This window comes from Vicia villosa, linkage group LG3 (genome assembly GCF_029867415.1).
Source record: "Vicia villosa cultivar HV-30 ecotype Madison, WI linkage group LG3, Vvil1.0, whole genome shotgun sequence".
NCBI classification, from domain to species: Eukaryota; Viridiplantae; Streptophyta; class Magnoliopsida; order Fabales; family Fabaceae; genus Vicia; species Vicia villosa.
The window spans coordinates 1,875,476-1,947,564 of NC_081182.1; the positions used below are offsets into that span (position 1 = coordinate 1,875,476).

A 72,089-nucleotide genomic window follows, 5' to 3' on the forward strand; every position below is an offset into this window, starting at 1 on the left:
TTGATTAGTTATGTCTATTGAATCTGTTCATAACCTTATAGTTTCTATGATATATAAATCAACATTAAACTCTAGACTAATTTTAATGAGCCAAATATATCATCGACTCACATCTCTTAAACCCATACCAGAATTCAACCAGAGAAAGAAGGCAGAAGCGTACTTGAGTTTGTCATTGAAATCATTGAAGATTGCAGGTATGTGATCTTCCAATTTGTAGAGTTCCTTAGGGTTCTTTGAATCTTTCTTGACGGGGATAAAGAGAGAATCCTGATGAACCGTGTTTTTCTGCCTGCTCTACAATTGGGGACCATAACCCATATAAATAATCCTAGGATTATTTCTTAGTTTTCAATATTCTAATTTGACCACTCATTAAATTAGATATTGATTTATGTATCTACACAATAACCTGTCATAACAAATATGGCCTTAGCCATAGACTTAATATCAATTAGACCACTTTAATTTTAAATCATTAAATAATGGTCTTAACACTTATAATGTTACATTTGTGACTCGAAATTCTAACAAGCTCTCACGGGTCAAATATGTAACTTTACGTATATGTTAGTCTTTACGAGCTCAAATTTTTCCATTATATACTTTAAGCATATTCAAATTATCTCGTCCATTAGTCATACCAGTATATAGAACTAAAGTGATTTTTGTTATATTGATCATAACTAAAACTCATAATTGATTAGCAATATTGACATAACCAATTGACATAAATTTTACAAGTGACGTGTTATTTAAAATAGATATATATTTTTAATTTTAAATGCACAAATGAGAGAGATTAAAGAGAAACTTAAAGTCTTTGTCCTTAAAGAGAAACTTAAAGTCCTCAAAGGAGTTTTGAAAGTCTAGAATCATCATGTGTTTGGCTCTCTTGACTCTCAGATTGAGTCTCTTGGGAAGGCGGTGGGTACTCTTGTTTTGAAATTTGAATAGGGTAATTTGTTTGAGGAGGATGTGGCTGTGATGGATAAGGCTTCATAGGACCTTTGGTCCCTTCTTCGGGCCAAGGACTCCCATCTTTTGCAGAGGTCTAGGGCAAGGTGGATCAAGGAGGGAGGCACCAATACGACCTTTTTCCATGTATGTATTAAGATTAGAAGCTGAAGGAATGTTATCCTAGATCTCAAGATTAGGGGTGTTTAGGTTGAATGAGTCTATGAGATTAGCTAGGTTATGGTAGATCTTTTAATCACTTTAAAGAACCTTATATTGATCGTCCTCGCCTAGACGGGGTCTATTATGTTCCATCACCGAAGAGGAAATTGTTAACCTAATTGTGCCTTTGCTCTTAATTGAGATTGACTGTGCGGTTGCTGGTTGTGATGGTAACAAGAGTTCTGACCTTGATGGGTTTAATTTATCCTTTTTTAAGAGGTTCTGGCCCTCCTTAGATATGACCTTGGAATGATGTTTGCTCAGTTCTATCACTTTACCCCGTAGCTTTTCTTTCTTCTTTGTTACTTTCATTCCTAAGGTTGATTCCCCTTCACAGTTAGGGGATTTCAGACCCATTCTTTGGTTGGGTCTTTCTATAAGATCCTTTCCAAGGTCTTGGCTTCTAGGCTTTCCAGCGTCATGGATAAACTCATTTCTTCTAATCAGCATGCTTTTCTCAAAGGTAGACTATTAGTGGATGTGGAGGTTGTTGTGAATGAGCTTGTAGACCTTGTCAGGCGTTGTAAGAAATATTGTTTCCTCTTTAAAGTTTACTTTGAGAAATCCTATGATTATGTTAGCTCGTCTTTCTTAGACTATATGATCTCTAGATTTGGTTTTAATGGTAAGTGGATGAGTTGGATTAGAGATTGTGCAATTTATGGTAATCTAACGTTCTTGGTTAATGGTTTCCCGATCCAAGAGATTATTATCTAAAGGGGGTTGAAGCAAGGTGACACCTAGCTCCATTCCTTTTTCTTCCGGTAGTTGAAGGCCTGAGCGGTTTGATTTCTTGGGCAGTAGAGCTGAATCTTTTGTATGGTATTATAGTAGGGTCCTCTAACTTTATGGTCTCTCATCTTCAGCATGCAGATGACACGGTTATCCTGGACGATTCTACTTTTGATAATATTTGGACCATCAAGGTTATTCTCCGTGGATTTGAGCTTGCTTCAGGCCTCCATGTAATTTTTTCTAAGAGTTCCCTAATTGGAGCTAATTATGACCTTACCTTCTTAAATCTTGCTTGTGAATTCCTTCGTTGAAAGATGGATTCCATCCCCTTTAAGTATCTTGGGCTCCCGGTTGGAGCTAACCCCTGGTTAGTGGCTATGTGAAAACATCTGGTTAATCTCTTATCTAGAGGCTTTTCTCGTGGAAGCATAGGTATGTTTCCTTGGTTGGGAGAGTGATCCTCCATAACTATGTTCTTAATGTCATTCCTATTTTTTATTATCTTTTTAAAAAAATGTCTGTCAAGGTTTGGAAAAAGATAGTGAAGATTCAAAGAAGGTTCCTTTGGGGAAAAGTATAAGGGGAGTCTAAGATTGCTTGGGTAAAATGGGAGGATGGTTATAAGCCTAAGAAGTTAGGGGGCCTCGATGTTCGTGGCCTTTGGCTGGTTAATTTAGCCATATTGGGTAAGTGGATGTGGTGTAGCCCCTACCTCTTCCATACTGGGTGGTAAAGTTGGTTGCCTTAGATCACCATCGCCTAGGTGGCGAGGGGCCTTTCTTCTAGGTTCTAGAGTTGGTGACACTTTTGACTACTTCAGGGATGGACTTTCTCTAAAAGTTGGTTTTGGTCTCCTTACTTCCTCCTAGAAGGATATTTTGGTTAGGGATTCCCCCCTTCATCTTATATTTCCTAGACTTTTCTTGATTTCTGACCAGCCTACATTTTCTGTGGGAGGGGGCTGGTAGATGAGAGGGGGAGATTTGGATTTGGGATCTTAATTATAGGAGACCTTTTATTATTTTTTTATGAGTTGGCTCTTTTTTACTGATTTTCAATCTGTGATTTGTGGCTTTACCCCTACTATTGAGATAGATGTGTGGAGGTGATGTGAATCAAGTGATGGCGTTTACTTCGTGTCTTCTACTTACTCTTTTCTTCTGGCATGTGTGTTCCCCCCAGGTCACCAGGTTTCTATTGTAGACTTATTTCTCCTAGCTATTTGGTGCAACTGGGCTTCTTCTAAAGTCATAGTTTTCTCTTGGGAGTTTCTTTAGGATAGTATCCCAACTAGAGTTAATTTACTTAAAAAGGGGTGTTACTCTGACCTTTGATATTATCTCTCTCCCCTTTTGCTCGGTGCATATTGAGTCGCCATCCCATCTCTTTATGACCTGTGATATTATGTCCTTTATTTGGTATAGAATCGTTAGGTGGTTGAGGGGGTATACTGTTTTTTCTAACGATATCTTGACCTTTTTCAGATGTTTATCTCATTGTTTGGAGTTTCTAGGACTAGAGGGAGGTTGAGAATGGTTTGGCATTGTTGTGGTTTGGTCTATTTGGAAATCCTGTAATGATATAGTTTTTTTTTTTGAATTATTGGTGACACAAAAAGATGTGGAAGACTTGAGCATCTTCCTGGCTTTAAAATGATATCATGGTAGGTTTGTGGAAAACTCATGTGTCTACTCGGCTTGACCGGAGAATCATCTCCTATTTCTAAATCAATAAGGGATGAGTGGTTTCGATCTCCATTTGATGTGTTATTGTTGCGTTCTTTTTATGGTTTTGGTGTTCCTACTGGTGTCTTTGTATGGAGAGGTCTAGCATTGACTGATGCTGATTTTTCTATTGCTTTACTTTTCTTAGTTTTGTTTGAGCCTTATTGGGGTTATTTTTAACTAGCATTTTTTTTTGTTGTTCTTATTTTTTATTCCGATTTTAATATTCTTTGTGTTTTTACTTGGAGTCCCTTTGTAAATTTGGCCATAGTGCCTCCTTTTCTTTTCTTTATTTATATTCTTCGTTTGCCTAAAAAAACTAAAATGGAGAAATCCAAACTATAATTAAATTAGATTATTATTATTATTATTATTATTATTATTATTATTATTATTATTATTATTATTATTATTATTATTATTATTATTATTATTATTATTATTATTATAGGATACTATTGTCAATTACAAAGTTTCTAAAAAATACATAGAAATGAAAAAAGAAGCTCCCATAAAATCACCCACACACTCAGCGTAGTCTAGACCAAATTTGAGGAAGCACCTATGGCCTATGGGTCTGTTTTTGTTCTGTGCTAAAGTGAGAAAAAAAATCAATTATATTCTTTCAAGGTGGAGGATAGGATGGTGAACTTAATTTTATTCATCATCATGGTGAACTATTAAAGTTACCATTGATTTAATAATAGATAAATTCAATGGTTAAGATTGATTATAGATTACCTACTATTCAAGTAATAAGAAAAGAAGCAAATATTTATATTTATACCCTTACTTCTATTTTTTATTATTTTTAATTAGATCCAATATTTATCATAAACTCCAAATTAACTCCAATATTGATCACAAATTATACATTATATATATAATTTTTTTAAGGTTTACTTTTAGTCTATAATATTTTCATATTATTTTCTTTTCCCACATTTTTTTCCTAAAAAATGATATACGTAAATAGAAATTTAATTTAAAAAACTTTATCAAACAACATCCAATAAATGTTGTTTATCATGTTAGCTAATTATGTTTAATTTATAAAAGTACAAATGGGACCATATCTTAGAACACCCATTGTAACGTGTTGATTACCCATTAACATCTCACCCTGCAATAGAACCACTCATACCCCATCCTCTTGCTCGATTCTCAAAAGGTTAAAGTGCAACAATTAGTTGCCGAGTTTCTCTCATATCTACTTTTAGAAGAACGCCTTCATAAGGACCTAGTGACACAACAAGTAATTGGTCCTCTGTGCGAGTTTTTGGTTCTGGCATACAAATATTGCAGCAGAGAGCTTTGAAGGCCCTTTTCAGCAGGAATTCTAACTACTTCCGTCTATTTGCAAATGGTTGCCGTCACCGTCGCTTGCTAGTCCGCCGTGTTCTTCCGTTTTCAGCTTCTTAAGATAAAACTAGCTCACTGTTTTTTGTTTTAAACTTTTGGTTGCTTCTTCATGTTACTAGTACTGTAGATTGTGTTTTAACTTTAATTTTTTTTTATTTCTTATTAATAATTTATTTTTTTATTAAATAAATATTTAAAAGTTTATAATTAAAAAAAATTAATCAATAAATAATTATATATATTTTATGGGTGTTTATTTAAAAACTATAAAGTAATTAAAGTAGTATATTGGGCTTTTATTTAAATTGTAAAAAAACTTGTTTAACTTTTAATAAGAAGTCATTTTTAGTTCACCATGATAGAGCAATAAATTTAGTTCACCATGTTAACCTTCACCTTCTTTCAATGATTAATCTTTAATAGCTTTGTGATCAAATCAACCACATGCTTTTCTATATTGCAATGAGTTACTTCCAGCTTGTCATTACCAACTTTTTCCCTGAAAATATAATAATAGTACAACTTTGTGTCAATGTGCTAGATTTTGTTGTGTGAAAGCGAACATGCCAAATTATTGCCACAAGTTTTGTCAGCCTGAATTAGAATCATGTACTTCCATTCCATCTAAGGTAGATATCTAATTTTTAAATATATCAATAATTTATATGTAATTTAAATATATTGATTATTCAATATATTTTAAAATATTTTTTATAGTAAAAATAGAAAGAGTAAATTTATTTAGTAGGGATGACAATTAATCTACGAAAGTGAATATAAAAAAAATCAATCCACTAATTCGTCATTTATTTAATCTATCCAATAAATTAATGAGTTTTCTATAATTTTTTTATTTCTTTTAAGGTGAATTCTTATCTACCCATCTCAAAAAGTTGAGTAAGGTTATCTCCTTTATAAAATACTTTTAAAACAACAAACATTTTTAGCATTTTAATAAATAATTAAATGTGTTTAATGAGATGGAATCATGTGATTGGTTGGAGGTACACTACCCAACTTTTTGTGATGGGTAGAGAAGTTGTCCCCTTCTTTTAATGATGAGTGTATTTGACAATAGATGTATGAATGCTTTAAAAGATTGCAAATTCTTTGTTGGAAAAATTAGGCTGTCAAAAGTTGTATAATATTCCTCATAAAAATAGGGGTCAAATATACAATACCCCCTATAATGTTAGCGAGATTTGTTTTTAGCCCCTGGTAAAGTTTTTTTTGTAAAAAATTCCTCATAATATTTAGATTCCATCATTATAGCCCATGAAAACACTATTTCAGCCCAGATTCCAATTTCCAGTGACATGATAATCTCAGCTGGATTTTTATTTTATTTTTTTAAAGCCACGCGGATTTCGTTAATATTTTTTAAATTTTTTACTTTTTTGTAACAATTATATATATTTTACGTTTTTTAAAATTATTTTAATTATTAATATTTTTTAGAAATTATTTTTTTAAATTATCAAAATGTCACATTTGGGCCTAATTTCGTTAATATTTTTTAAATTTTTTACTTTTTTGTAACAATTATATATATTTTACGTTTTTTAAAATTATTTTAATTATTAATATTTTTTAGAAATTATTATTTTAAATTATCAAAATGTCACATTTGGGCCTAAACCCATTTAGGCTTCACTACCAACCCAACACCCCACATTCAATTACTTTCAACTCATATGTGCATATGTTTTACTGCTATATAAACACTAGTTGTATGGTTATACCAAACGATGTGGGACATCATCTAAAAAAAACTAACAGTGCAGCACCATATTACTTCACTGTTTTGTTCCCTTACACGCAGGCTTCATTATTTTATTCTCTTACATTGTACCACCATATTACTTCACTGTTTTGAAATCCATCTACTCATGTGAAAGGAAAGAAATAAAACTACCATTATCAAGTTCAAATGTGTGTGAGAGAGAGAGAGAGAGAGAAGTGAATGGCTTCATTTGTTATTGTTATGGCTTCCTTTGTTTGTAGTCCTATTAAGCCCGTGTGAATCAATCCTCCCATGCAAAGTTCAAAAACAAGCAGTGATGTTTCCGATAGCAGTATCTCTCAAACCGAACTTGATAATCACTTTTCCGCTTCTTCCTACGCTAAGGAAAAGGTTATGAACATGAAAGTTCAAACTAAAAGAAATAAGCTAAAAAACAAGCTTAATAAATCAGTCACAAAATATGGGAGAGAATATAAACTACATTTTCTATTACATATTCACTTATGCATGGAAGATGTGGTTGTATTTTTATGCATAATAGCCATAGAAATATAGAAATATAAACTACATTTCCTTAAACTTTTGATTGAACAATGGTTTGATTAAATTTGGGGTACTGTGTGCTGAGTGGTTACAAAGTAAATACTCATTATGTGAAACCCATTATGAAGCAAACATGGCCTATCAAATATTTATTCATGCATGTAGAAAGAGAGATATATTCAAGAACTTTCTAGAGAAATTGTGAACTACATTAATGTTGTTGTTGATGCATGTAGAAGTTAAAAGCTACAACATCAAGCTATTCTCCAACCATGTAATTAGTAACATACTGGTTCATGAATAATAAATAATGAGAAGTAGTACCATAAGCTATTTAATAACTAAATAAATAATGAAACCCTGCAGTTTCAAAATATAATTAGCAGCAAGACCAAATTCTTTTCATTTTTATTGTCTCCAACTTGATAATATGAGTATTTTTATGAATATTTAGACAAACTGCTTTAATGATAATATGAGTATTTTTATGCGCAAGAAATCTAGTTGATTGAGCCATATCTAATGTCTTAAACCCTCCAAATATTTTCCATTCAAACTGATGCAAAAGGTTGGCCAACATAATTTCATTGACAACCAACTTTAATATAGTAACCATTTGAATTCGGTTTCTTCTTTGTTTACTCGAGTGATTAGTAGCGGAGATGGAGGATGTAATTGTAGTGTTCTTTAACATCTGCCGATGAAGTTCCAACATGCCAAAGTGAAGGGGAGATAAGAGAGAAAATTAAGAGTGTGTGTTTGATTATGATTACCTGATACTTGAGACTCGATTCTGATGGAGGAGGAAGTTGGGGTTGATGATCAGGTGGTAGGTGGTGGTGGTTTGGGTGCAGCCATTTGAAATACAATTTTGTGTTGCTTCAGTACACTTTTAGTCCCACATCGTTTGAAAACAAAACACAAATAGTCTTTATATACCAATGAAACTTATCACCATATGAACTAAAAACAATGAGAGAGTAAGTGGACAGCAAGGTAGCTATAAATTTAAAATGGGCTTTGGCCCATATCTAATATTTTGATAAGTTAAAAAAACAATTTCTTAAAAAAATTAATAAAAACAATTTAAGAAAACGTAAATAAAAAATTAATAGAAAAAAATAATTTAAGAATTATTAAAAAATAATAAATAAAAAATTAATAGAAAAAATTAAATAAATTTCACATGGATCTTATAAATTAAATAAAAAATAAATAAAAATCCAGCTGGAACTGCCAAGTCATTGAAAAATGGAATCTGAGATGTATGGGGGGCTATATCCACGGAATCTAGAAATTATAAGGGTGGTTTTAAAAAAAAATCTTTTACAGGAGCCTAAACCAAATTTCGCTAATATTACAGGGGGATTTTATATATTTAACCCTAAAAATAAAAGTTGTGAAACATGGAGATATTAATTTAGGTAAATTCTTTGGTACCCATGTATTTAAGTTGGGTACCGTACATTTAGTGTAAATTAATATTAAATGTTTATTTTAAAATAAATTAAAATAAATAAGTGACATGACATGAAATTATAGTATTTGATTGGTTGAGGGCACTGGTACCTATCTAAACTCAAGGGTACCGGAGTATTCACCATTTAATTTATCATCATAATATTCCTCGTAATATTCTTCATAAATACTCTTCATAAATTTATCATTTAATATTTACAAAAATACATCTAAATAAATTATAAATTAATTTGTAATAAAAAATATATTAATTAAGATTAATGGACATTTCGCTCACAAGTAGGAATGGTAACCATCCCTAACCCGAATTCCTAAATAATTCTCGTTTCCAGCTCCAAACTCAAACGGGATGGAGAGTAAAAATCTAAATGGGTTCGGGTATGTCGCCTCACCATCATCCATCTAGTGAAATTAATTTTTAAATAAAAATATTTATTTTTTTAAAAATCAAATTATATTATAAATAATAAAATAAGAAAATTTAAAAATATTTCATACATACATTTCAAATATTTTAAATAATAAATACAAATCAAAATACCAAAACATTGGCTACATATTTAATATTCTAAACTATAAATAAATAAATAAATAATAATAATATACATAATGAAATAAACAGGACGGGTACTAGTGTCCCACTTATCCGACCCGTCCCCATATTTTGTAATCGAGAAAAACCCAAACCCGAATCTAAACTCAATTAAAGCGGATTTTTCTCGTTAACTTCGGGGTGGGTTTGGGTGATTACCCGTAGGTACGAGTTTTATTGTCATGTCTACTCACAGGTTTTTTTACTAGTAAATAATAGAAAGAGTATAAGCTTATTTAATAGGGATGACAATTTCATTCACAAATTCATCAGCTATATTTCTCTTTACGGGAATAAACTTAACTCATTTCATTAGTAATAAGATTCTGGATACATGTTGGTACATCGATAAAATTGTCAAAACTAGCGAAAGATGGAGCCACTCGTGCCAAAGCATGAACAACCTCATTAGCTTGTTTCTTAATGAACTACTTAACAAGAAAATTCCAAAACAAAAGGGCTAATAAACGCTTACATTCGTGAATAATAACACCATAATCTGTATCATTTGGATGCTGATTATTCACACTATTCACTACACTTTTAGCATCCATCTTGAAATTCACACTATCATAACCAAGCTCATACATCCATTTAATAGATGCCAAGAGCTATAAAGCTTTCCCAACACCGACTTCTGTACTAGGTGAAAACCACTTCGTCTAGGCTGCAATAAACAAACCCTCGTCATCTCTATTGCAAGCATATATTCTAATTTTGTTTTTAGAGAAGGATGTGTCATACCCCAAAATTTGCCCATCATATTTTTATATGCTCAAGCTCATCCAAGCATCAATATCATCAAGATAAAATCCTCAAATGAAAAAAGCTTCCAAAGTGGCTCATAGAGGACAGCCGGGGCTTTCCAAAAAGTCATAGATTATCTCCATATGACAAATATCGAATGAGTTATGACTCGCACAAGTTGGTCGATTTTTGAGAATTACATGAGGCCCTAAAGAAAGAATTGTGATGTTTTGAACCAATGGGCCTAATATATGGATTTTAAAGTTAACTATGGGCTTTATAATGACTCTTAAAATAATTGTTTTATTTTTTATAATATTTATTTTTATTTAATTGAATTTTCATTTAAATAATGATAAATCCTATAAAAATTGAAATAATTGTTTTTAAATTCAAGATTTGATTTTCCCATTCAGAATTAATCATCCAATATCATATATTTGAGGAAAAATCATGATTAGGAAGAAAAGAGTGAAATTGAATCAAAATTGGAAAGATTGGATGATGATTTTCAACCAAATTCCAATCACTTGGATTCACTAAATTTTTGATTCAATTGATAGACCTAATTCAAGTCATATATATACCAATAATGCAGACCTAAATGGGGGACGAAATTCATAAGGATTCTGCAGCTTCATGACCCCTAAAGACTCAAAAAAAATTCCAAGAAAAAGTGAACTCGGATTTGGAGATTGAGGCAAGTCAGAACACTCTTGAAGATCGAATCGTGTTCCTAGGCCATCTCTGAAGCTTTTTCAATCATCACTATCGCTCCAGGCGCTCGGAATCTCGCCCCATTCGCTCACGGTTTGCACACTCTAACTTTGAATTCGAATTCCATGTTTTACGCATTCTAAACATAATTTGCTCATGTATTCACGTTTGTGATGATATTCCGATGATGTCTGAAGTGTTTGATTTAAGTTTGAGTACAGGAACCTTAATTTACCATGGCTAGGTTTCCAAGGTCAAGATTTGGGGGTATTGAGTTAGAAGAAGAATTGGGCGAAATTAACACTTCCATAAGATTCGTGGGCTAGCATATAGTGAATCTGGAATATCGTTTTGTGTTTATCAATGGTTATTCGCAGGTTTTAAAGTGAAAGGGCTATGGCTACGGTGAAAAAGCGTAGGCAAAAGTATTGGTGTTTTCAGAAAATTTACGAAGAAGAAGACGATGGGGAAAACACGCGCTTATCCACTTTTAAATTTTGTTTTTCATTATATTTTATTTGCTGCGTGTGTATGTCACCTAACAAGCGCAGCAGGATTGGCAAAGACTAGGAGTTGGTGATCGAGGACACGCTGGTTCGAATCCCAGTTTCGGCATTTATTTTTATGAATTCATAAGTTTCCTGATCCCATGCATCTCATGCACGCGAGCCTGCTACACGCCCTCAATACTCAGCCACAGGATCTTCCCTGCATAAGATCCAACGTCTCAGAAGGTGTAGCCCACCATACATCCTCAGGAGCGCATCACATGCGAGCAGAGCTAAGTCTCTTCAAATTTCTTTATTTTATTATTATTATTATTGATTATATAATCTTTTCATTCATTTATCATTTATTATAAAAATATTTTAAAAAGTCTTTCTCACAAAATGTAGTTTAACAATGTTTATTAAATTCATTTATATTAATAGTAATTTATTTTAAATGTTTTAAATTAATTTGACTTGTTTATTTATTTTTGTTATTTTTTTTATTCATTGATTAAAAACAAATATTAGGGTTGGGATATTTTAGTCGAAATTTTTTTTTTTTTTTTTTGTCGATTCAATTAATTAATTTGAAAACCAAATTAATTAATTCGATCTAATTTATCCTATTAACGATGGTTAACTTGTGTCCGAATTAGGATTTACGAGAATGAACCCTACACTAAAATCTTCTTCTTCTGTGCCTTTTCAGGGTTAGCAATATGATTAATCCCGACTACGCGCCTGATCCAAAATACGAAGTTAAGTACTCTGTTTAAATTAATTGAAATTCTATTTGGTTTATTTTTAGAATTAGGGTTTGTGTCGCTTTCATCTTTTTTGCCTTGTTTTATTTCAGGGTTAATCGTAAAGGCGCCCTATTAACCATATCAGATCAAATCAGAGCTAAGTACCCTCACTTTTTTAACTATTATTTTTTTTATTTTATTTATTTATTCTTTATTTTTAGGGTTAATCCCTTTGCCCTCGAATTTGATAATGCACTCACTATATGTTTTCTGTCTTGTCTTTTTCCTTTTCAGGGTTTATCAATTGCCAAAGTCACGTTGTTGGTAACCTAAACCTCATTTTATTTTATGCCTTTTATCATTATATCATTATTACTTGTGTCAAACCCTGATAAGGGATCCGCTGGTTACAATTTCCCTCCCCCATATTACTGTTTCTTGCCTTATATTATCTGCGTGGTTAGTAAAATAGGGAGTGGCAACCATGAATTGAATTTAGAATCGCTAATTTACAAGATAATATAATTGAATATAATCACGTGATTGGTGCACACACGCACGCTTTTGGGTAACCTCTCTGTTGCCTTGTTGCCTGTTGCCTTGTTGCCTGTCGCCTTGTGTTTTTTCGCAGAATAAGCCAAGTCCCTCGAATACGAGGATACCTCAGCCATGTTGCCTCGATAAAAAGGTCACGACCCTAAATGATGCTGCCTTCGATACACAAATGACCTCGACCCTCGGAAGTTGCCTACGGAAAAAGGCTGAGGTATCTTCTGGCTGCCTACTAATAAGGCTTATTCTGATCCTTGCCTTAGATTACCTGCCCTTCTATGGCATGGGACAGTCTTATGGCAAAGGATGCTTCGACGACCCTTCAACCTCCAAACGAAAGGCTTCCTGCCCTCTTATGGCAAGGATAGACCCTTTCATTCTGAAAGGCTAAAAAGAGACCTATCATCTGAGTTTAAGGTAATTGCCCCTAATTGCCTTGCAATGCTCAAATCTTTTTATTATATTCTTTCTCATAATTTTTCAAAAGGGCAACGCTTATTCATAAGCTAAAGTCCCTATCTCTTTCATCTACATTTTCTAAACAAACGAGCAAGCAAAGCAATTAAGAGCCCATGGAAAACCATGGATGCAAAGGGTGCCTTACACCTTCCCTTTGCATAAATTACCCCCGAACTTAGATTTCTTTTAAAAGGTTTTTTTCTGTTTCTTTTTGCCTTTCTGAATTTGTTTGGATAAAATAAAAGTCGGTGGCGACTCTTGCTTAACCGCGACATTTCGATCGATAAAAAGTCAGTTCACCGTATTACAGAACTGGCGACTCTGCTGGGGAGTTATTTCGATAAAAGAGGGGTTACCTTAAAAGTTTAGGATTCACTTTAAATGTTTTCTATTGTTTGTTTTGCTTGTTTTAATTTCCAAGGCTGTTTTGGGAATTCTGCTGTGTGAAAGGTCCTACACCCGGATCTAGTGTACCTTAAGTATGTGGCATGAGACCAGGAAAGCTGTACGACATGTATCGTTATGGTTGAACTGGTGGCCACCGTTAGTGCGACACTTTGGTTTGTCCTGATGGCCCTCGAATCTGATCGAGGAGACATTTGGCTACCGCGTGGTGTCATGAGCACTAATCCGCCTTTAGAACCTTAGTTGAACTTGACTTTGGCTTATAAGAAGTAGCGAGATGGCTGGCTTCGGATTCTTGACTGAAGCCGGTTGATACTCGATGCTACACTCATTGAGATTGGACTCAAGGGATGCTTTTGGCTGGCCGATTGAGTGCTATGTTGAGACAATGCCCACGAGAAAGATCAGGGATATGAGCACCATAGAACCTGGTTACTTTTTAGGACAGGATGAACCAACTAAAAGAAAGGAAGAAGGGTACATACCTCTGGAACACGTGCAAGCCTAACCATAAGGCAAAATTGTGTGACTTGTGTGACTTGCGTGACTTGTTGGTGTTTGCTACTAACCTTCGTTTCCTTGCAGGTTTTGTTAAAAGGACTTGTTTGTCCTTACTACCCCACACTATGCCTAATGAACTGCATTCGCATAACATCATGACATCATGACATCATAAGCATAACATGATTCAACTAACCCTTTCAAGGATCTTAGGGATTTAGGGCGCACAACTTGAGGTGCTCTTATCAAGGACTGAATTCCTAATCAAGGGGCAAGAGGATTTATTTTTCTCTAGCCGCATACCTTCCAATTCAAAGACACAGTACCTAATCAAGGGGTAAGAGGATTTATTTTCCTCTAGCCATGTGCTTTCAAATTCAGAAGTATCCCGAATCAGAGGCGATGACCCACTCGATATGGTGAGCTTGATTCTCAAAGAAAGACATTCAAAGACAAAGGTCGACCAACTGGTCAGAAAAATACCATCAACAAATCAATCCTAATCAAATGAACATTCTGGAAGCTTGACCCCCAGACTTCTGAAACATTCCAATCAGATATACATTCCGGAAGCTCGAACCCCGGACATTCTGAAAGTTCCAATCAGATGAACATTCTGGAAGCTTGACCCCCAGACTTCTGAAACATTCCAATCAGATATACATTCCGGAAGCTCGAACCCCGGACATTCTGAAAGTTCCAATCAGATGAACATTCTGGAAGCTTGACCCCCAGACTTCTGAAACATTCCAATCAGATATACATTCCGGAAGCTCGAACCCCGGACATTCTGAAACATTCTTATCAGATACACATTCTGGAAGCTCGAACCCCGGACATTCTGAAACATTCTTATCAGATACACATTCCGGAAGCTCGAACCCCGGATACTCTGAATCTCTACACCAGTTCAACAACAAAGACACAAGTCAGATACACCTAAGCGCCAATTCACAAAGATCAATGTGACTCTGGCCGAAGCGTTGCAACAATTGCTGAAGAAAGGGCTAATCACTTTGAAGGACCCTCCGAGGAATCCTAGTACTTCCTCTTCTCGTTATAATCCTAATGCAAGGTGTGCATATCACTCTAATAGTCCCGGACATGACACCGACAATTGCTGGACATTGAGGAACAAGATCCAAGATATGATCGACGCTGGCGAAATTGAGTTCGACACCCCTGCAACTCCTAATGTGATCACTGCTCCCATGCCTAATCACAACAAGATTGTTAATGCTATGGATGGCTAGAAGGATGAACTTTTTAGATCATTAGATTTACTTTCATTTGCAATTTCTATTCTGTTTGTTTAAACATTCGAATTATGATAGACATTATCTGTTTTAATAATTATCATCAGTGCATTGCATATGATTGTCTTGAGTACATTATTTCGTTATCACTCATTTTAAATTGCGCATTTACTTTGCATATGTTTTATGTTTACTCAACTCCTGCTAAAGTTGTATACCTTTTGAGGGAGGATGACGAAAACGATACCACAACCTCATACATTATGCTTTTGAGCGGACTATGCTGACGATGTACAGGCATTGTTTCAATTCCTAAACAGTGGAGATATAAGGATGTTAATCCCTCGTCAACCCCTTTGAGCCAAAGAAGTAGAAGTTTCTTTCTTGTACTAATTAAAACCCTTGATCATAACCTGGGGCAGGGTAGTTCTCAGTTAATTTGGCTGTGCATTCCATTTTAAGAGAATCATTCAGTACACCTTTCAACAAAGGTTTCAATCACAAGCGTTCATCCGCACACATCAAAGAAGTGTTGGAGATGTCAATCGAAAGCCAATGATGGTTCATCAATCGTTAAGCGAGGCAGTCAATATCTTTCAAAAAAAAAATGAATGGAAAAATGAAAAAAAAAAACATATAAAAGCCTGCTAAGTCAAAAATCAATAGACGACTTAGGCAAAAATCAAGGCATCCCGCTGACTGTAATCTCAGAAATAAACAGTTCAGGCAAAAGTTAGGGATATCAAAAAGATGAAAAAAAGAAGTCAATAAGTTCTTGAACAACTCAAAGTTGCGACTACCACAAGGAAGAAGTGACTGCCATCTCAAAAGTTCTCTCTGCTTATGAACCATCATCATTATCAAAGGTGCAAATCCAAAAGTCTTTTGGAACCTGAATGCATAAGTTGAATTAACTGAGCTTAGGACTGAAGAACATCACGAAGAAGGGGATGGGTATAAATAAACTTTGAGCCATTATCCTTTGTTTCTTAAACCGTGAACCAAGCCACGTTACAACCCTTGAAAGTCCTAACTGAAGCATGGTTAGTTCGAAAGCATACTGCCGACAAAAAGGTATCCTAACTCCTTAAGGTTTACCAAAAATGCTGAGTTGATATTTCATTTTCTACAAACGTCACGCTGTTACAAATATCATGTTTTTACAAATATCACACTTTTACACCTCTTGTGTAATGTTTTTCAAAAAACTCAAGACAGACATATGCACTGCATCTCATGAATTCATTATTAAACATATTCTGCTACATAATTTCAAATGTTAGCATCAGAAAGAACTTGCACAGGTTATAACTAATGACTAACAGTTATCCCGACAGACAAGATCACTCTAGAAGCAATGTCTCCTGCGTATATAAGGGGCATGACACGTTTTGCTCAATCAATCTGGGGCAATCCAGTCAAGATTCAAAGAATCTCTCAAATGCCAAACAGTCAAAGGCCTACATCTCAAATGGGTTTCAAATATTTCCCGATCAATCTGGGGCAATCAAGTCAAGATTCCGAGAATCTTTCAAGGATGCCAGAAGCAACCAGGGCCATGCATCCAAATAGATCTGAAACTACTTCCCAACCAACATGGGATAATGTCTTTGGCCTATGATTACTAGGGGCATGTCGCCCGTAGTGCACATCTCATAAAGTCCTCGCGAGGCGAATCTCTCCAAAGTCCCTACGAACAGGGGCAAATCTATGCAAGTTCAGTTCGACATCTTTATCAATACTCAGTGGTGTGTCCTCATCAATATAAATCCAGGAATGACAAGAGCTATAAATCCCTGGGGGCAATATTCAAATCATCCATGCCTTCCCCACAAGGCCGGTTTCACAGGGTCATATCCCCACAAAGTAATTATTAAAGAAGATATCTTCAAATGCTCTCGTCCAACAAAAGACATAGCTCCTCAACAGAGTTCACAACCTCGACACCGTCGGTTCCCCCACCTTCTTCTCTTCTCCAAGACATGGGTTATTAATATCTCTCATCCCCAGTCAAGGAACATCAAGTTACCGATCATCCCCAAGCAAGAATCATAAATTCCCAGCTGAGCATCTTCAAATAAAATCAGACATCAAAGACAAATAGATTTATTTTCTCAATCAAGACAACATAAATCACATATCATATGTCATAAACATATTCATACATTGCATACATTACCTCGTAATGAATCCATCCATAACATACAAAGTTTCTCATTTATTTTGAGGGACTCATTACATAATGCATGCATCATGACATTGCATAAAGATTAACCTTACCTTTTTCAGAATACAGATACCGACAAATGAACGAAATCTCCAACTTTCCAAGATCTAATTCAGCTACTACGAATGGTACTGACACGATCAATGCTCGAAGATCTAATTCATTTACCACGAACGGTAATGACACGATCACTTTCAAAGTCTAATTCAGCTACTACGAACAGTACTGACACGACAAAAGATCTAATTCTATCATCACGAACGGTGTAGACACGGTCACTGACCTTCTCAGTCTAATTCAGCTACTACGAACGGTACTGACACGACAGAAGATCTAATTCAGATACTACGAACGGTACTGACACGATCAAATTTCAAAAGATCTAATTCTATCATCACGAACGGTGTAGACACGGTCACTGACCTTCTCAGTCTAATTCAGCTACTACGAACGGTACTGACACGACAGAAGATCTAATTCAGATACTACGAACGGTACTGACACGATCAAATTTCAGAGGTCTAAGTCTATCATCACGAACGGTGTGGACACGATCACTGGCCTTCCCAGTCTAATTCAGTCACTACGAACGGTGCTGACACGACAAGAGAATCTAATTCTATCATCACGAACGATGAAGACACGATTATCTCCTCAGATCTAATTCTATCATCACGAACGATGAAGACACGATCATCTTTCCAAGATCTAATTCAAGTATCACGAACGATACTGACACGATCAATTCCCAAGGATCTAATTCATCTACCACGAACGGTAATGACACGGTCAACGAGCAAACAACATCTTCTCAAAATTCAACTACCAGATGGCATCCACAAGCCCATCTCCGACAAAAGTCCCTACTTCAAATAGGGCAAATTTCTTGGTATTCTTATGTTCAATCATCTTCCACCTTCAGATACCGACTGGCGCGCAAACCACTCTACATCTTCAGGTTTAAGATAATTGAACAGGGGCAGCTGTCATACCCCAAAATTTGCCCATCATATTTTTATATGCTCAAGCTCATCCAAGCATCAATATCATCAAGATAAAATCCTCAAATGAAAAAAGCTTCCAAAGTGGCTCATAGAGGACAGCCGGGGCTTTCCAAAAAGTCATAGATTATCTCCATATGACAAATATCGAATGAGTTATGACTCGCACAAGTTGGTCGATTTTTGAGAATTACATGAGGCCCTAAAGAAAGAATTGTGATGTTTTGAACCAATGGGCCTAATATATGGATTTTAAAGTTAACTATGGGCTTTATAATGACTCTTAAAATAATTGTTTTATTTTTTATAATATTTATTTTTATTTAATTGAATTTTCATTTAAATAATGATAAATCCTATAAAAATTGAAATAATTGTTTTTAAATTCAAGATTTGATTTTCCCATTCAGAATTAATCATCCAATATCATATATTTGAGGAAAAATCATGATTAGGAAGAAAAGAGTGAAATTGAATCAAAATTGGAAAGATTGGATGATGATTTTCAACCAAATTCCAATCACTTGGATTCACTAAATTTTTGATTCAATTGATAGACCTAATTCAAGTCATATATATACCAATAATGCAGACCTAAATGGGGGACGAAATTCATAAGGATTCTGCAGCTTCATGACCCCTAAAGACTCAAAAAAAATTCCAAGAAAAAGTGAACTCGGATTTGGAGATTGAGGCAAGTCAGAACACTCTTGAAGATCGAATCGTGTTCCTAGGCCATCTCTGAAGCTTTTTCAATCATCACTATCGCTCCAGGCGCTCGGAATCTCGCCCCATTCGCTCACGGTTTGCACACTCTAACTTTGAATTCGAATTCCATGTTTTACGCATTCTAAACATAATTTGCTCATGTATTCACGTTTGTGATGATATTCCGATGATGTCTGAAGTGTTTGATTTAAGTTTGAGTACAGGAACCTTAATTTACCATGGCTAGGTTTCCAAGGTCAAGATTTGGGGGTATTGAGTTAGAAGAAGAATTGGGCGAAATTAACACTTCCATAAGATTCGTGGGCTAGCATATAGTGAATCTGGAATATCGTTTTGTGTTTATCAATGGTTATTCGCAGGTTTTAAAGTGAAAGGGCTATGGCTACGGTGAAAAAGCGTAGGCAAAAGTATTGGTGTTTTCAGAAAATTTACGAAGAAGAAGACGATGGGGAAAACACGCGCTTATCCACTTTTAAATTTTGTTTTTCATTATATTTTATTTGCTGCGTGTGTATGTCACCTAACAAGCGCAGCAGGATTGGCAAAGACTAGGAGTTGGTGATCGAGGACACGCTGGTTCGAATCCCAGTTTCGGCATTTATTTTTATGAATTCATAAGTTTCCTGATCCCATGCATCTCATGCACGCGAGCCTGCTACACGCCCTCAATACTCAGCCACAGGATCTTCCCTGCATAAGATCCAACGTCTCAGAAGGTGTAGCCCACCATACATCCTCAGGAGCGCATCACATGCGAGCAGAGCTAAGTCTCTTCAAATTTCTTTATTTTATTATTATTATTATTGATTATATAATCTTTTCATTCATTTATCATTTATTATAAAAATATTTTAAAAAGTCTTTCTCACAAAATGTAGTTTAACAATGTTTATTAAATTCATTTATATTAATAGTAATTTATTTTAAATGTTTTAAATTAATTTGACTTGTTTATTTATTTTTGTTATTTTTTTTATTCATTGATTAAAAACAAATATTAGGGTTGGGATATTTTAGTCGAAATTTTTTTTTTTTTTTTTTGTCGATTCAATTAATTAATTTGAAAACCAAATTAATTAATTCGATCTAATTTATCCTATTAACGATGGTTAACTTGTGTCCGAATTAGGATTTACGAGAATGAACCCTACACTAAAATCTTCTTCTTCTGTGCCTTTTCAGGGTTAGCAATATGATTAATCCCGACTACGCGCCTGATCCAAAATACGAAGTTAAGTACTCTGTTTAAATTAATTGAAATTCTATTTGGTTTATTTTTAGAATTAGGGTTTGTGTCGCTTTCATCTTTTTTGCCTTGTTTTATTTCAGGGTTAATCGTAAAGGCGCCCTATTAACCATATCAGATCAAATCAGAGCTAAGTACCCTCACTTTTTTAACTATTATTTTTTTTATTTTATTTATTTATTCTTTATTTTTAGGGTTAATCCCTTTGCCCTCGAATTTGATAATGCACTCACTATATGTTTTCTGTCTTGTCTTTTTCCTTTTCAGGGTTTATCAATTGCCAAAGTCACGTTGTTGGTAACCTAAACCTCATTTTATTTTATGCCTTTTATCATTATATCATTATTACTTGTGTCAAACCCTGATAAGGGATCCGCTGGTTACAATTTCCCTCCCCCATATTACTGTTTCTTGCCTTATATTATCTGCGTGGTTAGTAAAATAGGGAGTGGCAACCATGAATTGAATTTAGAATCGCTAATTTACAAGATAATATAATTGAATATAATCACGTGATTGGTGCACACACGCACGCTTTTGGGTAACCTCTCTGTTGCCTTGTTGCCTGTTGCCTTGTTGCCTGTCGCCTTGTGTTTTTTCGCAGAATAAGCCAAGTCCCTCGAATACGAGGATACCTCAGCCATGTTGCCTCGATAAAAAGGTCACGACCCTAAATGATGCTGCCTTCGATACACAAATGACCTCGACCCTCGGAAGTTGCCTACGGAAAAAGGCTGAGGTATCTTCTGGCTGCCTACTAATAAGGCTTATTCTGATCCTTGCCTTAGATTACCTGCCCTTCTATGGCATGGGACAGTCTTATGGCAAAGGATGCTTCGACGACCCTTCAACCTCCAAACGAAAGGCTTCCTGCCCTCTTATGGCAAGGATAGACCCTTTCATTCTGAAAGGCTAAAAAGAGACCTATCATCTGAGTTTAAGGTAATTGCCCCTAATTGCCTTGCAATGCTCAAATCTTTTTATTATATTCTTTCTCATAATTTTTCAAAAGGGCAACGCTTATTCACAAGCTAAAGTCCCTATCTCTTTCATCTACATTTTCTAAACAAACGAGCAAGCAAAGCAATTAAGAGCCCATGGAAAACCATGGATGCAAAGGGTGCCTTACACCTTCCCTTTGCATAAATTACCCCCCGAACTTAGATTTCTTTTAAAAGGTTTTTTTCTGTTTCTTTTTGCCTTTCTGAATTTGTTTGGATAAAATAAAAGTCGGTGGCGACTCTTGCTTAACCGCGACATTTCGATCGATAAAAAGTCAGTTCACCGTATTACAGGATGCATCGATGTTTTAAAGAAATTTCGTAAGCAGAAAGACAATTAACACCTTTGTCTTTTAAGTTCCCCCAAGTTGGTATGTAGTTCCTACACATACGTGTACCGCGCGGAAGGTGATGCTACATGATGTGACATCTTAGGGGGTGAGAATTTAGGTATGACAATACGCTGTCATACCCCAAAATTTGTCCATCTCATTTCTCCTATTCAAGCTCATACCAAAGTTCAAGGCTCAAAGATACATCCTCCTAAACAATGACTCAATGAACTAGATCAATGAATCAAAGTCTCCAATGGATTGCATATGGCCTATGATGCTTCAAACTATTTCTATGGCAAAGTACAAGCTTCAATTCCAAAGATTGTCCAGTCAATTGCTTAGAAAGTCAACAGTCGACTAGTTTGACCTAAAAGTCAACTGTGGTCAAAGTACAGTCAAAATTCCTGATTTTTGGTCAACATCCTTATTTTGAAGTATCATTCTTCATTTGATCAAGGATTGGTCATGATTCATCAAGAAAAGTTCAGAAATCAACAAAACCAAAGTTTCTAAATTAGGGTTTTTGGACTAAAAAGTCAACTGAACTTTGACCAGCCATTACTTTCACATGGAACATCAGAAATTTTTCATCCAAATCTCATTTTGAAGTAAATTGAATTATCTACAAAATTGTCTCTCACAAGTCAAGTCTAAAAATGCTTCATTTGAGAGATATGGGTCAAAACATTACAGGTTCTTTTTGAAAGTCAACCGAAAGCAGTTTTTTTGTCAAAGTCCATATCACCAAGATAAAATCCTCAAATGGAATAAAGCTTCCAACGTGGCTTGTAAAGGACATCTTGAGGTTTCCAAAAATTCCTAGAACTCCTCCATATCTTAAAAATTGAGGGAGATATGCCTTGTCAAAGTTGGACAGTTTTGAAGGAAAAATGTGAAGTAAAAGGCTCCAAAATGAATTTCTTTGCAAATAGACCCATGTTCTTAAGATCCAATCTCCTTCCTCATGATGTTGAGAGTCCAAAATCCATTGGCCACGAAATTATTTGATTTAATTAATTTTATGAGAATTTTTATTCATTTAAAAGTCAATAAAATTAAGAAAATCAAAGATTAATGAAAAGAGATTGTTTTGAATCTAATCCTAATCAAATCCAATCAAATATTATACCTCATAATCACTCAAAATTCGTGCAAATTGGAATTAAAAGCGATTGACTCAAATATTGGACAAAGTTAGTAACATTTGCAAATCAAATTTTCTTAAAAAGCAAATCAAAGATTCAAAGAGATTTTGGCCAAGTTTGTTGACCTAAACCCTTCACATATAAGTAGGTAATACTTCCAAATGCAAAGGACACGAATTGCAGCCTCCAAGGATTCTGGTTTTGCTCTCAAAGTTTCAAGAAAAAGTCAATTACGGTTTTGCTTTAAGAGGACAATTCAAGAGATTTAAAAGACTCAATCACGTTCTCTAACACTCCTGGAAGCGATTGGGATCACTGCACGACATCCGCACCCCCAGAAACACCTCCTATTGTCCAAGGTAAGTCGCTATTTTTTTTTTGAATTCGATCTCACCCACTCATGCATCATTCTTGAATTTTATTTGTATATTCATGATTGTTATGATGTTGTGCCTGTTTTTGGAGAATTAATTGCATTTATACGACTGTATGGTGGATATGCCATGGATAGGGTTTGAGACCTTGAATTAGGGTTCTTCGTTTTAGGACAAATTGCAGGTAATTGTAGGTACTATTGTGTTTGTGAGGATGAGACGATCTCGTCCATGGCCTCGCGAAGCATTTATATGGCGTTTTGACCATATTCGTAGAGACAGGTTTGTAGTGACGTTTCAAAACCGCCACTAAAGGTCAGTATCAGACTTTAGACGACGGAGGGAGGTTGAGGGTGGCTGCGTGGCACCTCCTGGTTGGCCGGTCTTGCGCGCGTTTTTTATTCAAACACAGGCTATTCCTGTGCTTTGAGATGCATACCCTTATTATGCTCTTTCACTCCATCAATCGTTGGATGTGTTCCCAGATCAATCAGACGCCCCTGAGGATGCAGATCTACAAGCACCTCCACCAGCGTGCAGCACCTGATTAAAAGGCTAAGTTTCTAAATTTTTTTTATTTTTTATTTATTCCCTTTTTTATTTATTCTATTATTTTCTTGTTTTTTTAATTAAAATTCTTTTAAAAATTATTTCTCTATGTAACTTTTATTTTAAAAATATGATAAAATATTTTGATAATTATTTTAATTTAATTTAAATAATTAAAGTATTAATTTAAATTAACTTGTTAATTTAGAATAATAATTGAAATTATTTTGTTAATTTAGAATAATAACTTAAAATATGTTTATTTGAATTAATAATTTAAATCAATTCATTAATTTAATTATTATAATTTTTTAGATTAATGGTTAGGGTTAATTTAATCAAAACCTAGTTTTTTCCGAATTAATTAATTAGGTTGAAAACCAATAATTAACTAATTTAAGGTTTTATTCAATTAACCATGGTTAACTTGTGGATTAAAAAGCTAAGTTTCTATTTTTTTTGTTTAACATCATTTTATTTTTTATTTTGCCTTTTGGATTAAAATAGGGTTTGAATCAATAGTAAATGAATCTGTAATACACTAACATTTCTCTTCTTTGTGCCTAATTTTCAGGGTTAACCAGATTTGATTAAAGCTCAAACTTTGTGGTAACCCTAAACTTATCACCTATTTAATTATTTCTTTTTTTGTGGTTTGCCCACAAACCCTTTTGCCTTATCATGTAACTGCTCCAAGGTTGTAATAGTAATTAGGGTTTAATTTTGCTGCTTTATTTTCTGATTAACTGCGTGGTTAGTAATTTAGGGCGTGAAAACCTCGAATTGAATTTAGAATAATTAATTACAAGATAATTATCTGAATTGAATCACGTGATTGTGCACCCACACACCTTTAAAGGTAACCCCTCTTGTTGCCTGTTGCCTTGTTATTTGTTGCCTTGTTTATTACATAATAGTCAAGTCCCTCGGATACGAGGATGCCTCAGGAAATGTTGCCCTCAGTTCATTCTCATCACTAAAGATCATAAGCCCCTTCGATGCTGCCTTCAGTTATATAATCTCGTCCCTCGAAGTTGCCTATGATATGATGATGATGATGATAGTCCCTTTCGATTGCTGAGGTGTCCTCATTGGTTGCCTAAAATGACTATTTTTATCCTTCCCTTAGACTACTTGCCCTCTTTATGGCAGGAACAGTCTTATGGCGAACGATAACTTCGATGACCCTTCAACCTCCAGTAAAAGGACTTCCTACCCTCTTATGGTATGTGTAATACGGTGGGAGAACTGACTTTTTTGAAATGTGCGGATAGCAAGAGTCGCCGCTGACTTTTATTTTTTCCAATTCTAGGAAAGTCTAAAAGAACAAAAAAAGACCTTTTAAAAAATATTTTGAGTTCGGGGGTTAAATTATACAAAGGGAAGGTATAAGGCACCCTTTGTATCCATGGTTATCCATGGGCTCTTAATTTATTAGCTCACTTGTTTGAATTGTTTGAAGTGTCGTGTGTGAATAGAAATTTGAATAAGAACTTTAGCTTGTAAATAAGCGTAGTCTTTTTGAAAAGTATTTGAAAAATTAGTGGAAAAAAAGATTTTGAATTTAGAGCAAGCAATTAGTAGCAACTACCCTAAGTTTTGAAATTTGTTCTTTTAGCTTTTCAGGGTGAAAGGGTCTATCCATACCATGAGAGGGCAGGAAGTCTTTCAATTGGACGTTGAAGGGTCATCGAAGTTATCGTTCGCCACAAGACCGTCACATGCCATAAAGAGGGCAGGTTGTCTAAGGGAAGGATATAATAGTCATTTAATATTTTTAGGCATCATGCGAGGATACCTTAGCAATTGGGACAATCGTTATATTTTTATAAGGCAACCTCGAGGGAGTTTCAATAACTTTAAAGGAAACATTGCTTTAGGTATCCTCGGAATCGAGGGACTTTGACTATTTAGCATACTTAAAGGCAACATAATTATAAGGCAACAGGCAACAAAGGCAACAAGAGGGATTACCCTAAAGGTGTGTGGTTGCAACAATCACGTGGTTAACTTCGATGATATTTATCTTGTAAGTTAGTGATGTATATTCAGTTAATAGTCTTGCACTCCCTAGGGTTACTAACCACACAGTTTAAAATTGCAGAAATTAAAGGCAGAAAAATAAAAGTTCCCATGCTATTACAATAAACACCTGCGGGGATGGGGGAATTAAATCAGAAAATAAGAAATATGAATAATTAATTTAATCATCTTTATCTTGAGCCTTGATCTTCCTCGAACCTTCGATTGACTCTGAACATCTGAAAATTAAACAGAAATAATAGGGGTGAGAGTAGGAGAAATTCATGGGCGATCGGAACAAATCCTATTTTAATCAAAAGGCAAAAAAATACAAATTAAAATGATATTTAAGCAAAAAGATAGTTAGAAACTTAGCTTTTTGACTTGAACGCGCGTGGCTGAAGAACTTGAGGTAACCCTAAAAATTTGCACAAACAAGAGAAGAGGTTTTTGTGTATGAGTGATCTCAACAATTATAACGTGGCAAATCAAAATTTAAAACAATAATAATTTAGGCAAAAAATAGCAAGGTAAAAGGCAAACCTCAAAAGGGACAGAAATTAACTATGGTTAATAGAAGGAACGAATAAAAATCTAGCCTAAAGTTAATGGACAACACCTACCAATGACAACAGTGATTAGTTATCATGCTAAAATCAGGGTTTATGGTATAAAAATAATTTTAAGTAGCCCAGAATTAAATTGTTGCCCCAAAATAATTATTAGCTTAAAAAAATAAAGAAAACAAAAAAATAATTATGTTTAATATTATTAGAAAAATCGGGTTTTCGATTAAATAATCAATAGTTATAATTTTACTATAAAACTAATTTATTAAAATAAAAAATATAAATAAAAAGATTTATAATAAAAAAGAAAGAAAAGGAATATAAATAAGATTGTTTATGTAATTAAAATTAAAAAGAATTAAAAAATATTTAGCTATTGTTTTAAAATTAAAAAAAAGTTTCTTTCTAAGAATCTTGATTGGTATTATAAAAATTATTTAGAATCACGTTTTCTTTTTAAAAAAATATTTAGAATCAAGTTTTCTTTTTAACATGAAGAGTAATTTAATTGTTAAAAAAAGTATGACAGAGTTTTTAATTTAATGTGAAAAATAAATTATGATTTGATAAAATAAAAAATTATTTATTACCAAAAATAGGAGGAAACTATTTTAAGAAACAATCATGAGTCACTAAGTGAATATTTCTAACCATTAGATTAAAATCATATCAAGGGTCATCAATGAGTGTAACTATTAGTGTAATATATTGGTGTAATTTGATCACTCCTCATATATATATATATATATATATATATATATATATATATATATATATATATATATATATATATATATATATATATATATATATATATATATATATATATATATATATATATATATATATATATATATATATATATATATATATATATATATATGAGGGCATATAATATGATAATGACATATTTATATGAGAATGTGAGAATGAATCTGAACCATTGGATTTTAAAATAAATGGTGGAGATTATGACTGAATCTTTTTTTTCTCTCTCCTACTTCATTTATTTCAAGATACAGGAGAGAGAAAAAAAAAATTCAGTCATAATCTCCACCATTTATTTTAAAATCCAATGGTTCAGATTCATTCTCACATTCTCATATAAATATGTCATTCTCATATGATATGCCCTCTCTCTCTCTCTCTCTCTCTCTCTCTCTCTATATATATATATATATATATATATATATATATATATATATATATATATATATATATAAAAGACACGTTATAAAATATATAAAAATATTATTAAAATAGTCTCATTATTATAAAGGATTAAAATATAGCTTGCGATAAAATTACTAAAGTTTGAGAAATAATTTTTACCATACCATATTTAAAACTCTTACTCTAAATATAGCTTACAATAAAATTACAAAAGTTTAAGAAATAATTTTTATTCTACAATATATAAAACTCTTACTCTATTTTCAAAGGTGAATTCTTATCTACCAGTTACCTTTAGTGTAAAATGCTTTGGAAATAACAAAAAACCATACTACTTAATAAATAATTAAATGAGATAAAATTAAATGTTGCAATATGATTGGTGGAATATAGGTTACCCAACTTTTTAAGATGGGCAGAGAAGTTGTCACCATTTTCAAATTCATAGTGCTCCTACCTCCTAGTTAAATGCTCTTCTTGATCTTGTCTTTATGACAATTACGATCATTATAATTGTTCCAATATTTATGTTTCAATCAACTTTAACCCTTTTTAATACAAATTATCCAAACTTTTTTATTTTTATTTAAGGTTGAATTGAAAAGTTAAGAATTAAATTTACAAATGTGCGTTTAAAAAATGATAGTTTCTGACAATTATGATCATTATGATTGTTTCAATATTTTTATTTCAATCAACTTTAACCCTTTTTAATACAACCATTTTTTAATGTTAATTAGATTTAATTCATTGTGTCATTTTTTGTCATTCTGTGAGATTTTTTTTATAAAAATTTTTCTTTGCTGAGATAATTAATACATTGACAAAATTTTATATAAAATACATTCTAAAATTATTTATATTATTTTTTAAAATTTCATATACTTATTATTTAAATGTGGATTATAGAAGATATAAAATTTTTAATCTTTGTCGAAATATTTAATTATTGAGGTCAAAATTCTAAAAAAAAAAATCAAGAATTATATATATTAGATATATTTTTAATATATGTAATATATATATATATATATATATATATATATATATATATATATATATATATATATATATATATATATATATATATATAGGGGTGGCAAAGCGAGCAGCCCGCCCCGTTTAGCCCACCCCATTTAAGCCCGTCCAAAAGCGGGGCGGGGCGGGGCTGGCCAACTTTGGAGTACGAGCTAGAAAGTGAAGCCCACCTCGTTTCCTAACGAGTTGGCGGGTTGGCGGGCCGGCCCGCCAAACTTTTTCCATAGTTTAATTTACTATATAATTTACACAAATTTTTAACATTATCAAAGAGGAAAAGAAAAAATATTTGTTAACAACGCTTAATAGAACTTCAACAAGTCTTAGTGTCAATGTCTTATTCTTCAACATAAACAAAACACCATAACTATAACACCAAAAATGAAAAAGCAACACACTAAAACACCAAAATAATGTACTTGGTTCAACCATGCTATAATTATAAAGTAACCTCAAAATAAATAAAATACCAACAAGCACACCCTAGTTAAAGACATCCAAAAGTATAAATCAGCATAACAAACCAGTACAAGCTAAATAAAGACGACCAATAACTAGTAGCAAAAAACAAATCACAATCTCCATGAAAAACACTTCATCAATCATCATCTATGTCGTAAATATATGAAGCTTCTGTTGATGTTATAGCAATTGGCTGGAACCTCCCACCGTCCTTCTCTTCATCATCACCCATTACAGCTACATAAAATAAAATGGAAGAAAGTCACAACCATGTAATTTATGTAGTCGAACAAACCACATATTAAAGAAATAAATCAATAAAAAACACGATTAAATATGATTATATACCCGAACTATTAAAACCGTGAAGCCAATTGCGAGTACAAATTAAAGCCTCCACATTTTCTGACAATAAACGACTTCTATACTTGTTAAGAATGATAGAACCAATGCTAAAAGCTGATTCAGATGCAACAGTAGTGATAGGAATCCCTAACAAATCCCGAGCCATTAAAGATAAATCTTTAAACCGATACCTATTCTCCTTCCACCATTGAAGAACATTCAAGTCATCATAGTTTTGATAAGTAGAATCCAAGCTAGGCTCCTCCAAATAAACATCAAGTTGGGACTTTCCTATTGAAGTTGCAAGTTGTTGATTGTGTTCTTTTAATGCCTATTAAATGATTCAAAGTTAAAAAATCAAGCCCACATTAGATAATGCTTCAGCTAATGATGTAATGCAAGCTCATTTGAAAAGACAACTTGTCTTGCAAATTTTTTTATTATGTGATGGAAAGTTCTTTCATGTGCGATGCTCGGCGCATGTTTTAAATCTCATTGTGCAAGAGGGGCTGAAAGTTGTAGGAGATGCACTGGAAAAGATTAGAGATAGTATCAAGTATGTGAAGAGTTCAGAGGGTAGAATGAAAAAATTTAAGGAATGCATTGAACTCATTGGTGGTGTTGATACTTCCGCTAGCTTGTCTTTTGATGTTCCAACAAGATGGAACTCAACTTATTTAATGCTAGAAAGTGCTTTTAAGTATCGACGTGTGTTTTCAAGTCTTAGATTTCATGATGATAATTTTAAGGTTGGCCTTTCATAAGAAGACTGGAAAAGAGGAGAGAAAATATGTGCATTCTTGTTTCCATTTTATGAGACCACAAACTTGATTTCTGGAACATCTTATCCTACTTCTAATTTGTATTTTTTGCAAATTTGGAAAATTCAGTGTGTTTTGATTGAAAGTATGAAAGATGAAGTCAATGTTATTAAAACAATGGCTGTTAATATGATGTTGAAATTTGAGAAGTATTGGCATGATTATAGTGTGGTGCTTGCTCTAGGAGCAGTTCTTGACCCAAGGATAAAGCTTTCTACCTTGGAATTTTGTTACTCAAAGAATGATCCACTTACTTCTAAATTTAAAGTGGAAGAAGTTAAGAATAAGTTGTACAATCTCTTTGAGAATTATTCTTCCATTCCTAGTCCATCTACAGGAACTTCCACAAGCACTTCATCTTTTGCTACTTCGTCTACCCACAAATTGACTTCCAGCTTGTTTAATGTAAGTAACTTAATTATAGTATATGTATTTTATTTATTTGGATGATATGATAAATGAATATGTGAAGTAGTTAGTTATATTCTTTCGGATTTTATGTTACTATTATGTGTTGGTATATTTGTTATTTGGTGTGGGCTTGATTTTTTAACTTTGAATCATTTAATAGGCATTAAAAGAACACAATCAACAACTTGAAACTTCAATAGGAAAGTCCCAACTTGATGTTTATTTGGAGGAGCCTAGCTTGGATTCTACTTATCAAAACTATGATGACTTGAATGTTCTTCAATGGTGGAAGGAGAATAGGTATCGGTTTAAAGATTTATCTTTAATGGCTCAGGATTTGTTAGGGATTCCTATCACTACTGTTGCATCTGAATCAGCTTTTAGCATTGGTTCTATCATTCTTAACAAGTATAGAAGTCGTTTATTGTCAGAAAATGTGGAGGCTTTAATTTGTACTCGCAATTGGCTTCACGGTTTTAATAGTTCGGGTATATAATCATATTTAATCGTGTTTTTTATTGATTTATTTCTTTAATATGTGGTTTGTTCGACTACATAAATTACATGGTTGTGACTTTCTTCCATTTTATTTTATGTAGCTGTAGTGGGTGATGATGAAGAGAAGGACGGTGGGAGGTTCCAGCCAATTGCTATAACATCAACAGAAGCTTCATATATTTACGACATAGATGATGATTGATGAAGTGTTTTTCATGGAGATTGTGATTTGTTTTTTGCTACTAGTTATTGGTCGTCTTTATTTAGCTTGTACTGGTTTGTTATGCTGATTTATACTTTTGGATGTCTTTAACTAGGGTGTGCTTGTTGGTATTTTATTTATTGTGAGGTTACTTTATAATTATAGCATGGTTGAACCAAGTACATTATTTTGGTGTTTTAGTGTGTTGCTTTTTCATTTTTGGTGTTATAGTTATGGTGTTTTGTTTATGTTGAAGAATAAGACATTGACACTAAGACTTGTTGAAGTTCTATTAAGCGTTGTTAACAAATATTTTTTCTTTTCCTCTTTGATAATGTTAAAAATTTGTGTAAATTATATAGTAAATTAAACTATGGAAAAAGTTTGGCGGGCCGGCCCGCCAACCCGCCAACTCGTTAGGAAACGGGGCGGGCTTCACTTTCTAGCTCGTACCCCAAAGTTGGCCCGCCCCGCCCCACTTTTGGACGGGCTTAAATGGGGTGGGCCTAAACGGGGCGGGCTGCCCGCTTTGCCACCCCTAATTGTCGAAAATTATACCCTGTACCCCTACGTTTATCCCAATACCCCGACAATTTTTTAAAAATTCCAATTTTATCCTTTTTTTACTTTTAATTTTTGATTTTTGATTTTTTTTTTCATTGTTACTGTTTGTACGGACGGTAAGAGGAGAAAGGGAGATTGGTACCTCGTCAGAACCGGATAACCAGACATGAAGTCTTCCGGTTTGTTTTTTTAAAACCTTCATCAACCGGATATCCCAGGGATGGGTATTCCGGTTTGTTTTATTTCAATTTTCCCAACCGGATATCCCATGTATGGGTATTCCGGTTTGTTACATTTTAAGTTTTCCCAACCGGATATACCCTTTGTGGGTATTCCGGTTCTTGTTTTTTTTAATTTTTTCCTTTTTTTTAAATTACTTTAATTTTAACTTTTTATTTTTTTTAATTATATATTAAGTTAAATTAATTATATATATTTAGGTGTGGATCCTCCTTTGAAGAAATGCGATGTAGCTCAAACATGTGTGGATACAACTGATGTTTTTGTAACTGGTCAAAAATTTGCTACAAGAGAAGAGGCGATCAGTTGGATTAAGGACGTTGGAATCAGGAATAAAGTAACAGTTATAATAGCTCGTTCAGATATAAAAACAGGCAAGCGAGGAAGAAGTGATAAATTAATATTTGGTTGTGATAGAGGTGGAAAATACAAAAAAACAGATAGCGAAACCCAAAGTGCTAGTAAGAGATGTGGTTGTCCTTTCAAAATTAGGTCAACACCGTCGAAAGATGGTTCTGGATGGAAGATAGATGTAAAATGCGGAGTACACAACCACGGCTTACCTGATAGATTTGAAGGTCATGCTTTCGTAAGTCGACTAAATACAGATGATAAGCAACATATTGTTGATTTGTCAAAACGCCATGTTCCACCAAGACACATATTATTGTCATTGCAAGAGCGTGACCCGGAGAATGTCACTCGGATCACGCAAATATACAAACATAAGAGTAAGATACAAAAAGACATAAGGGGTCCTAGAACAGAAATGCAACAATTGCTCAAGTTGGTTGAAGAATCAGGTTATGTTTACTGGAGTAGGAAAAAGGATGAGTCAGAAGTTGTGAGAGATATTTTTTGGGCACATCCAGATTCAGTGAAGTTGTTGAATATGTTTCCTATTGTATTGATTATGGACTGCACATACAAGACAAACAAGTACAGGCAACCGTTGTTTGAAATAGTTGGTATGACATCAACTAAATTAACATTTGCTGTTGCATTTGCCTATATGGAATCTGAGCAGACAGAGACTTTTTGTTGGGTAATGGATAAGTTGAAACAGTTGTTTATCAAGCAGGATAATTGTCCTCAAGTAATCTTGACTGATAGAGATCTTGCTTTAATGAAAGCCATTGAAACAATATTCCCAAAGACAGCTAATTTGCTTTGCCGATTTCACATCAACAAAAACGTGAAATCAAGGTGTAAGGAACATGTTGTGGATGATATGCGAGAAACAGTGGAGAAAATGTGGTTTGAACTGATAAAGGCTAGTGATGAGTTGGAGTACCATCAACGGTTGAAACAACTTGAGGATGCATGTGTTGACTCCAAAGTATCTATACAGAGTAACCAGTGCAGCTGCCCCCCAGCAATAGTTTCCACAATTATCCAAATCTCTCAAAAGTGGAAGATATTTTGCCTCGACAAGAGTAAACGTCTTGTCGGCAAGAATGGTACAACCTAATAGCAACATCATGTATGCTCTCATAGCGCCTGTAAAGTTATTCGCAGCTCTTTGTTGCTCAAAAACTTGCTTCAACCAATCTAATTTATAGTAAGGACCCCTTACAGCAGAAGCCTCCTCAGTTGCATCACTCAGTGAAACACCAAACAACTCAACAGCTAGATGGATGGCATCATAATCGGTGACAACAACATCGGGGTCAACCAGCTGGCCCCTAATCGGTACATGAAGAAGACAAGAAACATCGTCTAGCGTGATGGTCATCTCGCCGAACGGCATATGAAATGAAGATGTTTCAGGATGCCATCTCTCAACAAAAGCAGATAATAGATGCGTATCTACCCTCGACAAACTAGTATGCTGCAAAGATGAAAGGCCAGATGCAACTAACCAATTTTCCATCTGCCTTGGGAGCATTGCCGGAACCCATCCTATTAATTTGCTGCCATGCGCAGCAACCTTTAAGGTCGGCTTTGGTCGTCTCTCCTGAAAATAATTTGTAATATATGTTAATATATAAGTACATGTAATTTAAAAAAACATTTAAGAAAATATTTACGTACCTCGCCCAACCATAAATGATATGCAACGTGCCTCTGATATCTAACCAATAATGATGTATCCGTAGGTCCTCCGGGAAATGCCGGATGCTGCGGATCAACCTCAGGAGCAGCTCCCTCGCCATCAGCCTCTCGACGTTGTCGTCCTCTTTGACGCATTCCGTCGATCGCACCTCCTCTTCTTCGAACCACTAAAAAACAAAAAATAAAATAGTTAACAATTAAATAAAATGATATTAAAAAAAAAACAAAAAAAAAAACAAAAAAGAAAAACAAAAAAAAAACTATGAACCGGATACCCAAAGACTGGGTTATCCGGCTAAGGCCCATAAGAAACGGAAATCCCCTTGTTGGGTTATCCGGCTATGTGCAAATGAACCGGAAACCCCATCAATGGGTTATCCGGCTATGTAAAATAGAAAACAAACAAAACCGGAAATCCCATAGCTGGGTTATCCGGTTGAGATATTTTAAAAAAAAAACTTACTTCTCTAAGTCTGATGAACCGGAAATCTGGAGGCTGGGTTATCCGGTTTTTGGGCTAAAAAATTCCCTCTTACTGCAGCGTGAAAATTAGTGAAAATGAGTAAAAAAAGTGAAAATTTTGGTAATTTTCACTATTTATACAGGGGTAATTTTGTCCGAAATTTTTTTTGGTAGGGGTATTGGGATAAAAGCAGGGGTACAAGGTATAATTTTCCTAATTGTCAATTCATAAAAAAGGAGAAAATTTTTAAAAGAAAAATGAAAACAAAAAAAAGAATGAGATTGGAGATCATTTATTTTGATATTTATAATGAATGCATATAATTTAAATTAAATAAAGACTGATTGGATAATAAAAAATCTACATTAAAGTATATTTTTTTTACATTTTGAACCGAAAAGTTAATAGTTAATTTTGGAAAGCATTTATATTAATACGTTTATATATTTTAAAGAATGATTAGTCTATCCATTATTTATCAAAGATTATCTATGGTATCTTTAATGGAGATTAAAAAATGAAAGAAAAAAAAAGTTAATAGTTAATTTTGGAAAGCATTTGTATTAATACATTTATATATTTTAAAGAATGATAAATGATAAATAAACCGATAAGGAATAAGTATTGCACAAGGACCTATAAAAGATTATTTATGGTATCTTTAATGGAGATAAAAAAACTGAAAGAAAAAAAAACTAATAATGATAGGAAGTTACGGATTGAAAAAAAAATCAATATTTTATTTATAATAATTCAAACCAAAAAACATAATTACTCTTAAAAATATATTATTTTTTTATAAGAATTTCTAAATCTATTATTACCTAAAATTATATATAATATAGAAACAAATATCTTTTTAATCTTTCATTAATAAAAATATATAAAAATATGACAGAAAATAAGACCAGAGTATTATAATTTTATTTAGTATACCAAAGACTATTATAATTTTATGTTATATTACAATATTTTAAACTAAAAGATGTTAATAATGTTTTTTCAATGTTTCAATTTAATTATGGATAACTTAATAATTTTTTTTATAGTTTTCTATTTTTTTTAGTCATAACAAAAATACAAAGGAAAATAAGACTTAAAAAAATACATTATTACTATTAGAATTAGATCAATATTTAAAGTTAGAAATAAAATTAAAACATAAAAATGTTACTATTTTTTATAGAATTATGTATTTTATATTTTAATATGTTTTCTTTATTATAAGGAAATATAAGTATATATATTATTTAAATTATATTTTATATAGTAGTATCTATTTTGTAATTTTTCCTTAACAATTATAAGGGAAAAATAAAACTAAATTAAATAATATGTCAAAGACTATTATAACTTTATATTGAATTAAAATATTTTAGGCTAAAAAATTTGTCTTAACTATTTATTATAAATAAAAAGATTATATAATATTCATATTTTTTAATATTTAAATCCCAATAGTGATGGTTTAATATTATTATGTTATTATTATTATTACTATTAATAGTGATGGTTTAATATTATTATATTATTATTAATATTATTATTATTATTATTGAATTTAATATTATTATTAATTGTGGTATTAAATTGGTGTTGGTGTGAAGAATTAAAATAACAGTGATAAAAAATTTAAATTTTAATATGATGCCACATAAGCATTAGGATCATAATATGATGCCAAGTAAGAATTAGGGTTAGGGTTGTATCCATGGTTGCCATCATGACAACCTTAGATTTATATTAACTAGATAGATGAACCAAAACTATATTGAAACTAATAATATATTAGTCAAATATACAATCTTAAATTGTTGAAAAAATTTATTTTGTTTGAATTTATCGTTTCTTTTCTAAATTTTTTACTAAATATGCATTAATATAAAATATATAGAATATTGATTAAATATGTATTAATTTAAAATATTAAAAAGGTTCACTCTATAGTTTATATGGAAAATTTTGAAAAGATATTTATCACTTTTTCAACTTTTCAATTATTTTATATTTTATATTTGTATATAAATTTGAGGTTTGCATATTTCAGAATACATCTCATTCATTCTATTAAAATTGAAGCTCTTCAAAATGACTAAGTTTTATGTCATGCCAATTTTTGTCATTTTCATTATTTTTTCAGGTACATAAATTTTGTCTTTTTTATATTATTTTGTAGAACTTATACGTATGTATGTAATGTTTATTTGTTAGGTGTTAACATTATCAAACTTAATTATAAGAATGTAATAATGCTTTCTTTTTTTTACAGTTGTAACCATGACATGTCAAGCAGGCAAATCATGTACCACAGTCAAACCTGGTCCTTCTGCTACTTGTATCCCTTATCAGTGTGAAGAATGGTGCTCTGAATCTTATAAAGGTAACGCAAAATGTGTGCCAGATGCAGGAGACCCTAATAGAGCCAGATGTTTTTGCACACATCCATGTTAAGCCTATAAAAAATATAGCACAATGCTCAAAAATTAAATGTTAAATGTAAGAGCATATCAAAATAAATTTAATAAAACTATGCATTGATATTTTTCAAATTGGTATTTAAGTGTTTTTGTATACTTATTGCGATTTAATATTTTATATTAACTAAATTATAATTGAAATTTTGTTAGATAAAAATTTAAAATAGAAAAATATGATTGATTATTTATTTAATTATATATATGAATCCACTGTTTAAAAATGTAGCATATTTTGGGCGTGGAAAAAACAAATAAAATATAAATTTATAAAATATAAATTTATTTGTGATTTAGTTTGATTTGAGATGATTGATAAAAAAATTCAATCTGATTTGATTCAATTTCCTACAGTTTAATTTGGTTCAATTTTTGAATATACCAATTATAAATTATAATTATTTTACTAAAATTCTAATAACTAATATATTTATATAATATATAACATATAGTAAATTAAAAAAAAAATTACAAAATAAGAACGATCGGTTATGGTTGATACAAATGACATAATTCTAGTCCTTTTTACATGTTTTTAGTTATTGTATACAAGAAAAGTCCAAATAGGTGTTTTCTCACTTTTCATAGATAAGTTAAGGTTTTTGTATCAATTGCATATGAAATAGGTTAATAAGTGTCGACGTATTTAACGTAAATCTAACATATATCAACAGTCATCATATTCCTCCTAAGACGATTAGCCTTTAAACATGATTTAGCCTCTAACGTCATTTGTTGGACAAGTGACTTCAAACACAATAGGGGATGAATTACGTGGGTTTAAAAATGGTGTCCAAATAAAAATATTTGATAAAAACTAAGTTTTAAACAAGTTCAATCACACAGTCACACAAACTCACGTTCACTCGTGTTTCCCTGTATTTGTAACCGGAGCTCTAGATACCAATTGTTGGTGCACAAAGAATAAAGATGATGACAAAGAGAATGACGGCGCAAAGATTAATGAGAGAAAATAAAAAGTATATTCTACTACTTGTGTTGTTAATAATGATAGCTACTACAAGGCTATTTATACAAAAGAAAATCTTGCCACATAAGCCCTAAAAGCATAAACTTAGTGAACAAGTTTAAGGTGGAAACCGTACAGTACTAAAAAATACTAAAGTACCCTTACTAACTAAATAGCTAAGCTAAAGGACCCAGGAGATAGAACTTCTGGTCAACACTATCTTCTGAATAACTATCAGAAGATCAGCCCACATCAGAACTTCTGATGCTCATATTCTGAATATGAATTACTCTTCAATACTTGTATCTTGAGTGCGTTTTAATGAAATATCAATTATTGAAAAAGAAAAAAAAAACTACGAGGACTTAACATAAAATATCAAACTTAATAATATGGACATTGTTGGTTAAAACTAGACACACAAACAAACTCTATTTTATATGTGAAAAGGAAATAAGAAAGAAGTAGTCAAAGTAAACTCGCTTCTTTTGGGGCAGGATAAGTAAACCAATATATAAAAAAAGTAATAATAAAAAAAAAGGTAAATGACTTTTTTTTAATATTATAAGAGTGAAGTCCCATTTTAGTCCCTCACAAAAATTTTAGAGGTCAGATTAGTCCCTGAGAAATAAAAAGTCCCTATTGAATCTCTTACAAAATTTAACCGGACCATGTTAGTCCCTCAACTAACATTTTTTTAAAATCATTTTTTTTTACTTTTGAACCGTGATTAGACTGTTAATAAATACTCATTTTAGTCCCTCACAAAAAAGAAAGAGTCCAAATTAGTCCCTAAGAAAAAAATGTCTATATTTAATCCCTTAAATAATTTAATCAAGCCATGTTAGTCCCTCTTTTAGTATTTTTTTCAAATCAATTTTTTTTTTTTTAAATTGTGACTGGACTCCTATTTTAAGACTGTTGAATTGAAATTATTTATGAAGGGATTTTTTTTTATAAATAATTTATGAAGGGATTGTAGATAAATAATCACGACACCACGGAGTTTTTTTCTTTGTTTGGTTTATTATCAGGCTTATAGGTGGGTGACTATGATTTTTGTTGTTATGTATTCTTGTGGAAGGTTTAGTTTTGTTACTAAGGTGATTTAGAATAAACTCTTGCTTTTGTAAATAATACTTGTGGCGAAAATAATACACATGGTATGTTGGAAGAAAATTGGTTTATACCATATCACTTAAGTTTTGATAATAACAAAGTATTTAATGAACAATTAGGTATACTAACATGTGTTCAAGTGTGCAGGATCATTAGTCAAAGAATTTACCGAACTCTAACTCTGATAGGAACATATGAAGAGAAGCTTGAGACTCAGATTATAAAAGATCAGAATATGATGATTCAAATTCTGAATGATAAGATTTTAATGTCTCACATCTAGGGAACCCAACTTCTGGTGGAAACTTAGACTCTGAAGACCATGTGCAAAGAGACTCAACCTCTGACCCGTACTCAATTTCTGAAAGCAGGTCTATCTTGTCAAGTTCAGTCATAGTTTAAAAATACGAAAAAAATTGTTTGAAAAAATATTAAAAGAGGGACTAACATGGCTCAGTTAAATTTTGTAAGGGATTAAATAGAGACTTTTTTTTGTCAGGGACTAATTTGGACTTTCCCTTTTTTGTGAGGGACTAAAATGAGTCTTCAGTGGTGGTCCAGTCACGGTTCAAAAGTAAAAAGAAAAATCGGTTTGAAAAAATATTAACAGAGGGACTAACATGGCTCGATTAAATTTTGTAAGGGATTTAATATGGGTTTTTTTATTCTCAGCGACTAATCTGACCTCTACAGTTTTTGTGAGGGACTAAAATGAGACTTCACTCATATTATAAAAATATATATAAATTAACGTGCCTAAAGACCCTCTGTCACGTCCTCAATATTATAGTAATATTTAGAATCTCAACTAACAAAATAATAGTAATATTTGGAATGTCAACTATGTTATGTCAAAAAAAAAAAACACAACTATATATGTTGATTTTTTTATTAGGAAAAATGGAATATGCATTCTAAAGATCCTCTATCACGTCCTCAAATAAAATGGCCCATGACAAAATAATAGTAATATTTAGAATCTCAACTATGATATGTCAAACAAAACAAAAAAAAAAAAAAACTCCACTATGTTGGTTTTTTTATTAGGGAAAATATAGTATATTTAGGAGGAGAAAGAAATCGATCTCTTCTTGCTTTCACTCTGCCATCTATTCCATGCAAAGCAAATTAGTCGTGTATTGAAGAAAAAATATGTCTGATATGAAAATAAGATTCATATTATGGATATTGATTTTGTTGTTTGGTTGTTTTGTGGGTGCATCTGATGAAAGAAGGTTTATGAAAATACAAGTAACAAGTTTTAATGTTACTTCTACGACTCAAAAGCATGAACACAGTTTTCTCACAAAAGCTGTTAATTTCTTTTGGAAAACAGATGGATTAGGTTATACACATGTGTGGCCGGTAAGCTTTCACTTTTCTCTTTATCTTTCTTTCTTGCTCTAACTTCTAAGAAGAAGATTCATTGACATTTTTTTTTTCTGAATTCTATGGCCGAGTTTTTTTTTCTGTCCTTAAATTAATTCCCGAATCAAATTAGTCAGTCCAATGAACCTGATAGCAACCGGTGAAGAAAAAAAAACATGTTTAAGGCTTTTAGATTTATATTTAAGAAATAAATAAAGTTATAAGAAAAATTAATATTTGTATTAAAACTAACATAAAAATGGAATTCACATTTTTTTTTTGTTTCATAATAGCTTTGGAGTAGTTGAATTTATCTATGTCTTAATTTCTTGACAATATGTTTTTAGATTTAAATTTAATATAGAAAAACTATAATGTTAATCATATACATAAAAATATTTGACTAAAATTAAAAATTATATTTATATTATGGTATAGCTAATATTTCTTGTATTGAAATAAATAGAACATTCTAATTAATAGATCTTTATTTTGAGACCTAAAGTGAATATTAATTTTTTTTTAATTCCATTTCTATTATAATAACTTATATAAAAAAAATTGATTTGGTTGATAATGGCCAAATTTTTAAAATGTCGTTAGTTCGAAAGTTTGTTCTTAAAAATGAATAAACGAGATGTTGTTGGTGTAGCTTTAAAAATGAATAAGTATGACATAGGTGGTTTGAAATTGCATTTTGCTATTGAATATTTTTGTAAAATTATTATTTAAACTGACTTAATTGGATAAAAATAAATAAGTGTCTTTAATTATGCAGGAAATGAAGTTTCGATGGCAAATAGTTTTGGGTACTTTTGTTGGTTTTTGTGGAGCGGCGTTTGGAAGCGCTGGTGGTATTGGTGGTGGTGGAATATTTGTTTCTATGCTTACTCTTATTATTGGATTTGATCCCAAATCAGCCACTGCTATCTCAAAATGTAAGTTATTTTATTTTCTATGCTATCGACACTTCTTAAAAAGGTGTGTCAGAGTTACGCTTAAAAAAATGTGTGAGTATCTGAATCTGAAACTGATTATGTTTATTTATTTGTATTTGTTTCAGGTATGGTGATGGGTGTATCCCTTGCAGCAGCTTACTACAACCTTAAACTGAGACATCCTACATTAAATAAGCCAATAATTGACTATGATTTGGCACTTCTCATTCAACCTATGCTCATGCTTGGTATCAGCATTGGAGTTATCTGCAACGTTATATTTCCTGATTGGCTTGTAACAATATTGCTTATTGTTATTTTCTTAGGTAATTAATATTTAACTATATGAAACTGTTCTTTTCATTTTGGCATTCTTGATTTTATTTTGTTGCTTCTCAAATTCTTTTTACTCTTCTTTAGGCACATCAACTAAGGCATTTTTTAAAGGGGCTGAGACATGGAAAAAGGAAACCCTAGTGAAAAAGGTCTCTTTTATTGTTTCATGTTGAGTCCAAAATTATTTATTTAATGATGAACACTCAAATAAATTATGACTAAATGTCTTGATTCATTATAGGAGGAGGCTGCCAGGAGACAAGAATCAATTGGTGAGTTCAAAAACTGTATATTTGTATTATTTATCAAAACAAAAATAAAGTATTCTGACATTATGTTTTCTTTTTTGTAATGTTCTGAAGCTGAAGATGAAGCAGAATACGAAGCTCTTTCAACTGGACCAAATGGTGGCATTGAAAACAAAATCGAGGTACATAAAACTAATGATGAATTGATATATATATATATATATATATATATATATATATATATATATATATATATATATATATATATATATATAATGGGAGAGAGAAAAAAAGATTCACTTATAATCTCCACCATTTATTTTAAAATTCAATGGTTCAGATTCATTTTCACATTCTCATATAAAAAAGTCATTCTCATATGATATGCCCTCATATATATATATATATATATATATATATATATATATATATATATATATATATATATATATATATATATATATATATATATATATATATATATATATATATATATATATATATATTAGTCAACCTTTGTAATTAGTTAGTTTTTGAATCAAATGAGAATGAAGATGAATCAGAGATTCATCAAAGTATTCACAAAAGCTCTTTAACACCTTTATATACATAATAATATGGTAATTTGTAGGTGACTATAATTGAGAACGTGGACTGGAAAATGTTTGGACTTCTTGCATTAGTTTGGGTTTCATTCATTGCAATACAAATTGCTAAGGTTTGATTTTTCATCAATTGTAGTTAGTTCATAATAATAGTTTATAACATGCAATTCATCTGAGATCAATAATATCTTCTGTTTACCTGTTTACAGCAAAACACATCTACATGTTCAACAACATATTGGGTACTGAACTTTTTACAGGTAATGATCTCTTTTACTATCACATAATTTCTGTGAGTTCGTATATGAATGTTTGTTACAAGTTACAAAAGATATCTAAGAAAAATGAAGAAGTTTGAATCATGTCTTACATTATATATATATACAGATTCCAATCTCAATTGGAGTATCTTCATATAAGGCAACTGCATTATTCACAAGGAAAAGAGAAATATCTTCCACAGGTGATCAAGGGAAAGAATTTACAGTTACCAAACTTATCATTTATTGTGTCTTTGGCCTACTGTCCGGTGTAATCGGTGGATTGTTGGGACTAGGAGGCGGATTCATTATTAGTCCACTTTTTCTGGAACTGGGAATCCCTCCACAAGTGAGTGTCAAATTTCATTATTATATAAACTTTGTTTCTCTTATCTTCATCATAAAATCTAGTTGGTTAGTTTGATTAATTGGATTCGATATCGAATGTGCACAGGTGTCAAGCGCCACAACAACGTTCATCATGATATTCTCTTCGTCTATGTGTGTCGTGGAATACTTCATGTTGAAACGATTTCCAGTTCCTTATGGTTCGTGTTATCGAGAACTTCTAGCTTTTTTTTAGTCTCTATACTAATATTCGATTTTGTACAATGGATTGTTTCTTATTAATGTGTTATTCTTGAAATGTGACACACAGCTCTCTACTTTAACTTGTTGGCTATTATAGCAGCCTTGGTTGGACAAAATTTTGTTAGAAAGATAATCAACCTATTTGGGAGAGCATCTGTCATCATCTTTATTCTTGCTGGTATAGTATTTATCAGTGCAATCTCACTTGGTAAGCATACAAATTTTCCTCTTTGGTTTGGTTATTTATCTATACTTATCTCAAATCTTACTTGAGGCAACATTATATTAATATAGGATTTAATTTTACAATGTCACTATATATACTCATTATATGCATGCTTATGAATTTTGAGATGTTTTTGATTCATTTTGTTAGGTGGAGTTGGCATTTCAAATATGGTGCACAAGATTGCAAATCATGAATATATGGGATTTGATAATATCTGCAAATACGGGTTATAACACTTTTTGAGAAGATGTGTTTTTTTTAGTGTTTATATTATCCAAGTTATTGCATATTTGATTTTTGAGTGATAAAATTTGATTTTGAATTAAATAATTTTGTAAATTTGATTTTGAATGAAATAATTTTGTAAATTTGATTTTGAATGAAATAATTTTGTAAATTTCATTTTGATTAAAATTGAGTTATATGTAAAGCTATTCATGTTTGCATTTACGAGGAGTGCTAAGAACACTCTCTTTTTAACACTCTCTCAAACAATCGCTCTCTTATTGGTTGAAATATGTGTGGGTCTCTCACTTTGAAAATGGGTTCCACATAAAGTGGTAGGACCCACACATGTTTCAACTAATAGTAGAATGAGTGTTTAAGAGAGTGTTCTTAGCATTTATCTTGCATTTATTTATATATTTATATAAAAGCAAGTTCAATAAAAAAACATATTTGGCCACAAAAGTTATAAATTTTGGTTTCAAGTTAGAACTTGACCCGGTAGGACCTTTCTCTTCAAGTTTTGTTTAGAGTTTAGAATAGTATGTATCTAAATTTGGTTCATAATCCCACTTTTAGAGTGGTTTCGAGGCTATAGAACCCTTATGCTCGGGATAGTTTTCATTAGGGACAAATGTCAGAAGATCTCGTAGACTACTTATGACTGTCTTTAGGGACCAGTCAACTCTAATCATATGTATTCCTAAGGAAAAACCATCTCAAGGTTCTAAAGTTCTAAAATATTCTTCTAGGACAGGTGCATCAGTGGATTCAACTGCCCATTTAATTTTGATACCCCTTGGATGTTTGGTTGACCTCAATTTAGTATGATAATAGGGTGTGACTATTCTAAGGTTCCAAATCGTTCTTCAGATATTAATGCCTTCAACTATCTCTGATGAATATTAAATGTACCTGACGACCTCAATTAGATGGACGGGTAGAGAGTTATCCAAACTCGCATACTTGGTGTTGTGGTGTTAAATGGATTAAACAAGAACAATAGTCATACAAGTCGTAATCTCTAAAGTTGTTTATGTTAGAACAAGTTTGGTTCATAAACTATCCTTAAGTTTTGATGGTAACAAACTATTTAATGGTTATAGAATAATTTTGTACTCTAACAAGGAAGATAATTATGCAGATCTAAAAAAATGCAATTTTGACTTTGAGGAAGTTAATTTATATGCATCAGATGCTAAGCCAAACATATACAGTATTTGAAGATAATCAGAATCTAAAGATAATCAGAATCTAAAGATAATCAGAATCTAAAGATAATCAGAATCTAAAGATCGGCAAAGTCTGAAGACTGACATCATCTGAAGCAAACAAAATCTGTCATAAGGAATGACTCTGTAACCTCTGAACAAGCTTTATCAACATATTTTCTAAATCCTCTATTTCAAAAGTATTTTGTCTTCATCTAATCAAGATTCTGATAAAGACAATTTCAGTCTTAAGAATACAGAGACTCTGAAACCTTTGATTAACCAGGTTCGGAAGACATACTTTAACTTCTGATCAAGCTTCAACTAATTCTATAAGAAGCCTATGAGTCTATAAGTTAAGTATGATCGTGGTAGTAACTCTAATCAAGCTTCAACAAACATTTATGAGAAGTCCCTAATCAGAAGATATATTGAGAAAATATTATGACAACGGTACACTACTTTATGTCTATTCAAGAGAAAAATATTATTGTCAGTATCATCATTATCATGTCTCTTAAGTTGTTTTGCACTGTAAACGCCACTCTACTCTGCTCCTCTCAACGCCTTTATGCTAGCTATGAAATTAACTTCACTTTACTTTGTTCCATCTAAAGTAAGTCAGTGACTATTTATGTTGTTTAAAGACTCAATCTTTCCCTCTCTAAGTGGTATGTTCTTAGTATTTATTTAAAGAGAAAATGGAAGATTGATTATATACACATGGGGGATACATACAAAATGGAACATTCAACCAGAAGTGTGAAAAGAGTGTAGGAAGAAAAGTGAATAGAGTGAGACATATTCACATATGAGTAAAAATACTCAAAAGAGAGAAAATGTGAATATTATCAAGAGATCAATAGAATAGTAAAGCACAACAATGAAGATCATCTGTGCAAGAAGGAGAAGAAGAAGAAGAAGAAGAAGAATGATGATGATTTCATTCTTATACACTTAGGAGCAGTCATTTTATATTATGTTCAAAGTGTAAACCTTTGTGTATCTACTTGACTAAAAAGCACTCATATAAACACAGAGGTTGATACCATATTCTGTTGTTAAAGAGTTTGAAGTCTCTTGTATGCGTGCTTGATCAAGGAAGTCATGAACTTGTGTGTTTAAGAAAGGATGTTTCTTTCAAATTAATTGGCAAGGAATTCCTAGACTGGTGTGTATAGGCACGGAAGTCTCTTTTAGGTTTGATTGATCAAGGAAGTCATGATCTGGTGTGTTTAGGCAAGGAAATCTCTTTCAGGTTTAATTAAACAAGAAAATCTTGAACTGACATGTCTAGGCAAGGAAGTCTCATTCAGGTGTGATTGAGCAAGAAAGTCTTGGGTTGGTGTGTCTAAGTAAACTATTATCAGGTTTTGATTATGATGTAGATAGAGAGTTTGATTGTTTGCAAATATTATATTTAAAAAAAATGTTTTTCGAAGATTTGAATTTTTTTTTAGAAAAAGTGTTGCTCATATATATTGTCATACCCCAAAATTTGCCCGATCAAATCTACGTTCGTTAATCCATCAAGGTTCAAAATTAAGAGTCATGGGGTTTGACATTTCTATTGTCAAACCCGCTATTTTATAAATCAGGTTGAGTTAAAACAAGGGCGTAATTAACAGATGTTTAGGACCCAAACGTTTGGCCCAATTATTACAAGGTTTTATCATTTTTGGGGGTGTTATGGGTTTTATTAACATTTGTTTCGATTATTATTATTATTATTATTTATCATGACTAACTATTAGTATTTAGCATTATAAATTTTTATTATTAATGTTAACATTAATAGAATTATTATTAGGTAGTATTAGGATTAGTATTAGGATTAATTAGGTTTATTATTGTAATTAGGTTTATTATTGTAATTAGGTTTTAGTAATTATATATATTAGGATTATTTTTAGGGTAATGATAGTCTTAGAATTAGTATTAATATTATTATTTAGGGTTAATATTTATTGATTAGTATTATTATTAATTTTAAAAGAATTATCCTTATTATTAGTTTCAATTATTGTTATTTATCATTATTATTTCTTATTATTTGATTTCTTTTAGTTAAATAAAAATATACTATATTAGTATTTTAATGTTGTTAGTATTATTACTATCAATTATTATTATTATTCTCAGGTTATTAAAATGGAAAAAGAAACAAATCAAATTGGCCAAACTGGATTTGTTCACGTTTTCATGTGTAAGCAGGGTCGGCCCAATACATATTGTGGCCTAAGGCGATTTATAAAATAAAATTTAATGTAAAATATTTAAAATTTATTTATTGAATTCAAAACTATTTATTAAATTATTTTAATTTATTTTACTCCATATTTAATAATTGATAATAAAGTCAATTTATAGCGTTTATTTTAAATTTTTATAAATTTAACTATTATTATATTTATTATTATTATTAATGTGAGTTCATGTCATAAAATAGTAAAATAAAAAATCCTTAATATTTTATAATAAAATATATATTTATGTTTTATAGTGTTGGTCAATGTTACTAAGGTGTGCAATGCTATATTTATTGTACAATGTTACATTTATTACATGCTCTTTCTCCAAAGTAAATTCAAACTAGAAATAAAAACATTATACCGCACAGTGGAACACGTTTTCAATAATGGCTCATAAAATAAATATGGTAATGCTAACATGTGCCCCAAGGGCACATGTTAAGAAACTTAAAGATAGTAAATTTGTATTGAAAAATGTAATACACATTAATGATCAACTTTTAATTAAAATAATACACAATTTTTAAGAAAAAATTTCCATACTACAAAGAAGAAAAAATTTTGAGGCCCAAGGCAGTAGCCTAGTTGGCTTACCCCTTGGCCCGGGCCTGTGTGTAAGAGGATTAGATTTGCAAGCTTCTCAATATCTCTTCAAATCTTCAAAACAAAAACTGCAACAAATCTCAATCAGCATTTAATCGGATTCAATCAATCTCCAATATCATGATGATTCAAAGAGATTTTATACACATTGGATGACCTAATTCGTTCCACTATATATGCACAAGGATAACAATTGTTCAAGGGGGATGCTGCAGGCAGGGAGAGCCGAGTTAAGCTTCAATTTTTCCAACAAAAATTCAAAATCGTTTTTATAGATTGAGGAGGATTCAAGGGATTTTGATTATCAAAACACAATCTGTGGGTGGTGGTGAAGGGATTCAAATCGATTTCCAGGTTTGAAGTGTACACAATCGTAATCGTAAGGTCCGGTTTTTGTCTCCAACGAATTCAATCTCGTTTTCATATATTGGTGTATTATTAATGTGTTTTGATTGTTTGGTATGACTAAGATGCTTGTTTAGATTGTTTCTGGATGCTTTGATTGGATTTTTGTTGCAAAGATGGGAATCCGCCATTGTTAGGTCATGAGAAGCTTCGGTTTGGGGCTTTAAGGTGCAGGTGAAATTAGCAAAAAGCAAGGGCACCGGTGAACTCGGGGAACGATTTCCCATCGATTCATGGCTTTATCTGGAATTTATTCTTAACGTTTTAGGAGTTTGATTTGCGCAGGTTTTAACCACGCTCGTAATCGCAGCGAATGTGTCGCTGATTCGTAGCAGATGTTTCTGTATTATCATGAAGCCCACGAAGACGAAGGAGACTGGGCACGGGATCGTTCAGTTCAAAATTTTCTTGAATCTATTTTTTAATATATTAATCCTGTTGCGTTATAATATCAACTGGGCAATGTAGCGCAGATGGCAAGTGAAGATTAGTGTGACTCAAAAGTTCGAACCTGACCTTTGGCAAACATTTTTATTTGCTTGAAGCATTTAGCAGATCCAATATTCCGCTCCAGCATGCGTCTACAATAAGCCTCCATCAATCAAGTGTTTGATCATTCTGGATGAAGACCCAACGCACCAGAACTGAAGGGTGCATACCATGAACATTCAGCCTGGCCACACACAATAGAATCCTGGTTCTTTTTTCTATTTTTCTTTGTTATATATTATTTATATAGTTATATAATTCATCTTAATTATTTATATATATATATATATATATATATATATAATTTGATTTTTTTTAGATTAATAATATGATTAATATTAGGATCACAATATAAATTAGAATTAGACTAATGACTATGGTTTAGGGTTATCTCCCGATTATTTCGATTATGTCGATTTAATTTATTTAATCAATTCTTATTGTTAAAAAATCACAAAAACCCTAGAAGAGTTATTATCAATGCATTAGGGTTTGCTCAATCCCACTGGCCACTCTGCCAAATTATGATTCAATTTATTATTCGTTCCGACTAAATCTATTGGTCGCAGTGGTTAATAATCAAATAATTAATTAAATCCAAAATATATTTATTTTGCTAAATGGTTTTAACCAAATCTATTGGTTAGGATGATTAGCATATTCAATTCGTTATCATGTAATAATCAAACCTATTGATTATGAGGGATAACAATAAATTAATAATTATTTAAAACACACTCATTTGCTATTCGTGATAATCGAATCTATCGATTAGAATGGTTAGCAATCCTTCATTCAATCCGTTAACTATGGTGATCAAACCTATTGATCATCGCAACTAACGGTAACATATTAAACTAGGGTTGTACGCCCAAATCTTAAAACACTCCTACAAACTACGGATTTTCATCACTTCGACAAGGTAATTCGAAATACCTTGCAAATTGCAAATTTCAAAACTACGATAAGGTAACTCAAAATACTTTCAAACCTTCATATCAAATTCTAAGGCGTACAACCCTGTACCCGAACTACGTTGACTCTGATTCTCCCTAAGGAGATACGTAGGCACTTGGCAACAAGGCGAGTCCCCTTCCCCATAAATCTCACTTTTCCCCTGTTCATTTCCTTAGCAATATCTTAGCAATATATATATATATATATATATATATATATATATATATATATATATATATATATATATATATATATATATATATATATATATATATATATATATATATATATATATATATATATATATATATATATATATCAAACTCCTAAAACGTTAAGAATAAATATACCTTTTAAAAGATGTCTAAAAAATACCTTTTAAAAATGGATCAATATTGAATTTTTTGGTATATGAGGTGGAAGTGAACTTTAGAGTAATTTATTATAAGGAAAAAAGTACAGTCAAATAGCTGGACCGAATAAGATAATTGGGTTGGATCGAGTTGGGTGGTCACCCTGCTCTTTGGTATGGAAGAATCTACGTACCTAGCACCTCCAAGTTGGACCTGTCACCACGACATAACCCTTCATTGACAATAATACCCCCAGAGCTAAAAAACAAAATTTCAAATACAAAATCCCATTTTTTGAATTTTTGTCAAAACATACTTTTCTACTGAAGATTTGCTGAAAATACTGGATATTTATAAGTAAGTGTTGTTTTTCCATTAAATTTTAGGAAAAAAAAGCATTTTATCAGATTTTTTAAAATTGTCTATACCAAATTTATGATTTTATACCGGTAATTTAGAAATATTCGATAAAAATGCAATATTTTAGTTGCATTTTTATCAAAAATTTTTAGAAATTCTGTAAGAATATGATGTGTTTTTACCCATAATTTTGAAATAGTTGGTAAAAATACATATATTCATACTTGATATTTACAAAATACTAGTAAAAACACATCTATGCATACTAAAATTTTAAAATTATTGGTATTTGTATGAGTGTGACTGGATATTTTTAAAAAATTGGTAGGTCAATTTTTTTGTTGGTTTTTGTATGTGTCTGTAGTGAGAAGAAAAGGAAGAAATGGCAATATCATTTTTAGATTGAGCGAGAAAGCAGTTGCAGAGAGCTCTAGTAGAGGAGGCGAAGATGATAAAGATATTTATCTCGGGATTAAAGCAGGTAGAGTAGTCTCCATCAATTCTCATTGTAGGAGGATTAAGTAGTCTCACAGTCCGCGTATTCTCCAGCATAGAGGAGGAAAAGCTAGATGGGCCATATATCATGATGTTGAGTGATCGGAAAAATAGCAAGTGTACTATTTTCACCGATGTAGTAATAATGGGTTTTACCCCAAGTATCAATCACGAGGATTGCGTAGGAAAGACAAATTATTGTAACCAGTCAATTAAACAAAATAGCATATGGAGATTTTTCTTATATTAAAATAATAAAATTCAAATAAATAAGCTGAAAGTAAAGTTGAGCTTTTGTGTATAAATTTAGAGTAATGCCAAGGTAGGTGTATGATCAGCCTTATAATGACTCTGTAAAAAGATCTCTTCAACAAGTTCATATGATGCAACTATTTGTTCTTAAGGGTGTTTTCCTAAGTCCTTAGTGAAAACCTTTTGGTTTGCAATCCTAATGCCTAAGTCCTTAGAAACAAAGGTTTGTAAACCAAAGATGTAAATAATCAAGAATTGTTCAAATAACCTTACGGTATCCCTAGTCCTAGGTGATAACTATAAGATTTAATTGTTTAAAAACCATAACAACCGTAGTCCTACAGATTGTTAACCGTGGATCAATCTTGTTTTGCCGACAAAGAAAGCATAAAAACATTAAACAATCAAATTGCAAAATACGAATACTTGATTAAAGAACAACGATATTCAGAGTCATTACAATTCAAATCAGGGACACCCCCTGGCATTGGGGGGTTTAGCCTCTCATAATATTCAAGAAACCAAAATCAAAAAGTTTAGACATTTACAAAGATTAGGAGAACTCGGATCTTCAATGGTGTCCACCGTTGAATCCCTTCGTCTTCCAACACCTTGATGAAGCTATCTTTCTCTGCTCTGGAATTCTATCGTACGATCAAAAGTCCCCTCTCCTTGTCTTTCAATCTTCTTTTAATCCCTCTAGGTTTTCAGATCTCAGCCGTAATACCCAAACTGCCCCAGAAACTTTAAAAATTGGAAAAAACCAAAATTCAGAAATTTTGTCCGCACACCTGACACGGCGTGTCACTTGACACGGTCTGATCGTGTCCGGCTCTGCCTGTTTTGGTTTTGACTTCAAAATCAAAGTTGTAGCCCTTTTCGTTAGCGAAATTTTTCCACCGGAACCGCGTCATTCCGAGTTACGAAGCTCCAGTTATGATCAAAATACTACACGCATGTCATGATTTTCAGCTTCTTTTACACCAACACTTGTGCAATTTCCATCTGATCCAGAATTAACCTACAACCACCAAGTAAAGAGATCAAAAGCATCTAAAAAGACGTGATAAAGGGCACAAAAACATAATACAAGCAATTAACTAATATTAAAGGAATCAACGAAAAACTCTTGAAAACAACCACAAAGTGTTACCAAGTATGACGATCTTATGCCGAATTTATGACGAAATTAAGTAGAAATGGTGACTGATCATTGAGCCAGATGATGTCATTGCTGATGATGTTGAGGCAGAGGTGACAGTTCACAATGGTACAGGGTTCCTGCACAGACTCATATAAAGGTTCTTGTTTTAGTTGATGCTTAGGTACCCACTCAAACTGATACAAGTGTGTGTTCAGGCTGCCATAAATGGGATGCTCCTTGGAGGACCCTTTTGACCCTATCTTGCCCATTAGGTATGATAATCATGTGGCATTTATATTATGGCAGAGAGAGGTATGCATATTTTAATTTAAGTTATTTTTATTTATTACTAGTTAATTGAATGTAACTGATAACTTATGCTTTATGTGTTATAGGAATACACTCCATTAAAGGTCATCACTCATGGGTTGGATTTGAAGAATTTCTCTAAAGTGGAGATGCTTGGTCAGGTTATGGCAATTATCGCTTTTGTCAGTCTGGTTCCATTGTTGGTATACTTTTGTTGATTGATGGCAAAAGGCAATATATTCCTTTCTATCTTTCAATGGTGAGATGACAATTACCCTAAATGATGTATCCAACCTCTTCCATCTCCAATTGTTGGTAACCTCTTCACCCATCCACCAATGAATCAGTAGCTTGCATGTATGTCTGTTAAGACATACTTAGGCGTTACACTAGGTTTGATATTGAAGGAGTTTTGGGTAATAGGTTTTCTCATTTCCATCTTTCTTGGCTCCGATATATGTATCAAACATTAAAGGAGAATTTTATGTAAGAGGCAACCACTAGGGTATACATGTTTCATTTTGTAGGATGGACTATCTCAGTGGATAAGTCTCATGTATACATTAATGAAAGATACATATCCCTATTTGTTGACTTTGAGTCTCTTGATAGGGCTGAAGTTTTGTTGCTTTGACAATATTTTATATTGTCCTTGAAGAGGCGATTGTCTTTGAGACAAGACAACTTGTTGGTTATATGATTTTATTTTAAGTATGAATATTTATTATGTTCTTATTTATTAAATATGTTTTATATATGTAATTTGTTTTATTGTGCAATGTAGGATATACGAGCATTTCCCGTCCACTTGCGACATGCGTTATTGAGGTCCTATCATAGATGGCTCCCCATGGGCCACTAGATGGAGGTCTAGGCATTCTCATTCAAGTGGTCTGCTGAAGTATATGTGGATGGTTGATGCTCTGACCATAAATTGTGCCATATGGAGATTTTCTGCAGACCATAAAGTCCATGAGGAGTTCAATAGCACTTCTTCTTTTTTCGGGTTATCCGTGGTGAGAGAGTTATATGGCTGCATATTTACGTAAGAGGTGTTTGCCCTAGTTTGGGTATGTTCAGGGTATTCCTAGATCGGTCCATGTTGTACCATCTAGGAACATTGATAGATGGTTTAAGTTTAACATTGTGAGTAGTTTCATTGCTATTAGAGAAAATGTGGTACATGTGTCTTTTCTTATACAATGTCTAAATGGTTATTTATATGGTACTTTTGAGTATCACACCTTTGCATTATTCCACCTATCCAACATGTAGATGATGTTGGACCTTTACATGATGAAGGATATTTAGATGACCTGCCACCGCCTTCACCTGGTATGACTAATCAACAACAAGTGCAGATGATAACACTTCTTTTTGATAACCTCTAGGGTTTGGCAGATCCAGATAGTGAGGTATATGTTAGATTATCTCAAACAACGCATATTGCCTATGGTGGAAAATGTAGCTTTTTTTGTTTGATCCTTATTTATTATCACTGGCATTATTTTGGGTTTGTACTAAATTATCTGTATTTGTTGACACTTTAACTTAAAATTACATTACATCAATGCGAGATGAACATAAATTAATATGAATATAACTTAAACATTGTTAGATGATTCATGACGTTTCACCATCTTCATAATATTGACCGTAGATCTGCAAGTGTCGCATCCATATCGATTGGATCATTTGTTTCGTATAGGTGAAATGTGCTCCACATAACTCTTAAATTTTCATCTGTTTTCAACTTAAAGTTCCCAAACTCTACCTTTCCTTAATTATCGATTGATGGTGAATAATACTCGATCTTAACCACCATTATGTTTTCTGGGTGGCACTAGCGATTATTTTGTTTGGACATTGGAGCATCAGAAAGGGTGTCCTCTGTGAGCCAAAAATTAATAGGATGACTCACGCCGTTGAAGTACACAAATGTGCTACCAAAATTAAGATATTACAAGGTCTTTTAGCTAACAACATATGAAGCATATTTATACAAGTATTTAAATCATTATGGACCATACAAAAGTGTCGTTACAATCAGAATCCTACAAAAGTGTCTTTACAATCACAACCTCGCAAAAATAAGATTTTCATATTTTTATAGGTGGGGAGAAATTTTCAATATACCGTTTTTTTTAAATTCCGATAATCCTTTAGTTGCGCACCAAATATTTCAAATAATTTGATAAAATCATATATCGATTTTTTTGGTGCCACTACGTGATATTTTCGCCTCTGAGAGAAAATTTTGCAAAACTTTGAGTGAGAGAAAAATGAGATAATTTATAAAATCATATATCTATTTTTTTGGTGCCACTGCGTGATATTTTCGCCTTTAAGAGAAAATTTTGCAAACCTTTGAGTTAGAAAAAAATGAGAGGATATTTTTAATATTATTAAAATATGTGTGGTGAAAGGTCCAACACTTTTGATATGTCGTCTTTCTTGTTGGAGAGGGAGATTTCTTTCCTTAGGAGGTAGAATTAATTTATTGAAATCGGTTCTCTATAGCTTATCAATCTTCCACCTATCATTCTACAGAGCTCCAAAAAAGGTTTGTCAAGACATTACTAAGCTTCAAAACCAGTTTCTTTGGGGCGGATCGGATGGAAGAAGAAAGATTCATTGGGTGGGGTGGAAGCACGTTTGTTTACCTTTGGATAAGGGGGATTAGGTTTGAAGAACATAAAGGATTTTAACACATCTTTATTGTTGAAGTAGGGATGGAGAATTTTATAGGGAAGAGATCCTAAGTGTTTAGACATTCTTAGGGCGGGGTACGAGAATTTACGTCTTCACGTTCAGAATGATTCTCTCCCTTATGGCACTTCTTCTAAATCTTCATGGTGGAAGGACATTATTTCTTTGGAAAATAAGTGTTAAGTGGAGGTTTTCCTAGGCAACTGTAGGTTCTTGTTGGGTAATGGAGATTCTATTTCTTTTTGGAATGCTGTTTGGCATAAGGATAATAGCTTGAAAGTCAAATTTCCTGATTTATTTGGGATGAGGTCTTGTAAGAACGTGAGTGTGGCGGATAAAGGTTGTTGGTTAAACGATGTATGGGCCTAGTGTAATTTTGGGATATCTTCTGGTTATAGTTTGGCAGTGTCTGGTAGGTCGCAGGTTTTTCGACAACTCCTCTCCGCGGTCTCCGACGAGGGAAGTTGCAAACTCAATAATTTGGAAGCATAATTGGTTAGAAAGGTATACTATTAAATTTGGTTATTCTATTCATAATGGTTCTCTAACTTCGCCCGCTTCCGCTTCTATTTTTGATATGCATAAGACTTTTGGTAAGATTTGGAAAACTTAAGTTCTTTGTAGGAACAAAGCATTTGGATGGAGATGCCTCTTGAACATGTTGCTGATGAAAGACCTTCTCTTAATCAAAGGTATCTTTTCTTCTCCTTTCGATATTCATCGTTTGTTTTGTGCTTCTATGGAAGAATCCTTTGAGCATCTAATTTTCTTATGTGTTACATCCAAGAATCTGGGGAGAAGTGGTGGTGTTGTTTAGGATCGAGGTGGTTACAGTAGGCAATGTGTGGAGCAGTTTTCTCTTTTGCTTTGATTTCTTTAAAAAAAGAAAGTGAAATCTGGTAGGGAAGGATGTGTTTGGATGGTGGTTTGTTGGTGCATATGGTCTATGAAGAATGTGTTATGTTTAAGAATGAAACTTGCATAGTCTCCGACTTAGTTTGGAACATCAAACTTATGGCTTGAAAATTGTCTTTTATAGGTGATATTACTAATTCCAAATATAACTTTTATGAAATTTTCAAAAACCCTTTGCATTTTCTAGCATAAGTTTCAGTTGGATAGTAATCTTTCCTTCTTTTATGATTTTTGTCGGCTTTTGTATCAGGGTTGAAGTAATCCTAGTTCTCATTATATTATACTAGATGATAGCCTGCGCGATGCGCATGTTCTGTTCAACAATTTATTTTTAGAAATAAATTAAATTTGACTTGAACTATATATTATTTATGCAATTGAAGATTAATGTATATATTAATAGTGAAGTAGAGTTAAATTCACTGTATTATTATTATGGATTAAGTATAATTACAATGTTTTTTAATAATATTTTCTATGAGCAAACAACTCAAATTTGCTATATATTTACATGAATAAAAACATCAAATAGTACTGATTGAATTTCTTCTATGATTTCACATGAGAAATTAATATGAATATAACCTACATGTCCAATCAAACTATGAGTTAGAGGTTCTTTTACTTTCATTTGGGTCATGGCGGCTAATACTCCTAAAACAGTAGAAGTAATATTGGAGAAACATAAGATTTGTCGCAATGTATAAGTGTATAAAAACCCTAAATAAAAACTTGTAACAAGTTAGCCAAAGTAAACATATGCAATCGAAGGAAATGATATGATCGAGATGGATAAATCTTCATAGGTATTAGGTATCCACATATATAGAGTCAAAATAGACATATATAGTCCAAAGGTGAAGGATATGGTTAAATGTCATGGACTTTGAAAAATTAAAATATATTATTTATTTATTTCTAGATATTTAAATAAAATAATAAAATCTGTAAAATAAATTATCAAATTAAAATCAAATATCAAAAAAATTAGAGAATCCCTAACCCCACTCCTTGGGTTTCTCATTCACCATGCGCGTTGCCAAAAATGTCCCCTATTTTCGTAGATGTATCTCCGGAAGCACCTTTTTTTTATTTCAAAGTTATTTTGTTCCGTAGTTGTATCCACAAAAGAATTCCACACATGCATCTATGTAAATATTTGATGTTATATTCGCGCCAGACTCTTCTTCTCCCTCATTTTTCACTTTCTTCTACTTCAAACCCTCAAAATCTCTCAACCTCAAAAATCAAAATCAACCAAAGCTGTTCTTTTTCTCTCGAGTTCGATGGTAAACATGTGCATCAACGTTCAACACATTCCAACAACTTCAAAATGCAATTTAATCAGTAAGTTTTCGACTTTTTGAGTTATTTTCGAATTTTCCCGTAATAGAGTTAGAATTCAATTTTTAGGTGTAGAAATGATTAAATAGTTTTAGAAACATAGTTTAGAGACAATGTAGGTATTTTTGGATGTGTAAATTGGACAGTCAAGCCACTAAAATGGGGTCTTAAGTGGCTGGAACAGTGACAGACGCCACTGTTGCATTTTTTGTGTTTCAAAACGTTCCATAGATGCATATACGGAAAAAATAAAATCTTAGGTAGTTTCGTAGATGCATCTACATAACAAACCCAATTTTTTGAGATGTTAGCTTGTCGTAGATACATCTACGGAAGAGTTTCGTATTTGTACGTACGAATGTAAATTTGTTTTTTTTCTTTTCTTTTTTATAACTAAATTATATCTAACTCGATTTTATTTGTAATACAATACAGACATTATGGCCGACCATCCATACCGCAATATATTTGGGAGTACTGCACAACATGCCTTTGTGCAACGTGCACAGATGAAGATGCTGTCAAAGGTTACAGATGGATCAGCCGTTCTAGCAGATACATCTGGTACATCCGTTGCAGTAGAGGTACCTGTTACATCCGTAACAGCAGAGATTGCCTTCCATATCTACTACCTCATTTCGGAGGCTTCAGGATGCTGGTGAGGGTTCCTCACAGATGCCTTCAACCCGCAGACGTCGCCGGGATACTTCTTCTACTCCTGTGCCACCTCTAGTCGATGTTGGATCTCTGGTGCCACCTCTTGAGCTGAACGAGGAGGCTGGTGCGCATGAGGAGCCTGTGGGCTACCCAGGGGGTCCTTTAGATTTATCCTTGTTGACAGAGTATGCATATCATTTAGCCAGACATATCTGGGACGGAGAGGTAAAATTTCTTAGACTTACTACTCATTACTTTTTTTTCCTCATTTGCTGATTAATTACTTATAACTTAACATATTATTAACATTGTTTTCTTTGGTAAATTTCAGGATAGGGATCCCCAAAAGTTCTACAACCACAACTGGAAAATTGCCTCTTTCGTGCAGCCTACCGATTCCTGGTTCGAGGATGTCCTCGCAGCTTCTGGACTGAAGGATATGTGTCAAATTTGGTACCACACGATACGTAATGGAATGCTGATGGCATTTGTAGAGAGTTAGCTCCCAGAGACATCGTCATTCCATCTTCCACGGGGTGAGATTACCATCACACCTGACGATGTCGCATGCCTCCTGCATATACCTATTAGGGGAACCCTTCTTGGTCACGGTAGGCTGACCAAGGAGGAAGCGGGGGAGGTTCTGACTGTCGAGCTCAGGGATGATCCTAAGGACGCGCTCGAGGAGGTGGAGAGGAACCGCGGTGCGCACGTGAGGTTTTCCTTCTTGACGCGACAGTACGAGGCCAAGGTCCTTGCAGCATAAAATACTAGTAGTGACCCAGTGGAGGAGGACATACACAGGCAGTGACTGCTAAGATGTAACTTCCTATTTTTGTTAGGCACTCAGCTGTTTGTTGACACCAGCTCCTCGTACACAGATTGTTGTTTACCTGAGGTACTTATCGGATACCACACATATCCATGAGTACAGCAGGGGAGCGGCTACAATGGCGTACAACTACCATAGACTAGGAAAGGGATGTATGTGGAAGACAAGGAGTGTGGCTGGCAATTACTCCCTTTTAGTGGTAACAGTCTTATATCATTAGACTTTTTCTCAAAGTTGTTCATTGTAATACGGTGAACTGACTTTTTTATCGAAATGTCGCGGTTAAGCATGAGTCGCCACCGACTTTTATTTTATCCAAATTAATGAAAGGCTAAAAGAACAGAGAAAAACCTTTTTAAAGAAATTTTGAGTTTGGGGGGTAATTATGCAAAGGGAAGGTGTAAGACACCCTTTGCATCCATGGTTTTCCATGGGCTCTTAATTGCTTTGCTCTTTGAGTTCAGAAATGTGGAAGAAGGGAATACGGACTTTAGCTCGTAAATGAGCGTAGCCATATTGAAGGTTTATGAAAAAAAAAGTGTAGAAAAGGATTTTAACCAGAGCAAGGCAATTAGGAGCAATTACCTTAATAATGTAGAAAAACAAGTCTTTTAGCCTTTCATGGTGAAAGGGTCTATCCATGCCATAAGAGGGCAGGAAGCCTTTCATTTGGAGGTTGAAGGGTCATCGAGAGTTCGTTCGCCATAAGACTGTCCCTCGCCATAGAGAGGCAGGTAGTCTAAGGGAAGGATCAGAATAGCCTTTCGTTTAGGCAGCCAGAAGATACCTCAGCCTTTCGTAGGCAACTTCCGAGGGACGAGATCATATTAGTGTATCGAAGGCAACATCATTAGGGACTTATGATCTTAATCGAGGTAACATGGCTGAGGTATCCTCGTATTCGAGGGACATGGCTATTCTGCAAAAAACACAAGGCAACAAGGCAACAGGCAGCAAAAGAGGTTATTGAAAAAGTGTGCGTGGGTGCAACAATCACGTGATCAAATTCAGATTAAGTTATCTTGTAATTAGGTGATTCTAATTCAGTTCAGGGTTATCACTCCCTAGGATTACTAACCACAACAATTAATATTATACAGTTTAAGTGCCTTTAAGGCCAATCAATACAAACCAGAAACAGATACATAAGAATATGGGGAGGGAATAAGAAACCAGCGGGTTTGGCATAAGTAATAATTAGGCAGAACAATAAAAGAGGTTAGAGTTTTAGGGTTACTATTTATTTGAGCTTTGGCGGTTGGCAAACCCTGAAAAGGTGGGAAAAATAGAAAACCAAAAAAAAGAGGGTGAGTGCATTATCAATTCAAATGAAAACTAGGGTTAACCATAATTTGAAAAAAAGGAAAAATAAAATGACATAAAATACATATTTAAGATAAAAATAACACTTAGCTTTTGATTTGATCTGATATGGTTTGTAGTCAAAGGTAGCCTCGGGGTCAACCCTGAAAAAATGGAAAAAGATGTAAAGCGCGTGAGTGTAGAATAGTTCATTGACTTTTGAGGGTTTAACCCTAATGATAATTTTATAAGCCAAATAATTATTTAAAGGAAAATAAAGGAAAATAAAAGTCGGGACTTAGCTTCGTTTGAGAAGGCATGGCGCGTAGTCGGAAGGCACCTGAAAATAAACCCTGAAAAGGACCAAAGAAAATATTTTTAGTGTATGCAAATTCTCGTAAACCCTGATTCGGGCGTAAATTGAATAGAGTAACAAAATTGATTTAATTATTTATTGGTTTCGCAACCTAATTAATTAAATCGGAGAAGAGAAAATAATTATAATCAGACAAAAGCATTTTTATGATTTTATGAATAATAAAATAAATATGAATTTATTAAAGATATTTAAATAAATAAACTAATTAAAATAAGTAAATAAAACAAATATAATTAATCTAATAAATATAATGAAATAAAGTATTATAAATATAATAAATAAAATATAATATAATTATTATTATTTATAAAACAAAATAAAAAGTTTTATTAGAATAAAATATATAAAAGAAATAAGTATATATATATATATATATATATATATATATATATATATATATATATAAAATAAGGATTATGTAATTAAAAATAAAAAAATTTGGAAAACTTAGCTGACGATTCAGTGTGGCGCGCGCCGAGGGAGAATGATGGACCGGCATCTTTGTGAGTGTTGGATTGAGAGGATGATCAAATTGATGGCAGCGATGATGAGGGAGCACGGTAGTACGTGGATCATAACGCGCGTGATCCCTTCTTTCCAATTCAAAAACGCGCGCCTAGGGCCACCAATGGGAAGTTGCCACGCAGTCATCCCCTACCTCTGGCCGTCGTCTTAGACTCTACAACAGTCTATAGCGACGGTTTTCTCTGTAGCCAAAAACCGTCCCTTACGAATACCTGCAAATGGTCATAGAAATATTTTGCGAGGGTGCCATTGAGTTCGTATGAACCTCACGCATCCCTTTATGACCTTAATTTGGCCAATAAATCCCTGTAACATAAATCCCTAAAACGAAAACCTAATACCTAACAATGGCGTTTGGTCGTAAACGTGCCCATAAATAAAATTAAAGTTCCAGAAACGTTAATAACATGATGGCAAACATGAATATGCATTGAAATTCGATTAATGATGCGTGAATTATCGTAATCGAATAAGTTTAGAAAGACACAAACCGTGAGTCTTGGAGGTGCGTTCTTGATGTCTCAGGGCCTGTGAATGATTGGTATCACTTCAGGAAGGATCAGGGAACGTGTATGAATGACCAGAACTCCTTGAATTGTCTTGCAACACAGAATTGGAGTTTGAAATTTTTTGTGAATTTTTGACTCGGATTAGGGTTCTTGGAAGCCAAAAAATTGTAACCTTGTGCTATGCTATTGTTATGTTCTTATAGGAGAAGGATTTAGGTCACTAATCTTGGGCCAAATCTCTTTGAATCATGAACTTCAATGTTGGAAAATTTGATTTGCATAAACTTCTAAAATAGGTCAATGTTAATCCAATCTTTGCCAATCTTGCTTCCATGAAATTGAATCAAATATATTATTTAATTAATGATGGAATATGATTGGAATTAAAAAGAAATTCAATCTTTTTAATTTTTTTTTCAAATATTGATTAAATATAAGATTTAAATGAATAAAAAATTCAAATAAAATCAAATATTCAATATATATTCGTGGATTTGAGATTTTGGGCTCTAGGATACTTGAGGATCAAGATTGGATTAAAAGCACTTGAGCCCATTTGCAAAAATAATCAAGTTTCTTCACATTTTTCCCTCCAAAATAGTCCAACTTTGATAAGGCCCATCTCTCTCAATTTTTTAGGTATGGAGGAGTTCTAGGACTTTTTAGAAACCTTGAAGAGTCCTCTAACCAGTGTTTTTGGTCTCACATTAAAATAATTTTCCATGCTCCTTGTGTGTTCTTTTGAAAAAAATGACTTTTGGTTGACTTTTGAAAAGGACCTATAATGTTTTGGTCCATATCTCTCAAATGAAGCATTTTTAGACTTGGCATGTGAGAGACAATATTGTAGAGAATAAAATTTCCTTCAAAATGAGCTTTGGATGGAAAATTTATGATGTTCCATATAGGCGTTATGGCTGGTCAAAGTTCAGTTGACTTTCTCCTATGAAAACCCTAATTTAGAAACTTTTGGAATTGTTGATTTCTGATCTTTCTTTGATGAACCATGATCAATTCTTGATCAAATGGTGAATGATACTTCAATATGAGGATGTTGACAAAAAAATCATGAGTTTTGACTGTACTTTGACCATAATTGACTTTTAGGTCAAACTAGTCGACTGTTGATTTTCTGAGCAATTGAGTGATCAATCTTTTGAATTAAGACCTGAAACTTGTTATGGAGGTATTGTGAGACATCATAGATCACATGGAATGTCTTGGAGCTATTGATTCATTGATTTTCCTTCAGCATAACAAAACCCTAATTTTTTAGCATTGTTTAGGAGAGTGTGTCTTGGAGCTTTGCATCTTGATTTGAATTTGAATAGGAGGAATGGCATGGGCAAATTTTGGGGTATGACATTCATTATATATTTGTAATAATATTTGATCTCCGTGTTTTTTTTCAAGGTTGGATATTACAACACTTCCCGTGAACATTGGCTGGGGAGAGGTGTCTGGCTACATTGTGGCCATGCCGCATGCTAGTGCCTACATCCCGCACAAAGGGAATCAGGTGCCAGATCCTTACAACTACTCTCTTAAGCGCATGACTGTAGAGGACATCTGATACGACTACTATGCTACTCACCATGATACAGTTGCATGGGATGACGTTGTGGTATATTCTGGATGGTTGGCTGTCAGTTCGATCATTATTGTTCGTTATCTTCCGGAGCGCGTCATGCGGCAATTTGACTACTCTTAGACGATACCTCTCCAACCTTATGATCGCGACTTTACATGTCTATTAGTCGGGAGACTGCAAGTGCACAGTCGTGTCGTGTAGTTTTAAAAGATATCGAATCCACAGGGACTATAAATCGGTCTACCGTGTAAATCTAAGGCTAAGGATACTTTGGTTGTTTCTAAAGGGAAAATTAAAATACTAATTCTAAGAATATAATAATAAACGAATATCAATATGTATTTCGCCTAACTTAGGTGATTTGAAGTTCCATTGGCTATGGTTCTCATTTAATTAAAAATCTCTATTAACTATGTTAATTAAAAGTCCTCCTCTCAAACTCTCGCTCTGTTGATTTAGAATACTATCCTAACTTATATTGTACGCTCTCGCCATCCCATTAGATTTAGAAAAGCTTTTTGAAAACATCACAGTTGATAAAATGCTCATTTCATGAAGAGGTTATTTACCTAAATCTCCTAGTCTCAAACTCTCGTTCTGTTGACTCTGGTCATGCTAGTATTCCCTAACATACGCTCTCGTTGTCCCGCGTCGGGTTTAAAAACACTTTTTGAAAATAAATAAATTCTAATTAGTTTTAATACGCTTTCACCGTCCTTAAAACTAATGTTCTATGTCTACTATCTAGTTAAAGATCTCAAACTCTCGCTCTATTGATTTTAACCTTTATCAGTTCTAAAATCTCAAACTCTCGCTCTGTTGATTTTAGAACTTTAGCAAATTAAATTAGACACAAAATCAGAAACGAGTGATTTTTAATAAAACATATTTACGCTAACTTATTTCGGATCCCTACGGTTAAATTACTCTACATACCAATATCTTAATTAAATTAGTTAGACATACTTATTAAACTAAACATGCATAAACAATCGTAATTAATATATTCAGGCATATTCATCAGAATATAATAATTAATCATGCAATCAATAAATAAATACTGTAAATAAGGAACCTGGATAATAATAAAAATTGGAATTAAACCTTGAGTCTTCAAGTACTCAAACAATAATTCTTGAATGGAGAAAACAAAACAAGGAAATAAAAAGCACTTAGATCTAACGTAAGGTTAGATCAGTGAAAGGTACACAACAATTTCCGGTGTAGAAATTGTTGTGAGAAAATAATAATAATAATATGCCCAAAGCTAAGAAACGAAAATGAAAATAAAACTAAAGGTAGAAACTGGGAAAAATACGAATACAAAATGAAAGCAATTGTTCGGTAAAAATGCCGACCCTTTTCCATTGGTGTGTACGTTGTATTTATAGTGTCCTAGTGCAACTTCCATTTCCAATATTCTCGGAAGTAGTGGTCATGAAGTTCCTAAAATGCCGCAAACGTGAGATTTAAATACGTCTTTTGAGACGTGGGTCTCAATTGAATAATTCCTGGAGACGTAGCCCTCAATGTAGGAGGCGGACGTCTCACCAACATCCAATTTGTGTCATTCGTCAAGGCATCTTGTGACGTGGCTGCCTTGCTTTTGGAGACGGGAGTCTCATTTGGGTAGAAGGGTGTAGACGGGCGTCTCATTTTGGATGTCGGACGTCACTTTTCATATATATATATATATATATATATATATATATATATATATATATATATATATATTTATATTCCTTTATTTCTTCCCTTTTTTTACTCCTTTTTCCGAGCGAGTTTTGAAAATATTAAATTCCTAGAACACATTAAAATACCATCATAATACCAACGTAAATCATCATAAAATAAATAAAACAGAGAAATAATCTGTGTAAATTAAGCCAAATATATGATACATTTTTGTGCTATCACCTTCCGTCTCCGCTCATATCGTCATTACTCATTGGCAGATAGATGAGGTCTTTATAGACTTTGAGCATCACATTGTTCCTGACGAGGCTCGGGCGACCAGATCAGTGAGAGACTGAAGCTGCACCGACTCTAGGTACTTCACGGTGTCACACCCCTACATAATCCCCACTACAGCGGGATCACCGCCCAAGCCAGCCCATGAGGAGGTCTTGCAAACTCATCAGTCTCAGTTGGACCACACTGACGATGTTCTTCCTCGTTGTCGTGAGATACTTGAGATGGTGCGGGAAAACATTGCCAATGGTTTCTTTCCTAAGGGGTTTGATCACAGGCGTATACTGGATAGTATCATTAGGGTGGCAGATGAGGCATTTTTGTAGCGTCGACATCGTGCCAAGACCGGTGGGGTACTTGACGTTAGAGGCAGAGTAGCTAGCAGACGACATGGTGGACACAAAGGCGGGGCCAGAGGCAGGGTAAAGGATGAGGATGTTGTCCCCCACACACAATAGTGATGTCTGTAGTTTTATTCATGTTTGTATTTTGATTATATTTTTGCACTTTATTTTGATTATGTATTTGACGATATTTAGATGATCTATATGATATACTCTTTTGTTGTACTATATTCCATTGCCTTTAAATTGCACTTATTTGATATTTTTGTTAAAAATATTGGTGTTTTGGAGTGAAATAACACTGATTTATAATATAGTAGAAGGTTCCGTAGGTACATCTACATAACACTCTATTTTTAACACGCTCCGTAGATACATCTACAGAAGATTCACTGAATTGAAATATTTTGAATTTTCTCAACGTTCACTATGTTTTTTAACGCTTTCGTAAATGTACCTACGAAAAAAACTAAATTTTTTAAATAAAAATGTGCTTCCGAATGTGTATCTACGAAAGCAGAGAACATAATTAAAATTTCTTTAAGTGACTAAGAGTATCAATGGATGCATTGAGATATTCTAAAAAAAAATTATTAAAGTGGATTTTTTTAAAGGCAAATAAAATATAATATAAAACAAACTTTACTTTATCAAAAACATATATTTTAGGACAAAGAGAATGTCATGTAACACTAAGTAACATATTAACACTATTTTAAATTGTAGTGTGAATTTTTAAAAGTAAGAGCTGCAAATGAAAACAAAACATTATGTTTATATGTAAACTTTTACATATAGAACTAAAATCTGTAGAATTGATAAATATCTATAAAACTATAATAAAAAATAAATTACATTTAAATGTAAAATTATAATTAATATAATTGAGATATTATTAATAAATGACATAAATTTTTACCTGAAACATAAATATAATATGCTAAAAAAATATTAAAAGTTAAATAATAATAATAATAATATTGTGAGATATTGGATCGAACTCTAGTATGACCGAAGGGTAGCTTCTTGGTTCGACAGTTCGACAAAGTTAAGCATGAAGTCGAAGGTTGTTCACATGCTGGTGTCGAAGTGTGCATGTTGTAGTCGAAGATGGGTCTAGCATGCAGATGTCGAAGATGCTAGGGTTGTTAGCATGTTAAATTAGGTTTTAGTGTTTAAACCCTAATTTTGGCTTGTGTAATGGGCCTTGCTGAAAAAGCCCATTAGTTAGTATGCTAGGTTTTATTATAAATAGCATACTAGTCTCTCATCATTGCTAAGCTGTAAATCCTAATTTAGGGTGAGAGAGGTTATTTGTTATTCTTGTAAACTTGTAATCTTGTTTTGAAGAGAAAGTGAAAGAATAGCAGTTATAACCAATTCTTGTGTTCTTCTCCTCCCTAATTCCCTATTATACTTTGTTATTGGTATCGATTTTCACAATAAATTGGTGCGGTGAGCGTGGAGAAGATGCCTTCAACAAAGTATCAGATTGAAAAGTTCACCGGAGTGAATGATTTCGGTCTGTGGCGCTTGAAGATGAAAGCCCTACTGGTTCAGCAGGGTTGCTTGGAAGCGTTGAAGGGAGAGGCAGCCATGAATGCTGCATTAACGGCAGCGGAGAAGACAACTATGATCGAGAAAGCACACAACACAATTCTGTTGAGCCTTGGTGATAAGGTTCTACGACAGGTATCAAAGGAGACGACGGCATCAGGGTTATGGACGAAACTTGAAAGTTTGTATATGACCAAATCGCTGGTAAATCGACTCTACCTGAAGCAGGCTTTGTATTCATTCAAGATGGTTGAAGACAAAGTGTTGGCTGAGCAGTTGGATATGTTCAACAAGCTGATTCTTGATCTTGAAAATACCGATGTAAAGATTGATGATGAAGATCAAGCGCTGTTACTATTGTGCGCTTTGCCTCTATCACATGCTCACTTCAAAGAAACTCTCTTGTATGGAAGGGAGTCCCTGACGTTTGAAGAAGTTCAACCAGCCTTGTATGCTAAGGAATTGAATGAACGAAAGGAGCATAAACCTTCGACTATTGGTGAAGGTTTGGTCGTTAAAGGAAAATTCTTGCGAAAGAATGGTAAGTTCGACAAGAAGGGCAAAAGCCAGTCGAAGTCTTACAGTGGCGAAGCATCTGGCATTTGATGCTATCATTGTAATAAGGATGGTCACACAAGAAAGGTGTGCCCTGAACGTCTGAAAGATCATGGAGGTAAGGATAATGGCAATGCAGCCATTGTTCAAGATGATTTTGAATCATCTGATGTTCTTATGGTTTCAAGAAGTGACTCGAGAAGAGAGTGGATTATGGATTCAGGTTGCACTTGGCACATGACTCCAAACAAAGACTTGTTTGAGGAATTATGTGATCAAGATGGTGGATCAGTATTGCTGGGAAACAACAAGGCTTGCAAGATTGCAGGTGTTGGATCTGTGAGATTCAAGCTCCATGATGAGTCAATAAGGTTGTTGACTGAAGTCAGGTATGTTCCTGATTTGAAGAGAAACTTGCTTTCTCTTGGTGAATTCGACAAGAAAGGATATGTTTTCCAAGGAGAGAAAAATGTCCTAAGGGTCATGAAGGGGTCGAAGGAAGTCTTGAGAGGCGTGATGAAACAAGGCTTGTATACCCTTGAGGCTGAAGTTGTAAGTGGTTCGACAAATGTTGCATCCACGAAACCTTTGTCGAAGACAGAAATCTGGCACATGAGATTGGGCCATGTCAGTGAAAGGGGTCTGCTCGAATTAGGGAAACAAAATCTGCTTGGTGGAGACAAAGTCGAAAAGCTGAAGTTTTGTGAACCCTGTGTACTTGGAAAATCTTGCAGAGTGAAGTTCAACAAAGGCAAACAAAGAACACATGGATCCCTTGATTACATCCATGCTGATCTTTGGGGGCCTGCAAGGTGTCCATCACATTCTGGAGCAAGATATTTTCTATCCATAGTAGATGATTATTCCAGAAAATTATGGGTATTCATCCAGAAGACTAAGGATGAAACTTTTGAGAATTTCAAAAGTTGGAAGACTCTGGTTGAAAATCAGACTGACAGGAAGGTCAAGAGGTTGAGAACCAACAATGGCCTTAAATTTTGCAATGAGGCATTCGACAGTTTTTGTGTTGCCTCTGGTATTGCAAGGCACAGAACTACTGCAGGTACTCCACAACAAAATGGTTTGGCTGAAAGATTTAATCGAACTATTTTGGAGAGAGTCAGATGCATGTTGACTAGTGCGGGGTTAAAGAAGGTGTTCTGGGCTGAGGCTGTTTCGACAGCAACATATCTGATAAACAGATGTCCTTCGACAGCGTTAGATATGAAGACACCTGAAGAAGTTTGGTCGGGACATCCACCATATCTCGACAAACTGAGAGTATTTAGCTGCGTAGCCTATGCTCACATTAGGCAAGACAAGGTCGAACCTAGAGCTCTGAAATGCATGTTCATGGGATACCCTGAAGGAGTCAAAGCCTATAGGCTATGGTGCCTAGAGCCAGGTCACAGGAGGTGTATCACCAGTCGAGATGTAGTTTTCAATGAAGCTGAAATGACTTTTAAGAAAACAGATGATGTTGGTCGAAGTACAGAAACATCTGACGAAGAGCTAGAATAGGTAGAGATTCCTGTTGAGGTGGAGCATGTTGATGCTGAATTGCATATCCCAGATGAATTCGAAGAAGAAGCAGAAGATGCTGAAGTTGAGGAAACTGACGATGACTACCTATTGTCGAGAGATAGGTCGAGAAGAGTCATCAAGCCACCTCAGAGACTTGGATATGCAGATCTTATAGCTTATGCCTTAATCTCTGCAAGTGAGGTTCTAGACGAAGAACCTAGAGACTATAAGGAAGTTATGAGGAGTCGAAATAAGACTGAATGGTTGAAGGCCATGGATGATGAGATGAAATCTCTTCATGATAATCATACTTGGGAACTGATCAAGAAACCTGCTGGGGCAAGGTTAGTCAGCTGTAAATGGATTTTCAAAGTTAAGGAAGGAATTGAAGGAGTAACGTCGAAAAGATACAAGGCAAGGTTAGTTGCAAGGGGTTACACTCAGAAAGAAGGTATCCACTTCAATGATGTGTTTTCTCCTGTTGTGAAGCATATGTCCATTCGAATGTTGCTTGTTATGGGGGCACAGTTCGATCTTGAACTGGAACAGATGGATGTGAAGACTGCGTTCTTGTATGGTGATCTAGATGAAACGATCCTGATGAGGCAACCTGAAGGGTATGTCGAAAAGAGGAAGGAAGTTTATGTGTGCAAGTTAAAGAGATCTTTGTATGGGCTGAAACAATCTCCTCGACAGTGGAATAGGAGATTCGACAAGTTCATGGCACGCATAAGTTTCATTAGAAGTCAATTCGACCACTGCGTTTACTTCAGATTTCGACCTGGTAATTCATTTGTTATTTTGTTGCTTTATGTGGATGATATTCTCATAGCAAGCAATAGTGTTGAAGATGTGATGAGGGTGAAGGTTGAACTCAATAAGGAGTTAGATATGAAGGATCTGGGAGCTGCTTCTAGGATTCTTGGAATTGACATTCGAAGAGATAGAAAGAAGTCGAAGTTATGCTTATCTCAAGATGCATATCTACGAAAGATTCTCGAAAAGTTTGGTATGTCGAATTCAAAGCCAGTTGTGACTCCAACAAACCCTCAGTTCAAGCTGAGTATTGATCAGTGTCCCAGTACTGATGTCGAAAGAGCCTATATGAATAGCATTCCGTATGCTAATATAGTTGGTTCTTTGATGTATGCTATGGTCTGTACTAGACCCGACATAGCATATGCAGTAAGTCTTGTAAGCAGGTACATGGCGAATCCTGGAAAGGCTCACTGGCAAGCATTGAAGTGGATTTTAAGGTACATAAATGGGTCTTTGAACAGAGTCTTAATTTATGGTGGAGCCTTGGGTGAAGACAGTAAAGCAGCAATCGAAGGATATGTCGACTCTGATTATGCAGGTTGTATGGATTCTAGAAAGTCTATTTATGGATATGTTTTCACTATGTTTGGCACATCAATTAGTTGGAAAGCAACTCTTCAGAAGGTTGTTGCTCTATCAACCACTGAAACGAAGTATATTGCTCTCATTGAAGCTGTGAAAGAAGCATTGTGGCTTGAAGGTTTTGCAAAGGAGCTGAAACTTCAAGGTCAAGGTATCACTGTAAAATGTGATAGTCAAAGTGCAATACACCTGTCGAAGAATTCAGCCTATCATGAGCGAACTAAGCACATTGATGTGAGGCTGCATTTCGTCAGAGGAGTAATCGAGCGTGGAGAAGTCCAAGTGCTAAAGGTTTCGACTGAAGACAATGCTGCTGATATGATCACCAAGACATTGCCGAGTTGCAAGTTTTTCCACTGTATGCAGTTGATAAAACTGCATGAAGAAAGCAAGTTTGTTCCTTGATGTTGTAGAATTAGATCCAAGGTGGAGATTTGTGAGATATTGGATCGAACTCTAGTATGACCGAAGGGCAGCTTCTTGGTTCGACAGTTCGACAGAGTTAAGCATGAAGTCGAAGGTTGTTCACATGGTGGTGTCGAAGTGTGCATGCTGTAGTCGAAGATTGGTCTAGCATGCAGATGTCGAAGATGCTAGGGTTGTTAGCATGTTAAATTAGGTTTTAGTGTTTAAACCCTAATTTGTTAAGTTAGCTTGTGTATTAAGTTGGCTTGTGTAATGGGCCTTGCTGAAAAAGCCCATTAGTTAGTATGCTAGGTTTTATTATAAATAGCATACTAGTCTCTCATCATTGCTAAGCTGCAAATCCTAATTTAGGGTGAGAGAGGTTATTTGTTATTCTTGTAAACTTGTAATCTTGTTTTGAAGAGAAAGTGAAAGAATAACAGTTATAACCAATTCTTGTGTTCTTCTCCTCCCTAATTCCCTATTATACTTTGTTATTGGCATCGATTTTCACAACAAATATAATACAATCTTTAAAAAAAATAATGACAGTGTAGTAGTGTGAGGTAATATATATTATATTGATAATGTTAGAAATTGAATATCATATTGTCCGTGACATTAGCTTACATATATGACCAACGTGCAATTATCTTTATCTTTATAATAGTGGT

At 33.4% G+C, this 72,089-nt stretch overlaps 3 protein-coding genes and 1 long non-coding RNA gene across 4 annotated transcripts; 3 read left to right on the plus strand and 1 right to left on the minus strand.

Annotated features, from left to right (window-relative positions):
* Positions 1-32,164: 32,164 nt before the first annotated feature.
* LOC131654932 (uncharacterized) lies at positions 32,165-33,233 on the plus strand. The gene is made up of 3 exons (XM_058924856.1): positions 32,165-32,273; positions 32,385-33,078; positions 33,212-33,233. The coding sequence occupies exons 1-3, from the start codon at positions 32,165-32,167 to the stop codon at positions 33,231-33,233; spliced, it is 825 nt and encodes a 274-aa protein (XP_058780839.1).
* Positions 33,234-33,385: 152 nt separating this feature from the next.
* LOC131654968 (protein MAIN-LIKE 1-like) lies at positions 33,386-34,545 on the minus strand. Its single transcript, XM_058924887.1, has 3 exons — positions 34,515-34,545; positions 34,219-34,406; positions 33,386-34,141 (listed from the first exon to the last, which is right to left on the minus strand). Exons 1-3 carry the CDS (start codon positions 34,543-34,545, stop codon positions 33,386-33,388), a joined length of 975 nt encoding a protein of 324 aa, XP_058780870.1.
* A 2,213-nt stretch (positions 34,546-36,758) lies between these two features.
* Positions 36,759-37,251, plus strand: LOC131654744 (uncharacterized). Its single transcript, XR_009299555.1, has 2 exons — positions 36,759-36,842; positions 36,972-37,251. It is a non-coding gene; the product is annotated as an uncharacterized LOC131654744 (long non-coding RNA).
* Positions 37,252-41,414: 4,163 nt separating this feature from the next.
* Positions 41,415-43,603, plus strand: LOC131654999 (sulfite exporter TauE/SafE family protein 3-like). The gene is made up of 9 exons (XM_058924912.1): positions 41,415-41,571; positions 41,697-41,897; positions 41,992-42,056; positions 42,149-42,179; positions 42,270-42,337; positions 42,787-42,873; positions 42,970-43,020; positions 43,148-43,369; positions 43,475-43,603. Exons 1-9 carry the CDS (start codon positions 41,415-41,417, stop codon positions 43,601-43,603), a joined length of 1,011 nt encoding a protein of 336 aa, XP_058780895.1.
* Positions 43,604-72,089: the final 28,486 nt, after the last annotated feature.

Bases quoted from the DNA above. Each gene is read 5' to 3' on its own strand.
- LOC131654999 (XM_058924912.1), top strand. From the start codon at position 41,415: ATGAAGTTTCGATGGCAAATAGTTTTGGGTACTTTTGTTGGTTTTTGT. The intron at 41,572-41,696 runs GTAAGTTATTTT...TATTTGTTTCAG, and splicing joins AGCCACTGCTATCTCAAAAT to GTATGGTGATGGGTGTATCC. The intron at 43,021-43,147 runs GTAATGATCTCT...ATATATATACAG, and splicing joins GGGTACTGAACTTTTTACAG to ATTCCAATCTCAATTGGAGT.
- LOC131654932 (XM_058924856.1), top strand. From the start codon at position 32,165: ATGGGTATTCCGGTTTGTTTTATTTCAATTTTCCCAACCGGATATCCC. The intron at 32,274-32,384 runs GTATTCCGGTTC...ATATATATTTAG, and splicing joins ACCGGATATACCCTTTGTGG to GTGTGGATCCTCCTTTGAAG. The intron at 33,079-33,211 runs GTTTCCTATTGT...GAATCTGAGCAG, and splicing joins TCAGTGAAGTTGTTGAATAT to ACAGAGACTTTTTGTTGGGT.
- LOC131654968 (XM_058924887.1), bottom strand. From the start codon at position 34,545: ATGGGCCTTAGCCGGATAACCCAGTCTTTGG. The intron at 34,407-34,514 runs GTATCCGGTTCA...TTTGTTTTTTAG, and splicing joins CCGGATAACCCAGTCTTTGG to TGGTTCGAAGAAGAGGAGGT. The intron at 34,142-34,218 runs GTACGTAAATAT...AATTATTTTCAG, and splicing joins ATCATTTATGGTTGGGCGAG to GAGAGACGACCAAAGCCGAC.